This window comes from Leopardus geoffroyi, chromosome A3 (genome assembly GCF_018350155.1).
Source record: "Leopardus geoffroyi isolate Oge1 chromosome A3, O.geoffroyi_Oge1_pat1.0, whole genome shotgun sequence".
Classification (NCBI taxonomy): domain Eukaryota; kingdom Metazoa; phylum Chordata; class Mammalia; order Carnivora; family Felidae; genus Leopardus; species Leopardus geoffroyi.
In genome coordinates, this window is record NC_059336.1 from 15,317,618 (window position 1) to 15,387,882 (window position 70,265).

Genomic DNA, 70,265 nt, shown 5'->3' on the forward strand with positions numbered 1-70,265 from the left:
TTACTTTCAACAAACTAGCATGGAAAACTAATTGGGAGGTTACTTATTTTTCCTGTGATTTGTAATATTTTAATATCTCAATTTATTTTTATTTTAAGTAATATATATGCCCAACATGTGGGGCATGAATTCATGACCCTGAAATCAAGAGTTGCACACTCTACCTACTGAGCAGCCAGGCACCACCTATGGTCTGTAATATTTTAAATAAAAATTTCCATAATAATATTTTAATAATATTCTCTATTTTTTAGGGCTACACAAAATTGAGCTCCAAAAGCAACTAGGTAAGGTTTCTTCTATAGTGGTATATTTGAAATAATTTTTTATAAATTTTTAATGTTCATTTCTTTATTTTGGGAGAGAGAGCAAGCACGAGCAGGGGAAAGGCAGAGAGAGAGAGAGAGGAAGAGAGAGAGAGGGAGAATCCCTAGCAGGCTCCACACTCAGCCTGGAACCCAACACAGGGCTTGATCTCACAAACTGTGAGATCATGACCTGAACCAAAATCAAGAGTCAGGTGTTGAACCAACTGAGCCACCTGGGCAACCCTATTTTTACTAATTTTTTTCTTGTACTTTACCTTACAGTGCATATAGGCTCTCTACCTCCTCCTCCATAAATTTTGGTCTTTTATATGTTGCTAAAATTGATCCATTTTCTCTCTATTTTCAAATGTATTACCTTAAAGTAGTATAACTGATTTTGTACATAATTCTTTTTTTGTCTTTAACTTTGTTTAATATTTTCTTCAATATACTCATGTTTCCACCCCACCTACACTATCCACCAATCATTCAAAGCATTTACCACCTATCCATCCGCTCACCTAGCTTGCATTGAAATACCTTTAAACTTATTGATCTTTCCACCCATTCTCTCACTCATATATCTACCCACTTACCCTTCTCACCCACCTTCTTTCTACATATCCAGCCGCCTGTTTTATATCTAGCCTTTACTCATCTTTCATACAAACACATTCTCTCATACCTGTCAACATAGGTCTCCATCATTTCTACACCCATCTCCCCTCCATCCACCTAATAATTCACTCATTTACCTGCCATTCAGAGTTTCCATCAATTACCCGTTTGTCCCATTGTTAACCTATCCATCCTTATGTTCAATCCAATCCATTTATTCACCCAGCCATTCATCCCCCCAGCCATGTTCAGGCATTCATGCACCCAAATATCCATGATACCCTCACCCATCCTTTGTATTCTTCCAACTATATTCCCATTCATCATACTATGAGCCATCCATCTATCCACATAGCTACCTTGCTCATCCAGTAGTTTGCACCGAGTGTTTATATCTGGCCCTATTAGTGTTCTAAACACTAGGTCCTAGACACAGACCTGTTCAATGGAGCTCAGGGTTTATTTGAGGAAACAAACACGAAACTCAGTAATACACTTAGAGGCACAGAAAACAACACAGAAAGCCAGGCACAGGAAGCTTGATCAACGTCTTGGCCTAATTAACAAGCAGAAATCTCCAGGTAGAGGCCATCTACCTTGGTACCCCTTGGAGTCCCTCATTCTGACCAGCAGATTGGTGCTAGAATAGAAGTGTGGCTGAGGTAGAGGGAGGGCACCATGACTGACCATCGGTGAGAGGAGATAAGGGAAGGAGGGCAAAGATCCACATGAATCCTTACTCAGCCTTCTTCAAGAAATTGAGTAAGGGAAGGGGCAAAAGAGGTCATTCATCCTAGGCCCCCAAGACATAAATTTCATCTCATCTGCTTGAAAAGTGAGACCCTTGGGTGGGACTTGAAATTAGGCAAGGCAGAATAGATAGAACAACTAGAAATTCTGAGTTTTCATTTACTTTCAAGAAAATTTAGAGAAGAATTCAGCCTTCCCTGGGGTACTGGGAACCATTTGGACATTTACAGTCTCTGTGGGTCCCTAGCTTCTGTCCCCACTATGGACATCACCTTCATCCCCTTTGTGTGCACTATTCCTCCCTACCTGCAACTCCATATTCACACCAATATCAGAAGGTTCCATAGTGACCTCTGACAAGAACTCAGATACTCCTTTCCCTCTTACCTTTATCTCAGACACTCACTCACTCGGTGACATGGAGTCATAATCTGCACTCCTCTGGGCCTTATGACCCCTCTAAGATGAAGAAATGGACGTGTGCCCTCAGCGTCCTTGCACCAGGTGGTTCAGCTTTGTATTCTCTCCTGGCCTGAGTATGGGAGGGACATAGAATAAGAGGGGAGGGACAGCACTGCTGAAGACATCTTGGTGGTTCATTAGAAATTCTATTCCCGGGGCGCCTGGGTGGCGCAGTCGGTTAAGCGTCCGACTTCAGCCAGGTCACGATCTCGCGGTCCGTGAGTTCGAGCCCCGCGTCGGGCTCTGGGCTGATGGCTCAGAGCCTGGAGCCTGTTTCCGATTCTGTGTCTCCCTCTCTCTCTGCCCCTCCCCCGTTCATGCTCTGTCTCTCTCTGTCCCCAAAATAAAGAAACGTTGAAAAAAAAAATTAAAAAAAAAATTCTATTCCCTGCTCCCTTAGTGGGGTTCAGTGGGATCCAGAAACTGATGGGATTGGACTGTGTGGTATAAGTGCCTGATATGCAGCTTTTTTATTTTAATGTAAGTGCCTGACACTAAGCTTTTGAGTGCTGAGGCATCCATTTCGAAGACATCCATATCGAATAAATGCAGCGCCAGCTGTATAACACAGATATTAACAACACAGCTAGATAAGGAACCAGGCTGTCCTCACCCATGAAGTTCCCCCTTTGGAAAGGCCTCGAGGATCCCAGATAACAGACCACCCGAGTGACCCTGCTTCTCCCTCCCCACACCCTGATTCCCACTTTTATGTGCTTTAAATTCGCCAATAAAAAGTGAATCCATGAAACCCTAGACATTCTACCCTTGGACCCTAATAAAGGCAGAGAGCCCCAGGTCCACACTTCCTACCCTTCTCTTTGTCCACAACCTTCTGTGTGGCCTTCTGGCATGCCATATACCCTCCAGGGCTTGTGAGTAATAATAAATTGTGTGCTCTGAAGTTCCCTGATGGTGTGGCAGAGGTAAGTCCTGTGATAACAATAAGAACCACAAAGGCTGGTCCAACCACAATGCTTCCCCGTGGTGGTGGAGGCATGTCTGTCAAGGGAATGCCTGTGGGCCTCACTTTGAGTAAATATGCCCCCAAGAGTGTCTCGGGCCTTCCTAGCTGAGAATATCACTGTCAATAGGCTGAGACACACACCACAGATTCCCACAGGGGGCTGTGTCTGTGATCCTAAATTTTGTGACCATATAGTCACTCACTGATGATGCAGCTGGCTTTGTCTGGCTTCTGCCCATCATGTAGGACAAATGGAGAACAACTTGACCCAAAGTGCAACAGCTAGTTGAAGAAAGAAACAGGGACCCTACAGACAACATTTACTCTCTAAGGAGAGTCTCTCCCTCTACCGGGACTGATTGGCTGGCTGGCAGGCATTGTGGAGTCCATGTAGGAATGCTGCCAAATTCTCCAGCACTCTCTCCAGGGCCCTTTCACCAGTCCAGTCAGAAGCCAGCGACTCTACTGTCTATGCACTTTAACTGGGGTGTGGTCTCTCAGGCAGGCCTCCCCATTTTACAGTTCCTCCTCAGACAACAAGTTGTACCAGATGGGGGACACTCACTATAAGCTCTGCTGACATTCTCCACTGCTCTCAAAGCAATATGACCTTGACAAACAGTATCTGAAAATTCTGCTGACAGGCTCCTCCTCCCTCACACTCCACTCTGTGGTAACATATTTACTCTTTGGCCTTTGTCAAAGAATATGAACTACCCCAAGAGAAAAGGGAGAAGGTTGGATGAAATGGTGGGAGAGGGAGAAAGAGACACAGAGACCATGAGAAGTCCACAGAAAAAGAGAATAAGGCAGACACCAACACAGAGAAGCACATCTAAACAAAGAGATACCAAAACATCCATAGAGATACATTGTCAGAGATAAACAAAAGGGGCATAGCAGTTAGTGTGCAGATAAAGTGGAAAATGAATGGAGAATGAGGACATTCCATAACTCTCAAAGTTATCAAGACCCCTGATGGTGGCATGTACTCCTAAATTCACATGGAAAGTGAGATAAGCTTTGCCCACACCCCACGGTGGACCAGAGGGCCTAGCCCAGCCCGGGCTGTTGAGCATCATGAACCATCCAAGAAAAGACTTCCCCAGAGCTGTGGGCTGTAGATGCCAGCTGGCCACATTGACGATCTCAGGAACTTGGTGTTCCCAGCAGGATAAGAGGTGTCTGGCTTGACTCCAGTTCTCACATCCAAGATACTGACTACTGAAGAAATAGGCTGGCCAGACATTTTCATATTCTGGAACCACTGAACAGGCCAGCTCTTCTTCAGAATGGCGTCTTCTAGACTTTTGAGCATCCTGGTCTTATCCGCTTTTCTAGTGAATGTCCAGGGTTTCGGTGACTGGATCTTTCCCAGTAAGTAGTGGGGCCTCAGCCTTCGCGCTGAAGAGAGGGAGGGTGCTGGGAGAATGAAACAAGGAACAGGTGCTAAGACTTGAGTTGCTTCCCACCATGTTAGCCCTGGTCCAAGGTTGGGAGGTATTTGGAATATTTCTTCCAATTTCCCCCTTTATGGAAATGCCCTCTCTGAATGCAAGAATCTGGACCTGAGGCAACCCCCAATTTCAGCCCCTTTGAAGTAGAGGGTCGATTGGGGGTGGAAGGAAGAGTCACAGGATCTTGCATTTATGGGAGGGGCTTTAAGAATCTGGGAAGTCTAGGGGCGCCTGGGTGGCGCAGTCGGTTAAGCGTCCGACTTCAGCCAGGTCACGATCTCGCGGTCCGTGAGTTCGAGCCCCGCGTCGGGCTCTGGGCTGATGGCTCAGAGCCTGGAGCCTGTTTCTGATTCTGTGTCTCCCTCTCTCTCTGCCCCTCCCCCGTTCATGCTCTGTCTCTCTCTGTCCCCAAAATAAATAAACGTTGAAAAAAAAAATTTTTTTTAAAAAGAATCTGGGAAGTCTAGGGGATCTTCCCCTTACCCCACAAAAAATAGCCTCCTTTCTCAGGATATTATCTCTATCAACTCCTGATTCTTTCAAATGTAGTCTTATAAAGTATTCCTGCATCCCCAGGGGTTCCCTACCTTTGGGATAAAAGACAGTATCCAGAAGTTTCTTTGAACTGAAGACAGTAATCCTCCATGACTATAGAGTAATAATGACAATTGGTTACCATTTAGTCAACACTCAGAAAGTAGGGAGTTAGAGAGATCTGGAGTCAGACATGGTGGGTCCAAACTCTGGTTTCACTGTTCAGTAGCCATAAACTAGGGCAAGTTAGTTAGATTCCATGCGCTTTAGTCTCCTCCTGCACAAAGTGTGGATGTCAGTAGAACTGACCTCTTAGAGGTACTAGGAGGATTATGGGAGATAGCATTTAAAATTTTTTTTAAGTTTATTTTTGAGAGAGAAAGTGTGAACAGGAGTAGGAGAGGGACAGAGAGAGAGGGAAAGACAGAATCCCAAGCAGACTCTGCACTGTCAGAACAGAGCCCGATGCAGGGCTCAAACTCACCAACTGTGAGATCATGACCTAAGCTGAAATCAAAAGTTGGACACTTAACCTACTGAGACACCCCAGCGCCCTGAGATAGCATTTAAAATGCACAGAAAAGTCCTTGGCGTATGGTAAACAGTGGATAAACGTTAGTTAACATTGCTATGCATCAGTTCCTATGATTGTAATTTTACGCACTTTGTCTCATTTCCTCCTCAACAACTTTGTAAGGCTAAAACAAGTTTACAAGTGAAGAAACCAAGGTTCAGAGAGGTGAGTGGTAAACCAAGATGTAGAATTTAAAAACCCAACTCTCTGACGCCAGGGTGAGTGTTATTAATCATTGTGCAATAGCGCCCCTGGGAGGAACTCCAAAACACTGACTCCTCAACCAGGCCAGAATGACCAGATTAATTTAGACCAGTGGATTTCAATGGGCGATTTTGCCTTCCAGGGGACATTTGCAATATCTGCAGATATTTTTGATTGTTAAACTGGAGAGTGCTATTGGCTTCTGGTGGATAGGGGCCCGAGACGCTGAACACCCTACTGATAGGGGCCCGAGACGCTGAACACCCACAGGACAGCCCTCCTCCTCCCATAAATAATGATCATAAAGACTGGCAAGTTTGAGAAATCCTGCATTAGAGGGGATGGGGCTAAGGGGTGGAACTAGGGATGGGGTAAGAAGGTAGAGAGCGGTCAGAAGGGAAGTCAGTGTAGGCAGTGCTTGGAAATACATGAGAGCACCCTAAGGAAAAGGACTCCTGTGGATGAGCAAAGAGAAAGCAAACATCCCTGACTTTACAGAGTTGCCTTGGGTTGGGAGAAGAGTGGACACTGTGCCCTCTAAGATTCACGGTTGTAAAACTGTCCTTTCCTTTAGGGAGATGCCCCAGAATCCAAGAGAAATGTGAATTCAAAGAAAGGGATGAATGTACGAAGGACAGACAGTGTCTGGACAACAAGAAGTGTTGCATCTTCAGCTGTGGAAAAAAGTGTTTAGACCTCCACCAAGGTAATACTAGGAGCCTCAGAATAACCAGCCCCTCTGCCCACACCCTCACCTTCTGCCCACCTGTGTAGCATCATCCCTGCTTTACTAAGGGCTGGTCTTTCAGCAAGATTGCTGGACGGGGAGACCTGTAATTTACATCCATCACTGCCCCTAATATTATGTGTGACATTAGGTAGTATCTTCATCCAATCTGGTCTTTGATTTCCCCAAACAGAATGTGAGTGTAGGATTGAAGCAGATAGTCTCTTGGCTGCTTTCACTCTTATGGTTTTCTTTTTTTGTTTATTTCTAACTCATGATTTTCTTAGTCTCCATGTGGCCATTGTTGGCACATTGTTGCTGCAAGTGATAAGTAAGCTATCGGTATTTACCAGCTTTTTGTTGCTGAGGGGCTGCCTCTCTGCTTCTCTAAGTTCAGTTTAGCACCAGGAAACATCCCTTGACTACTGCAGACCAGAGGGTTTTTCCTTTGTTCCTGCAATCTTAACTCCATGCCCATCTTCTTGGGCTCCAAAAAGACTATCAAAGATTCTTTACTCATTTATTTAACAAATATGTATTGAGTGTCTCTGAGAGTCATAATGGGATTTGACTCGTGTGGTCAGGGAGGTAAGGAAGGCTTCCCTGAGAAAGCAAACCTGAAGTTGAGTTCAGAAGGATGGGTAGGAAATTTAGGCAAAGAGTGGATGGGAGGGATTTCAAGGCACAGAGAATAACATGCACAAAGGCTCAATGGTGGGGCTTAGAGAGGCCAGACAGCAAGAATGTGTATGAGCACGGCATGAGGGAAAGGATCTGGTGAGATAGGGTCTGGTGGGCTAGCATCTCACTTTGATCCCAAGAGCAATGAAAATCCACTGAGGTGGACAGTGATGCGATCAGGGTTTGATCACTAGCAGAGGAGAAACAGAATGTCTTGAAGGATTTCAGGAAGAGAGGATATTGGTAGCTTGGACCAGAGAGGTAGCTGAGGGGATGGAGAAGAGTGGGCTGTGTTTGAAAGATGTCTAGGCAGTAAAGTAAGCAGGACTTGACAATGGACAATGGGGCAGAATAGACAAGAGGATGGTGTATTGTTCCTTTGCCTAAAGGTGAGGGTTTTTGAATCTAGGTTTTCTGAGTTCAAGTCTTAGTCTGTCACCAGCCTGGGCAAATTAACAACTTTCCCCTGTTGTTCCTCACTTTCCCCAGATAAGAAAAGAACCAATGTTAAAGGCTATTTGGAGGATCAAACAAGATGGTGCACAGGAAGTGCTTAGAGCAATTCCTGGATGCAATTTAGCCAAGTGATACATATTAGCTTAAGTTATTTGTTTAGGGAGTTCCTAAAAAGCAGAGGCCATGCCTTTTGTCTCTTAAAGCATCTTGAGGGGCACATGAGTGGCTCAGTGAGTTGAGTGTCACACTCTTGGTTTCAGGTGAGGTCACAATCTCGAGGTTCGTGAGTTCGAGCCCCACATAGGGTTCTGTGCTGATGGTGTGGAGCCTGCTTGGGATTCTCTGTCTCCTTCTTTCTCTGCCCTTCCCCTGCTCATGTTGGCACTTTCTGTCTGTCTCTCTCTCTCTCAAAAATAAATATTTATTTTAAAAAGCATCTTGCACATAGTAGGTGCTCAATGAATGGCTTATTCGGTTCAGGTCAGGGTGCATTTTGTTTTACCCTCAACGTTCTGCAAGATCCTATTCTATGCCAGACCACCTGCTAGGAATGGGGCTCCAAGATGAAATCAGACACAATCTCTGCTCCCTTGGAAGCTCATGACCTCATGGAGAAGACTGAGGAGGGAATCCATTGAAAACCATGCACAAGAGATTCAGAAGCATGGTGGAACAATGAAGGATCGGTCCAGGAAGCTATGGGGGTGTGGGGTTTAGACTGGAGTCAGTGACATCACAGAGGAGCTGATGTCTGAGGAAGGTTTTGAAGGGAGAGTGGGACTGTCGCTAATGAACAACAGCGGGGTGGACAGAGGAAATGAAAGTGAAAGGTGTGGAGGTGTGGGATACCATGGGGTGTTGGAGGTTGCAGGAGCATGTACCTCAAATGGTACTGTGGTGTCAGATGGTGGTGCAGAACCACAAGCGGGAGCCAGACTACAAAAGGCTTGTGGGTCAGTGGAAGACTTCGCCACAAAGTAAAGGTCCTAGCTGTGGAATGACATGACCAGCTTTGTTTCAGGTCCAGTAGGTGCTTCCCTCTGGCAGGCAGAATGAAGGACTGATTAGAAGGGCCAGAGACAGGGCCAGGAAGATCAGTTCCAGGCTATCCCAACAGCCCAGGCATGAGACACCAGGATTTAAAGAGAGTGTCAGAGAGGTGAGCTAAGAGGAGGATAAAAATCAGCAGGACTTGCCTGTTCAGCTATGGGAAGTTTTCCCTCATGGAACTCAGAGTTGAGTTCAGATCTACATTCATTTGCTAGGGCTGCAGCAACAAAGGACCACAAACTGGGTGGCTTAAACAACAATATATTGTCTCACAGTTCTACAGGCTACAAGTCCAAGGTCAAGTGCTGGCAAAGCAGGTTCTTTCTCAGGTTGTGAGGGGGAGAATCTGTTCCATGCTTTTCCTCTAATCCCTGATGGTTTGCTGGCAATATTTGGCAATCCTGGGCTTGTAGACTTCTGCCTTCAGCTTCACATCTTTCTCTTTCTCTCTCTCTCTCTCTCTCTCTCTCTCTCTCTCTCTCTCTCTCTCTGTGTGTGTGTGTGTGTGTGTGTGTCCAAATTTCCCCTTTCTATAAAGAAACCAGCCCTGTTGGATTAGGGATGCATCCTACTCCAGTATAACTCATCTGAACTAATTACATTTGCCACAACTCTATTTCCAAATAGGGTCACATTCTGAAATCCTGAGGATTAAGATTCAACATACAAATGGGGGCGGGGTGAGTAGGGAGAGACACAATCCAACCCATAACAGGACTGAAGCTAACTGAGGGAAGAAAGGTGCTGGACCATCTAAAATACTAGTCCCTGGCTTCCCTGAGTGGACTTCCCCTTTACTCATGATCCCATATTCTCTCTTCCTGGCATGGTTTAGGGGGCAGAGTATGTGGTTTATAATTTGCCATTTCCAAGGCACTTCCATATCTTTAATCCATTCAGGATGTATTTACTGAGCAGCTACTCTATGCCAGGCACTGCTAGAAGCTGCACATTCAGATATAATCAAGGAGTTCACAACCTCGAGTGCCATGAAGGCAGTCTCACTTGTACCTCAGGATGGCTCTGTGCCACAAGCAGGGTGAGATTTTGCATTCCCATTGTACAGAAGAGGAAGTCAAGGACAAGACAGGTAATGTGGGAGGTCAATACACACACTGATTTGGGAGCAGAGCCTTCAAATTAGTCTCCTCACTCTCAGGAAGATAACAGGGACAGTGACCAGAAGGAATGGGAGAGACCGATGTTCTCCGGGGATGCAGACACCCAAACAGCTCCACTCTGGGGTCTCCCTACAATGTGCACAATATACCAATGGGTCTGGGCTCCTGAGGTGTGGAAAGGTGAAAGGAGCCTGCTCAGTTTCATCTCTGGTGGTGTCCAGGGGTAACAATAACAGCTCCTTTTTTGAGTGGTGGACACTCTTATTTCTCAACTCTGGGGTCTCCCTACAGACATATGTGACATGCCCAAAGAAACTGGCCCCTGCATGGCCTTTTTTCATCGTTGGTGGTATGACAAGGAAAAGGGTACCTGCTCCAGGTTCATCTATGGTGGCTGCAAAGGAAACAATAACAACTTCCAAACCAAAGACATGTGCCAGAACATGTGCTCCAAAAAACGTGAGTCCCTGGGGCTTCCCAACCTCATTAGGGCCATGCTGAAAGGTCTGGGTGTTGGTTGCTTTGTTCAGGGTTGGCTACGTCCTTGGCAGACCAGTGCTGGCAGAGCCAGCTCCACTTGCGGGGTAAGTATGCACCTGGCAGAGGGTTGGATAGCAGCTTTCTGGGAATTGAGTTTGGGAAGGGACATGGTCATGAATCAAAGCTGGCAAGTATGAGGGATGGAAGGAGGATGCAGACATGATGAAATCCCAGAGACCAACTTCAGAGAGGTCACAAGACGTCCAGATTAGTGCTGGATTGCCAGCAATCTGCTCCCAACCACAGCCAATTCCGCTTTTAAGGAGGAAGCCATAGCTCCCCAAAGCAAACCCACTTTGTTTTAATCTGCTGTGCAAAGATCTACGAGCATAACTTCAAGACTTGTTCTGAAGATAAGCTGAGCCCAAGTGCTTAACTGGTCCTGTCCTACATTCTCTCCAGGCTTATAATCCTCATTGCATTAAGGATGTACCTGAACAACCACCAGGATTTGGCTCATGATCCAAGGCTCTGTCTGTGTGCCTGACCAATGGTCCACGCTGGTTTCCACTGTTCTACTCTCACATTCCAAGACCTCAGCTCTTCCCCTTACGGAGCCCCAGGATCTGCATTCGCCTTCCTCTATCTCAGACTCTTAAACATGGTATCATTCTGTTTTGACCCATCTCTATGCTTCTTTTCTTTATGTCCAATGTCTAGAGCCCCCTGCATAGCTCCCAATTTACCCCAATAAAGTACTTTGTGTAGTCCTGTGCCTCTGAGGCTGAATAATTCACATCTGTTGGTACATTACACTTTGCAGAGAATAAAGGGTCACTGAGGCCTCTTGTGACACAATGAAAGGGAGGGGAAACAGTCAGCTCTCGAGAGCTGACAGCTCCAGGGACATTGTCCTCCTCTGTTTCTTCAAAAAATTGTAAGACCCTTTTAAGACAAAGGTCTTTGGGCATTGCCTTAGTTTGGATCCCCCAGAAACTAATCCTGGGACAAGGACATGCGTGAAAGCAGTTTACTTGGGAGATCTCTCAAGACACACAAGGTGGGGATCGGGTAAATGATACAGGCAAGAGAGGAGTCGACTATAAGCTGGTTACCGTGGGGGGAAACTGCAGCTTATTCTCCCAGGGGCCTTCTAAGGAATGCTGTAGAACATGTGTCCAAATGTCTGCATTCATCTCCAGTGACGGGGCAGTTGAGTCATTTAGTCATTGATTCCCATTCCTTCCTGGATGCCTGGGGGTATTAAAGCCCTTGCTCTTCCAGACTGTTCCACATGCAAGCTTAGCAAGATGTCAGGGAGCCAGAGAAAACCCATAGCACAGAAGTAGAGACTCTGACACTTGAAGTTGGAAGCTGTCTCTAAGCATTGGGTGTCATTCGGCCACAAAAGGAGCAACACACTAATATATGCCACAAAAACCGAAAACGTTACTCTAAGCAAAAAAAGTCATACACAAAAGGTCACCTACAGTATGAATCCATTTTTATGAAGTATCCAGAATAGGTAGGTCCATAGCAATAGAAAGTAGGTTAGTGGTTGCCAGCGATGGGATTGGGCTGGGGGGAAATAGCAACTGCTAGTAGGTATAAGGTTTTCTTTTGTTTTTGCTTTCATTTTTTAAGTTTTATTTATTTAAGTAATCTTTACACCTGACGTGGGGCTTGAACTCACAACCCCGAGATCAAGAGTCACATGCTCTTCCAATTGAGGCAACAAGGTGCCTTCTTTTGGAGTGGTAAAAATATTTTGGAACTAACAACGGTGGTGGTTACAGAACATTGTGAAGGTACTAAAAAGCCACTGATCTGTCCTCTTAAAAATGGTTAATCTTATCTGATGTGAATCCCACCTCAATTTTTCTAAAAGTGGGTTAGGAAAAACAAAAATGTGTACCAGGTCTGTCTCCTGTAGCTACAGGTGAAATCAGAGGCAAGCCAAGAACATGCCTTATTAAACCTTCAAACCTTAAGTTGGAGAACCCAATGGAAGAATCTTCATGCCCCATAGCTGCTGGTTCTGATGTCATAACTGATAGTTATTATTTCCCTCCTGCATCAACCATTCCAAATTGCACCCAATAATAGAGGCTTTCTGTTAGTGCTGGCATCCTCTCCTGCTCTCAAAGCAGCATGATCTTGACAAATACTTTCTGAAGATTTGGTCCAACCTGAGATAAACCTGTCTCCTTCCCCACATGCTACACATGGTAATACCTTTACTTTTTGACGATGGTTAAAGAAAAGGGATGGCCCAAAAAGAAGAAAAAGGAGAAGGACAGAAGGGAAATGAAGGGCAGGGAGAAAGAGACCCGGAAGAATACTCACAGGAAAAGAGAAAAAGGCAGGCACACAGCAAAAGGAGGAAGCACAGAAAAGAAAAATAGGAGCGCCTGGGTGGCTCAGTTGGTTGAGTGTCCAACTTCGGCTTGGGTCATGATCTAGTGGTTTGTGAGTTCGAGCCCTGCGTCGGGCTCTGTGCTGACAACCTGGAGCCTGCTTCAGATTCTGTGTCTCCTTCTCTTTCTGCCCATCCCCCGCTTGTGCTCTGTCTCTCTCTGTCTCTCAAAAATAAATAAATAAATGTAAGGAAAATTAAAAAAAAAAAGAAAGAAGAAAAATAAAGTGTGAGAAAAATAAGGAGACAAATAGACATGTCAGGAGAAGGGTAAGACTGGAAAGAAAACTGGAATATTCTTGATCTCTAAACTCCACTGGAAAATGGAAGATGCTGGAATTGATCTTCCCTTTCTCCAAGGGAGTCTAGAAGTCCCAGACAAGCTTTGCCTCTCTCCCTGGTTGACCAGAGAGCCAGAGAGCCGCAGCGAGCTGAGGAGTAGGACCTGCTTTTCAAGAGCTCCTTCCCCCAGGGTTGGTGCTGTGGGTGCCAGCTACTCCCACCGGTGGCCTCGGGGACTTGGCGTTCTCCGGCACAGGAAGTGTGGCTCCTGTGCCAGGACAGCCAAAGATCAGAAGCAGGGGCTACTGCGGAGCAGTTCCTAATTTTCGTGCCAGCAGCCAGGCCAGTAGCTCTTAAAATGGGGCCCTTGGGATTTGTGCCAGTCCTGGCACTATTCATCCTCCTGGGGAGAGTTCAGGAGCCTGAGCTGGTTGAGGGATTGCTTGGCAGTAAGTATCAGGGACTAGCCCTCCCTGTGGAAAAACGGAAGTTTCTGGGAGGGAGAAACAAAGAATTCTACAGAGGAGGAGCACTTCCACCTTCAGCCTGGGACCCTGAGCAGGAGAAAAGGGAGATATTCTCAGTCCTTCTCTCAGACTCCAAACTCCTGGTCAGATGCATTCCACGAGCACAGGGACCTGAGTCTGTAGCAACAGACTCCCCACTGTCATTATGAGAGGGATTCCTTCTAGACCAGGGGGCCATAAGATGGACTAAAAAGGTGCTGGAACCTTATGGACCTTTCCTATAAGAAAGATCCCTCCCCCCCCCCCCCCGCCCAGCACCACCCTTAGCAGCTTTAAATCTCCCAGTTGCAACCCCAAAAGTCTCCCCATACCCACACCCCCAGAAGGTCCTTGCTTTTGGAGTAAAGAATGGTCTCTGGAAGTCCCTTGAAATGCGGAAGTATGAAGATCCCTTAAGTAGCAGCTAAAATACACTGAGCACTCAGCAGTGAAGCCATACATTGCAGGTTCAAATCCTGGTTCCTCTCCTCAGTAGCTGTGTGTGACCTTGGAAAGGTTCACATAACCTGCCTGTGCTGCAGATTCCTCTGTTTATAAAATGTGGATATTGATAGGACTCACCCATAGAGGTGTCATGAGAATTAAGGAGAAAAGGACAAGGGCACAGTAAGCATCTCGTTAATATCAGTTATCATTATTACGCCCCAGGCAGCTTGACGATGGCTTACAAGATTTGTCACCTAATCCTCAAACCAACTCTATAGGCAGATGAAAGAGGCAAGGTCCAGAGATGATGCCTGTCATACTAAGGGTTGCACAGAATTCAAAGTCCAGCCACTTGACTCCACAAATAGAGATCTCAGTCACCTGGAGGAGATACAGCACTCTTGCCCCCACCCAGGGAACATCCAAATACAAGAAAGCCAAGTGACCAGAGTAGTCCTAGTGGAGAGCATCCTATGAGTGGTGGGGTTGGGGGTAGGGCTGGGTGTAGGTACTACATGGTGAGTCGTTATCGGGTTGGGAGTGGGGACAGTGGTGTGAAAATCCTGTGCCATCTAAAGGTCACTACCTCTGGGGACGATGAAGTGAAAAAAGGCTTCTCTAACTCTGCAGTGGTGCTCTGGGCCTGGCATTGGAGGGTTCTGGCCTCCCTTCTTCCCTTGTTTTCTCCTTCAGAGAAGTGTCCCGAAAACAAACCACCATGCAGTTTCAAAGAAATCGACCACTGTGGGAGGAAAAAACGTTGTTCGGGGAAGATGAAGTGTTGCAAGTTTAACTGTGCAAAGAAATGTGTAGACCCCGATGAAGGTAACACACAAACTCCCTGAACTATCCAGTGCCCTCACTCCTGACCCGCACTCTCTGCCCATCAGCACTGGCATTGCTGGACCCCTCCCCTTGAATGATGGCTGGTCTCTGACCAAGAGTCTGGATGCATCTTCTGCCTGACACAAATCCTAGCAGTGCTGGACTGGGATGGAGTTTATTTCTTTTCTCCCCTATTTAGGTATGTGGTGTGAGTAACAGAGATTTTCCTTTATGGGCCTTAGTTTCCCCATGTGTAAGAAAGATATAGGCATTAGACCACATGGTCTCTTGGCTATTCTTCTGCGATCCTCTGAGATGTCAAGGAACCACGGAGGTCCTATCAAATGCCAACATGGCATCAGGAGATATGATAGCTCTAAGAAACAAGTATCTTTCCAGGCCTCTTTGTCTATATAAATCCAGGATGCCTTCCCTAACCATTTTTGACCTCCTACACTCCTACTCTGCTGTGCCCATATGATTGAGCTCTAAAGAGGACCATCAAGGACTATTCATTCATTCATTCTTTCTTTCAACAAGTATTTGCTGGTGCCTCTTACACCCATGATGGTCTCTGCTTACTCAATATAATCCAGGGAAGCAAGAAGGTTTTCGTGGGAAAAGATCCAAGATATAAGATCAGAAAGATGGGTTGTAAGTAGGCAAAAATTGGAGGGAACAGCTTTCAGGCACAGGTAATAGTATGTGCGAAGGTCCTGTGTGAGGAGATAGCATGCTCAAGTCTAGAAAGTCTAGAGACCAGAGAGCAAGCGTGCCCATGATAAGAGAGAGAAATATGTAGGCAAGACTCTGACAACGTTGGTTTTTGCCAGCCAGAGTAAGGGATCTTGTCTTGATCCTATAAGCAATAGAGTATTTATGTTCAAATCCCTATGTCATCTTCCTTAGGGAAGTTACTTAGCTTATATGAGCCTCAGTTTCCTTATCTGCAAAATGAGGACCATAAGAGGACCTACCTCATAAGGTCATAGGTTAATATGTGTCAAGTGCTAAGAACTTTAATAAATACTGTTGTTGTTATGCTTTAGACTGTGAGGTTCTAAAGAACTCTATTTGTACTTTGTAGTATTGTGAACAAAATGGTTACTCGATAAGTATTTCTTGAAGTGCAAGATATATATTCCTAAAGCATCCTCTCAGTGCCAAATTATCTGCTAGGAACTGGTGTACCAAAATAACATAAGGTGCAAACCTCACATTCTGATGGAGGAGTCAGAAAATATGAACAAATAATTACACAGAAGTGATCAATATGTGTGCAAGATTGAAAACAAGAAGAGCAAAAATTTAAATTTAAAAAAAGCAATAAAGAAAAGCAAAGAGTGAGGAATAGGGCCAGGAAAGACATCGAAGAGTTTGATGTCTAGGGATGGTTTTGAGGAATGAAAAAGATTGCACCTAGTAAGCAAAAGAGGGATGGACTCCAGGCATGTGCAAAAGCATGGAGGAGTATAGCAACATAATATTTTTTAGCATGTTCATGTAGCTCTAAAAATATTATGCCTTACAATGTTCCAAGCCTATCCACAAGCCTGGAATATTCTCTAGCAAGGCAGAACCCAAAGAGTACTGCTCTGCAATCTCCCTGCAGACGTATGCAGTTTGCCCAAGGAAGTTGGCCTCTGCCAGGCCCTCATTCCACGCTGGTGGTACAACAAGGAAACCAAACGTTGCTCCAAATTCACCTATGGTGGTTGTGCTGGAAACAACAACAACTTCCAGTCTGAAGCTGTCTGCAGGTCCATCTGCCCAGATATGTGTAAGTCCCAGGGGTCCCATCTCCCAAGCTCACTTGCACCAGTGGGAGGTCTGGGTGTTAACTGGTCCATTCCAGGAAGTTGGCAGGCCTGGAGCTGACAGAATCAGTCCAATCGTGAGATAAGAATGCACCTTGCAAAGGGTAAATAGAGGACGTTTTGGGAAAGAGAAGGTGGGAATAGAAGCAGTAGTCAAAGGGAAGTTGGCAAGTAGGAGATGGAAACGGGGTGCAGAAAGTGGAAGCACAAGTGGTGGAGTGCCCAAGACCATGTCAGAAGGAGGCCCAGTGAACCAGCCCAGAGCCCAGGGCTGGCCACCATGCACCATCACCCGTCCTCTTCATTTTCCTTTTTAAGGTGATTATAGCTAGGACAACCACATGCTTTATTGACCAAACAGAGAAATTTGACAGTGAAAGGGGATGCCATTCGTTACTACATTGGGATAACAGGCTTAAACTGGGTCTTGACAGGAAAAGACGGAGCACATGATCACCCTATGAGCCCCCAAAATCACTCCACTTCTGTTTTCTCTTCCTGTGAAAAGATATAAATATGACCCCATCTCCTTCTTTCCATTAACTATAGGATTTGGTTCCTAAGGTGAGTATGGCCCAAGCATCTCATCCTTTTCTATTCTGTTATCTTTCAGAGTCACCAACTCCCTGGGCAGGATAAAGAGAAGTAGAACAACCTCCAGAACTTGGTTGTAATCCAGGGCTCTGTCCATGTGTGCCTGACTGATGCTTCTTATTGGCTTCCTCAGCTGCCAAGACATTGGCTGCTCCAAAACCGAACCCCCGCATTTGCTTACTCTCTTTCCTCCAGCTCAGCTTTTTTCCAAACATAATGCCCTTTACCCTTTGGCCCTTTCTCAGTGTGAGATCCTATCTCTTCAACTCTCGGGGCCCCCATGTATCCTTCAGAAGCCACCAGTTTCCCTAATAAAGTTTTCTGTGAGGTCTGGTATCTGTGAGAATGAATAATTCACATCTACTCCTGTGCAGTGTTCGGAGAACAAGAAGTCATTGGGTCCTCCAGGAACACCAAAAGAAAGAGAGAGGAGTATGGAAATCCTGCAAAATGGGAACTCTGGTGACCCTGTGGCCCTGGGAAAATTGTCATAAGATGCTTAGGAATGGAAGTAGGTTTGCTCAGATGAGGGATCATGAGGCTTGAGCTCCATCAACTTCATGGTAGATCCATCTCCAAAAAGGCTCATAGACTTGTTCCCTGAGCTTTCAATAAAGGATACACTTCCAGAGTCCAGCACAGTCACTACAAATAGAAGGTAAGTGGGGAGAGGCATGAGAGGAAGACTTAGGGAAAGCAAAGAAAAGATGCAGAGGAAGGAGGAAGAGAGGAGGGATGAAGGAGGGAAAGACACAGTTTGAAAGCAGGGACTCACAATTCTTTCACATACTTCAGTCTAGAGGTAGAGTCCACATCCTGTCCCTTTGAGTCCAGGCAAATGCTGGGACTGTTTTGACCAGGAGAGTAAAGCCAGATGATGCTGTGTGACTTCCAAAGCTAGGCCAGGAAAAGTGCTCTCGATCCTCTCTGGATGCTTGTTGGGGGTGTGTGTGAAGCAGCTTCCATGTAAGAGGTTCAGCTACTCTGAGACAACCATGCCGGGGAGGCCCAATCATGCGCTCTGGCCGAAAGCCCCAGAAAAGCTCTACCTGAGAATCAGTGTCACATCCCAGCCACATGAATGAGCTTCCACCAAGCAGAGCTTCAGGTGATTGTGGTCCCAGCAGATATCTGGCTGCAACCAGGTGAACACCCCAGGAGAGCACCACTGGGCTGATTCCCTCCCAAAGTACCCACCCACAAAATAGTGAGAAATAGAAAATGTTTTGGGAAATTTTGTTCGCTGCAATAGGTAGATAACTGGAACATATGGAAAGGAAGTAGAAGGAGGAGGAAGGATAGGGAGGGGAGGGATGGGGGAGAGGAAAGGCATGGGGAAGAATGACAGGGGTCCCCAAAGGACTGGGCAAGATAAGAAGGTGCCAGGCTTGAGGATTGAGCCCCACAGGAGGAGGTTTGGCCACCACCGACACCAAAACCTGGATGTATCTTTTGAGTAAGTGCATTGTTTTGTACAACTTAAATCAAGAGGCTCTAATGAAAGTCTGGGGTCCACTTACTGTTCAGTAATTCCTTTCCTCTCCACATCTCTCAGTTTCACCCTCTTTAAAAAGGGCTGGTTAAACTGTTGGGTATTTCTGAAAATGCTATTGACAAACACTTACATTAGGTCATTTGGGGTGGGCAGGAGCTGTCTAAAATACAGGTCCTTCAGGCCTTGCAGACACCATCCAGCCACAATTGACCCCACCGTGTTCTTCGATATCAAGGTGGAATGCAACCCTTTGGGCCACATGTCCTTCCAGCTGTTTGCAGACACAGTACCAAAGATAGCAGAGAACTTTTGTGCTCTGAACACTGGGGAGGAAAAAAATAGGTGATAAAGTTTTCTTCTTTCACTGGATTATTTTGGGACTATTGGCCAGGGTGGAGACTTTACTTCACATGCCATAATGGCACTGGCAGCTAGTCTGTCTATAAGGGGAGAAATCTGATGGTTAGAATTTCATCCTGAAGCACACAGGTCCTGGCATCTCATCCGTGGCAAATGCTGGACCCAACACAAACAATACCCAGGTTTCCATCTGCACTGCCAAGACTGAGTGGTTAGATGGCAAGCATGTGATCTTTGGCAAGGTGAAAGAAGGCATGAATATTGTGAAAGCCATGGGGCGCTTTAGGGCCAGGAATGGCACAAACAGCAAGAAGGTCACTGTTGCTGACTGTGGACAAATCTAATAAATTTGACTTGTGTTTTATCTTAACTACCAGACCATTCCTTCTTTAGATCAGGAGAGCATCCCCTCACCCCCATCTTCTTGAAATATCCTATAAGCTTTTTGTTCTTTTGTTGCAGTTCTATGGGTTCCGTATTGTCCTTACTCTCCTCCAAGTCTAGCTGGGTTGCAGAGTTAAGTTTATGATTATGAAATAAAAACTAAACAACAACAACAATAAAATAAAAATTGGGTCCTCAAGACACCATAAATATGCATTTTTAACAAGTAGTGCCAAGTGATTTTAAAGTTTCAGAATTTGTGGATTAGATGATAGTTAAGGGCCAATCCACTGATAGGGGGCGGGAAAAAGGCTTAAGAAGTATCTTGGTGCTTGCTCCTTTTACAGAAGGAGATCAGGAGAAAATATTAAAATCATTAGATGAATGTTAGAATCATCAAAAGTGGGAGCATTGGGGAAAGATTGTGTGGAAGACCCCCAAAGCCCTGCTAATCTGGCAGTTTTGCAGAGTGACCATCTAGCCAAATGGCTCCTGTGTGTGGCATCTCCCACATTTACGTGGCCCTTGTCTGCACACATCTGTGAGAGTTAGTCTCCTTTCCTGGGAAACCCGTCTTTGTACATCTTTATGATTCAGACCAAATTTTCAAGTCATCACTGGTCGACATCCTGTGGGAAGAACACTTATCTTGGAATAAAAATATCTGAATACAAATCCCAACTTTGCCTCTGGTTGAATGTATGACCTGGTTGAGACAGGGTAGGGTGGAGGGATGCTCCTCTCAGGACCTCAGTTTCCTGTCCATGAGTCGAAGGTGATGGATTAATAATGTCAAAGAGTACTTCTCAATTTGAAGAACTATGGCTGTTCAGGTACCCAGCTAAATCTGATAAGGACCTGAAGTTTGTCCATCCCATTAGTACCTCTCAGTTCTTGATTACGTTTACATACATGAATGACTGGAACAAAATAATTCTGCCCTAGAAGGTCCATGGACCAGAGCAGTCCTTGGAAATGGCCAGAGTGTGCTTTGCAGTTGACAGTGTCTTCTCACCTGCTGTCCTCAGGAATGAACTCAAAGCCCTCAGGGCTGAGCGGAGGGAACACTCTACCTTACAAGGTCCTCAGTGGAAGATGCTGTGTTTTTTTGTTATCAACTATTTTCTCATTACTCTGCCTATTAGAACCCAGAGGATGCCTCAAAATAGAATCTTCGAGTGTTTCTCATGGTGTCATGCAGACCTAGGACCCCTTATCTTCCCTCTCTTTATTCTCTCTTGGAAGCTGTCTCCAGAGCCAGAGATGCCCAGAGGAAGCTGGAGATGATTTGGAAACTCAGGAAATGTTGAGTTCCTCAGCCCCAATAACTTTCCTTTTTATTTTTACACGTGTACAAATGGAAGCTTCTAGTAGGAAATAGACTCGTCCAAGACCTCACAGCAAATCAATAGCAAAACTGAAGTTAAAATCCAGGTTTCAAGAGTAACAAGGTGTTGCCAGATTTTACGGCCTAGTTGGAAATCAGGGTGTGTATAATGGCTCTTTGTCAGCCATTCCTACATCTTAATCCCATTCCTACAGTTGAAGAAGTCCCTACAGGGAGTCTTGATATGAGGTAAAACCAGAATTCCACTATAAAAGTTGAAAGAGCTAGACTCCCTATCAGTCAAGGTTCAGTAAAGGTCACAGAAACTATACTCAGTATCTCAAACAGAGAGGACTTAATGCTGAGAATTGGTTAGAGCACTGGCAGTGGTAGGGAGTGCGTCCATGACTCCAAGATTTGAGACAATAAATTATTTGGGAATCTCAGACCTAGGCGCTCATAAAAGGGGCCCAGGCACAGCTGGAGCTCACGCCTCTGGCAGGACAGAGAGATGGGGGCTGTGTGGCTGGGACTCAGTCTTCTAAAATGCACTGTGACTGGCGTTCAGACCTCCGAGGGGAACGTGGCTCAGATAGTGCTGGGCCCACTGGGTTGGGAGGTGCATCCAGCTGGTGCTGGTGTGTCTGGGGAGGTGCAATACATGTGGCTGGAAAACTGCCAAAAGGATCCAGAAGCTGGAGGTGTAACTGTTTTTTGCTGTTGGAGACATGCTGACTGGAGCCAGAAACAGGAAGAAAAATCCCATTTCCCCTCATTTCTTTCTTTCTTTTTTTTAAACCAGGTAAAATTTATTTATTTATTTATTTATTTATTTATTTATTTATTTGTTTGTTTGTTTAAAAAATTTATTTTCAAGTTAGCTAACATACAGTGTACTCGTGACTTCAGGAGTAGAACCCAGTGATTCATCTCCCACATATGACACCCAGTGCTCATCCCAAAAAGTGCCCTCTTTAATGCCCATCACCCATTTAATCCAGGCCCCCACCCCAGAAACCCTCACTTTATTCTCTGTATTTAAGAGTCTCTTATGGTTTGCCTTATCTCTATTTTTATCTTATTTTTCCTTCCCTTCCCCTATACTCATCTGCTGAGTTTCTCAAATTCTACATATGAGTGAAATCACATGATAACTGTTTCTCTGATTGGCTTATTTCATTTAGCATAATACACTCCAGTTCCATCCACATCATTGCAAATGGCAAGGTTTCATTATTTTTGATCGCTGAGTAGTATTCTATTGTGTGTATATATACCACTTCTTTTGTATCCATTCATCGGTCAATGGACATTTGGGTTCTGTCCATAATTTGGCTCTTGTGGATAGCGCTGCTATAAACATTGGAGTGCATGTGCCCCTTCAGGTCTGCATCTTTGCATCCTTTGGCTAGATACCTAGCAGTACAATGGCTGGTTCTTAGGGTAGTTCTATTTTCAATTGTGATTGATTCTTTGATGTCTCTTTCTGTTGCCTCATCTCCCCTCATTTTACTTTTTCCCCTCAATTTCTTCCATGTGTCTCCCATGCAGAGTCTAACTAGATGCAACTGACAAAAGAATGAGGGAAAACTCAGTTTTCACAGTCCCACTGGCTGCATCACAGAGAAGAGTGTGAAAGGATGGGCTTACAGCTGAGAGACAGTAGGTAGTTACTAGCATAGGCACTCTCCCTTGAAGCCTCTCTTGCAGCTACGAAGTAGGTACTTATCGTGGGCTTGGCCAATCAGACACTCCCACATTGAGCAGACACTGAACTAGGAGCCAGTAGGCAAGGAAGCGAGGCCAATGGAGAATTCATTCTGATGGCAACAGTGACAACAGACAGCCTCATCCTTTTTCTGGGAACAGTACTGGCAGGGATGATGGTGATGGCATTGATGGGGCAAGACAGGACAAGTGCTCAGTGTTCTGTTCACTGTGGCTTCAACTTTGCAGCCTTCCTTGTTCCCAGCCATTCTCCTAGTCTTATTTTCCAGTCCTGATGGTGATCCTGTGAACTACCCAAATTTTTTTAAAAATAAATTTCCTTCCTGCTCAAAGTAACCAGAGTTGCATTTGCAATTAGAAATGCTGATGGACACGGTGAAGATGGTCCCTGGAGGGGACTTTGAGCCGAAAAGTCTGAATAAGCACAAGAGACCTTGTTTCTTGCCAGAGAGTTTGTCACCCTTATGTGATGTGTCCAATGGAGTCCTTCCCCATTATTGGTTCCTGAAGCTTGTCATCATATGCTGTGGACCCCGTATTCCTCTGAGTTAAATTTTACCTTGGAAGAGGTGCCCTTTAGAACATGGATGTCCAGAAGTGTGCAACACCGAGGTCATTTACTAGCTTACTTTCTTGTTGGAAGGATCTAATTATCAGAAAGAATTGGAGCTTGAGTGAGAAACAGAGAGAACATTCTCTCCAAAATAACAGGGTAAAGCTAGACTAGTTCCATAAACAGTAGAAAAGTTTTGGGCTTGAGGAACTCTTCTGTAAAGCTGACCCCAGCCCTTATTTTCTGTGCAATAACGAGCCAATCAGTCTCTTCTCTGGGCCCCAGTTACCACACCTGAACCACTGGGAAAGACAAAGAAAGGATCTACCCCCATAGACTCACCTGAGGATCTCATCCTTCCCACCTCCAGTGATGTTCAAAAACATATTAGTGGTGGTATTGATGGGAGAAGGGTGGATCTGTGCAGAGCCACAGAGGATTCAGTAAAACATACTGTAGACCACACACACCTCCCAGGAAGACCTGAGGCTCCAAGCCCTTGTTCTACGTCTTCCTCTCACCAAATGGGTTGCACTCCGTGGGGATAACATATCGGGAAGGATCAACAGAGTCCATATAATTGTCATTGTCTCCTAAATCTTCCTCTTGGATTTCTTAAGACATAAATTGACTCTAAAAGTGATTAACCTTATTTTTGCCCTCTGGACATTTATTTGGGACATAAATAAGGTAAAAATAGAAATCAACTCATTTGGTATGTGCATGCTTATGATAAATGTATTCATTATATGTACACGCATGTCTTCTCTCTAAGCCCTGGTTCCCCTGTTCTATAAAATGAGTATGGCAATAAAATCTATTCCAAGGACTTTTTATGAGAATGTGATAAGACAAGGTAGAAATCTCCCTGACATATAGTTAGGGCTCAAGTGTTGTTAGTCTCCTTTCCTTTCTAGATAAGAGAAAGGTTATATGGAGGTTAGAATATAAATGGGGACACTTCATTCTTCTAAAATTCCATCCAGTTTACTTCCCCTATCCCCATACCACCCAAATCAAATGGGTCTCAGTCAAAAGTAATTTAATTAATTATTTACACACATACAGACATACACATACACACATGCATGCATGCACATATAGTTGATGTGGGGTTAGTAAGAGTCCTTTGATAAGTATAAGAGGTGGATGACCAGCAAAAACCTGCCAGCTTCTCTAATGTGCACTTAATAAATCTTAAACTTGCCCTCCATCTTCTGGAATCACAGTAACCCTGCACCCAATCACCTGAGAAAGGGCCAAGTTACTGAGTCATGGTCAAAGATCCCCCAGGACAAGCAGGTACAGTGTGCCTGGTTTTCAAAGTCCAGTGCCTCCCACACCCACCCACAAAGGCTGTACAGCAAAAAAATTACAGGTACACCTTGTCAAGTACTGCCCTCACTGCATGGAGTTCTTATCATGCTGCTAATGTTAGAAATGTTTTTTTAAATTTTTTTTTCAACATTTATTTATTTTTGGGACAGAGAGAGACAGAGCATGAACGGGGGAGGGGCAGAGAGAGAGGGAGACACAGAATCGGAAACAGGCTCCAGGCTCCGAGCCATCAGCCCAGAGCCCGACGCGGGGCTCGAACTCACGGACCGCGAGATCGTGACCTGGCTGAAGTCGACGCTTAACCGACTGCGCCACCCAGGCGCCCCAGAAATGTTTTTTAATTTAAAAAGTACTTACGTCCATAATTCTTCTGCAGGGTTTCCTAACCTTGGCAGTACTGACATTGGGGCACAGACAATTCTGTGTGGTAGGGCTGTTCTGTACATTGGATGATGTTTAGTAGCATGCCTGGCCTTTACCAGTAGGTCCCTTCCCACCCCGGAGTTGTGTCAACCAAAAGTCTCTAGACATCACCAAGTGTCCCTGGAGGGAGCAGAATTGCCCCTCCCCAGATGAAAACTGCTCTTCTGTATAGTATGTTAAAAGACCAATTCTTACTTCTAGGCCAGCTACTCTAGAAGTGGGAGCACCCTGGTAAGTTCTCACAAAGGAGCAATCCTGCCTTTCCTCTGCCTGAATGGCGAATGCCAGTCTGTACACTCCCTGGGTGCCTCCTTCTGCCATTATTTTGGTTTCTGATGAACTGACTTAACCACCTGAGAGAGCTAAGGAAAGAGATCCCAGGAACAATGCTGGCGAACCACCAAAGTACAAAAGAAGATAAATCCCAGAGATGTTGATATGTAGATATGCATCTCCTCTGAAGAGGAGATAAATAGGAAATAAAGGTAGAGGAAGCAGCGAAAATCGGCAGGTGGAGGGAGTTTACCAACCATTTTGTAAACTACAGTTGGGAGACGCAGTGCCCAAAGGACGAGTATCGTAGCTTCAGCGCATTTCAAGAGAAGGAAGAGCTACTAGTGATAAGAAAAATGTGTAACACTTGTCTTTAGGGACCAAGCATGGTCTTGATCTGGTTAGCACCTCATTTCCAGAAAGGCTTCATGACCCCCCACACGCACCTGCAAATGGCATGTGCCTTTGTGTGCATTTACAATGAATGATGCAATTACATTTGCATGTTCATTGAACACTTGTGCCGGATTCTGGCAAGCAAGCCAAACCAGCATAATTCACTTCAATTTATATGTGAGAAAACTGAGGGTCAGAGAGGTTAAATAGTTTGCCCAAGTTCAAGAGCCTCTGGACTCAAAAGCACGACCTCAGACTTCAAATCCAAGGCTCATTAAATCCCACTAAAGCATGCCAGCTTCGTCTTCTGAAAAATCAAATCTCTGGAGGATCCAGGAAAGGAGTTAGGTGGGGAATGTGCTGGACTCTGGTGATTGGACATGTGGTTAGACAAATGATTCTCTAACCCAAACAAAGTTGGGCCCTCTTTGCACACTGTGCTTTTGGTATTTCTGTTTAGATATACTGAGTCTGCATCTTCTCCAAGTAAGTGATTGTTTCTGACCTCTGGACAATGTATGTGTTGTTCCAACAATTCCTTGACATCCCCAGAGGGAAGGGAGAGAGCACCTAAGACTATGCCTGGCACATTATGGGAGCTCAGTAGGTGTCTGTTGAATGTATGATACAGGAACATTGGAGCTGGACAGGCCAGGGTCCCAGTCCTGACTGGGAAACCTGCTATCCATGTGACAACAGTCAAAGTAGTTTAACCTCTCCTTGTGTATAAGATGGGTTTTAAGCTTTGTGGGAATCCTATGTTGATTCAAGAGAGGTAATGTGTGAAAAGTATTCTATATGGTCCCTGGAAAGATAAGGCACTCCACAAATGGTAGCAGTTGTTTTTTTTTTTTTTTTTTTTTTTTTTTAATTTTTTTTTTCAACGTTTATTTATTTTTGGGACAGAGAGAGACAGAGCATGAACAGGGGAGGGGCAGAGAGAGAGGGAGACACAGAATCGGAAGCAGGCCCCAGGCTCTGAGCCATCAGCCCAGAGCCCGACGCGGGGCTCGAACTCACGGACCGCAAGATCGTGACCTGGCTGAAGTCGGACGCTTAACCGACTGCGCCATCCAGGCGCCCCAGCAGTTGTTTTATTGTTGTTAAAGGGGCTTCCACCCTGAAGTGTAGTAAAGTGACCTTAGATAAAATCGGATCAGATAAGGCCTAAGGAGAAAGGCAGAGCTGTGCTTTGGCTGGACACTATGTTCTAGGGGTGGCCCAACCTTGTAAATAGCAGAAGTTAGGGGTAAATTAGCTGAACATGGAGCTAGGCTACTCCCATTTGGTCCCCTGTCCCCTTAAAACGCCAGTCCCAGGTAGGGCCACAGGCTGGGTGGCAGCTTGCAGCTCCAGGTCTCTCTCCCATTCCTCCTGCTTCTCACCCTCTGCCAAGAACCTCGATCAGCATTAGGACAAAGTTGGTATGGAATGTTAGAGCTTCAAGAATAGCCTCAGAAGGGGGTTGGGGAAAATGAGTGATGGGCATTAGAGGGCATGTGTTGGGATGAGCACTGGGTGTTATATGTAAGTGATGAATCACTGGAATCTACTCCTGAAGCCAAGACTACACTGTATGTCAGCGAACTTGAGGCAAAAAAAAAAAAAAAAAAAAGAATAGCCTGGGAATAGGGCAGGGGTCCAGCATCACAGAGAGAGTCCATTTCTTAACTTATAGGCTAGGGAGTCAATTCAATTCACTTCATCAAATATATGTTCATCAAATATATGTGTACACTATGCCAGGCACTGTCCTAGGTGCTGAGGCCAAAGCAATGAGCAAAACAAAGACCCTGCCTTTGTGGAATTCATATTTCAGTGGGAGAGAAACAGACAATACAGAATACATATAATAGATGGTAAATGTGCTATAGAGGAAAGATCAAGTAGAATAGGGTGAGGGGTATTCAAGTCCGGAATGGGGTTGGTGGCAAGCAAGATGAGATGAGGAAGGGGGAGATAGGAGTCAAAATTTGAAGGTGAGGGGCTTAGCCAAGTCAGACCTACTTGTAGCAGAATGCTCCTTTCTGGACTTTCAGAATGCTTCTTTGCTGAATCTTAAAATCTGCAAATGGAACTGAGGGAGATGAAATGCACTCTATCCAAGATTACTGGAAATGAGGACAGTTAGCAGTAGTTTCCAAGATTTTTGAGCAGCCAGTAAGATTCCCTTTAAAAACTCTTATAATGTTTACAGCAGCACTATCAACAGTAGCCAAAGTATGGAAAGAGCCCAAATTTCCATCGATGGATGAATGGATAAAGAAGATGTGGTATATATATACAATGGAATATTACTCGGCAATCAAAAATAATGAAATCTTGCCATTTGCAATAACATGGATGGAACTGGAGGGTATTATGCTAAGTAAATTAGTCAGAGAAAGACAAAAATCCTATGACTTCACTCATATGAGGACTTTAAGAGACAAAACAGATGAACACAGGGAAGGGAAACAAAAATAATATAAAAACAGGGAGGGGGACAAAACAGAAGAGACTCATAAATATGGAGAGCAAACTGAGGGTTACTGGAGGGATTGTGGGAGGGGGGAAGGGCTAAATGGGTAAGGGGCACTAAGGAATCTACTCCTGAAATCATTGTTGCACTATATGCTAACTAATTTAGATGTAAATTTTAAAAAATAAAAATAAAAAAATAAAAAAATCCTATTATAATAAATCATTATAAAAGTAATGCCTACATTTTATAGAAAATTCAAACATACAAAACTCTAAGGGAGAACATTAAAAATTCAAAGTCAAAATATTATCTTCCAGGAGAGGAGCCAAGATGGCAGAACAGCATGGAAGTTTTTTGTATGTCTCATGTTCCTGAAATACAGCCAGACCAACACTAAACCATCCTACACACCTAGAAAACTGGTTGGTGGATTAACACAACAATCTGCACAACCTGAACCACAGAATTCAGCAGGTACGCAGCACGGAGAGGTGCATTTGGGGAGCGAGAAGCTGCAAAAGGTAGGAAACGCTTTTGCAGGCGGAGAGAGGACGGACACTGGGTGGGGGAGAATACGGGAAAAGCACCCTTCCCCAAAAGCAGCTGGAGAGAGAGTGGAAAATTAGAAACAGCCGCAGGGACTAAACTAAAAAAGGGAGAAAGGAGAGGGTTTAAATTCCATTAAGACTGTAAACAAGGGGAGCTCAAAGGCTGCAACTCCACAGCTCGATACCTGGCGGTGTTCTGGTGGGAAGGGCGAATTCCCAGGAAGAGAGTCGGGTCCGGGAGGTTCTCGGGCCACACGGGGAAAAGTGGTTCCACTGCTGGAAGGGCATTTGGTAGAGACTGTTGAAGCCACTTGGTCCCAGCAGACCCCGGAGGGCAGCCACATTCGCTGGTGCTGGGGCGAGGTCGTTAAGGGTGAAGCCTGGTGCCAGATTTGTGTTGTGATTTTCCATAATCCCTGAAACGCTGCTGCTACACTGTCTTGCGAACTTTTTCTGGGCTGGGCTGGCACCTGGCCGCAGTCTCGGGGCACCGGCAGCAGCAGGGTCCAGCAAGCGTTCCTGGGTGCAGCCGACATTCGGCCATTGCTCATTCGGCCATTGCTCAGTAAGTCCCTCCCACAGAGGGGCAGAACGGGTGAAAGCCGCAGTCCTTCAGAAGTAAGGGGCCGGGAAAAACAGCTGCATCTGAGACAAAACTCGGGAGAGAGGTACTGCCTGGGGCCTGGTCACAGACAGTGAAAAAGCGGGGAGTGGATGAGAGCTGAAGACAGGACGGGTGCGCGATTGTTGATCCGGGAGAACAGAAATTGCTGGGTGGCGCCATGTCACCACTTCCACGCATGCGCATACGCACCTCCAAGCGCGGCAACGATCCACCCCAGTAGGCTAGCAGCACCATCTAGTGGAGAGCGGAGCTGTTACACTGAGCCCCGCCCAACTGGGCCAACTTCGCCCTTCAAGAACACAAGTCTCACTGCCGGCTTAGTTTATGGACTAAAAATGCTACATAGACTGACTTCTAGGGGAAAACGAAGCAATTTCAGTCCTACTTCAATCTGTTAGTAGGTCCATCTATTCAATTTCTTTCTTTTTTTTTTTCTTTTTCTCTTTTATACTTCTCTTTCTTGAATACAGAAAGAGAAAAAATTCATTTTTATTTTCAATTTTTATTAGAATATTTTTCTTTAATTTTTATTGCTATATTTTTTACTTTTGTGTAAATTTTTTCAAATCCTATTTTACTTCCATCACTATTTAGTCTACTTCATTGTACTCACCTTTTCAAATTTTCAAACAATTTCCTTTTTTCTTTCTTTTTCTTTTTTTCTCTTTTTTGTTTCTTTTCTTTTTCTTGAATGCAGAAAGAGAAAAACTTCATTTTTACTTTCAATTTCTATTAAAAATGTTTTTATTTAATTTTTTAACTATAGTTTTGCTTTTATGTAGATTTTTTCAAATTCTATTTTACTTCCATCATTTTATGGTAGTCTACTACAGTGTATTCACTTTTTCAAATTTTCAAATGATTTCTTCTTTTTCTTTTTTTATCTTTTCTATTTTTTGTTTCTTTTCTTTTTTCTTAAATACAGAAAAATCAAAAATTCATATTTATTTTTAATTTTTATTAAAAATATTTTTCTTTAATGTTTTTTTCTACTATATTCTTTACTTTTGTGTATATTTTTTAAAATTCTATTTTACCCCATCATCTCATTTTAGACTACTTCAGTATATCCATTTTTTAAAATTCTCAAACAATTTCCTTTTTTTCCTTCCCCCCCTTTTTTTCCTCTAATCTGTCAAACCACTTTCAACACCCAGACCAAAACACACCTAGGATCTAGCATCATCTATTTGATTTGTGTGTGTGTGTGTTTAATTTTTAATTTTAATTTTTTTAATTTCAATTTTTCTACCTCATTAATTACTTTTCTCCCTTCAAAATGACAAAACGAAGGAATTCACCCCAAAAGAAAGAGCACAAAAAAACGACAGCCAGGGACTTAACCAACGCAGATACAAGCAAGATGTCTGAACCAGAATTTAGAATCATGATAATAAGAGTACTAGCTGGAGTCGAAAATAGACTAGAATCCCTTTCTGTGGAGATAAAAGAAGTAAAAGCTAGTCAGGATGAAATAAAAAATGCTATAACTGAACTGCAATCATGGATGGATGCCGCAGTGGCAAGGATGGATGAGGCAGAGCAGAGAATCAGTAACATAGAGGACAAACTTATGGAGAATAATGAGGCAGAAAAAAAGAGGGAGACTAAGGCAAAAGAGCACGATTTAAGAATTAGAGAAATCAGTGACTCATTAAAAAGGAAGAACATCAGAATCATAGGGTCCCAGAAGAGGAAGAGAGAGAAATAGGGGTAGAAGGGTTATGTGAGCAAATCGTAGTGGAAAACTTTCCCAACCTGGGGAAAGACACAGACATCAAAATCCAGGAAGCATAGACGACCCCCATTAGATTCAGCAAAAAACGACCATCAACAAGGCATATCTTAATCAAATTCACAAAATACTCAGCCAAGGAAAGAATCATGAAAGCAGCAAGGGAAAAAAAGTCCCTAACCTACAAGGGAAGACAGATCAGGTCTGCAGCAGACCTATCCACAGAAACTTGGCAGGCCAGAAAGCAGTGGCAGGATATATTCAACATGCCGAATCAGAAAAATATGCAGCCAAGAATTCTTTATCCAGCAAGGCTGTCATTCAAAATAGGAGAGATAAAAAGTTTCCCAGACAAACAAAAATTAAAGGAGTTTGTGACCACTAAACCAGCCCTGCAAGAAATGTTAAGGGGGACTCTCTGAGGCGAGAAAAGATGAAAAAAATATATATGTAAATAAATAAATACCAAAAGCAACAAAGATTAGAACAGACCAGAGGACACCACCAGAAATTCCAACTCTACAAGCATCATAATGGCAATAAATTCATATCTTTCAGTACTCACGCTAAACGTCAATGGACTCAATGCTCCAATCAAAAGACATAGGGTAACAGAATGGATAAGAAAACAAGATCCATCTATATGCTGTTTACAAGAGACCCACTTTAGACCTAAAGACACCTTCAGATTGAAAATGAGGGGATGGAAATCCATCTATCATGCTAACGGTCAACAAACGAAAGCCAGAGTAGCCATACTTATATCAGACAATCTAGACTTTAAAATAAAGACTGTTTCCAGAGATGCAGAAGGGCATTATATCATAATCAAGGGGTCTATCCACCAAGAAGACCTAACAATTGTAAACATTCATGTGCCAAATGTGGAAGCACCCAAATATATAAAGCAATTAATCACAAACATAAAGAAACTCATTGATAGTAATACCATAATAGAAGACTTCAACACCCCATTCACAGCAAAGGACAGATCATCTAATGAAAAAATCAACAAAGAAACAATGGCTTTGAATGACACACTGGACCAGATGGACTTAACAGATACATTCAGAACATTTCATCCTAAAGCAGCGGAATATACATTCTTCTCCAATGCACATGGAATGTTCTCCAGAATACACCACATACTGGGACACAAATCAGCCCTAAGTAAGTACAAAAAGATTGAGATCATACCGTGCATATTTTCAGACCACAACGCTGTGGAACTCGAAAACAACCACAAGAAGAAATTTGGCAAGGTAACAAATACTTGGAGATTATAGAACATCCTACTAAAGAATGAATGGGCTAACCAAGAAGTTAAAGAAGAAACCAAAACTAACCCTAACCCATAAGAAACCACAGGCTTTGGATTGCTCATCTGATGAAAAATTTCCAGAGGGTTGCTTAAGGTATGAGGGGCACAAATACTGGGGACAGAACAGCTCAAGGGGTCCCATCTTTGTGTGTAATGAGCTCACCCCAATAGGTCTGGTCTGGCTGGGCCTGGAGGTTGATGTCTCTGCTGCGGGGGAAATACAGAGACTTCTGAGTTTAGGACCTCTTCTCTCTGCAGGCAGGACCTACCAATGCCAAGGTGCTCTGTGGCTGAGGGGGTCGCAGCAGTTCGCCTAAGTACCACCTTTCAGAGCTGAGCAAACCAAGACCCTCACCAACACGCTGTGGCACTGAATGAAGGGTTGGCATTCTGTCAGCTGTCATTCTGTTCTTAAGCTTCCTCACCCTCTCACTTTTGCCATGACTCTGTGGTAGAATTATCAGCTGGGGCAGGAGGTGGGTATTTGTTGTGTTTGCAATGTGATTATTTCACGAGTTAGTTTCCTGAAGATGCATCCACCGGCAGAAGGCAGAGGGATCCAGGCAGCAGCCACAGAAGACAGCACAGCTGGTACATCCCCAGCTGTTGAAGCATCGGTCGGCAGTTTCACGGGGGGAGGGTGGGGGGGGTGGGGGGGGGTGGGAACTCAAGACACAAGATGAAGACGCAGGAACAAAAAGGCATTTCTTCCCTGCCCTGTGGCGGTAGCGTAACCGCTCTCCCTGCTCCCACATCGCCCTCTAGAGTCTATTCTTAACGTAACAACCTGAAAGATCGTTTCAAACACAAGTCAGATCAGGGCACATCTCTGCTCAGACCCCTCCCGTGGCTCCTAAATTCCCTAGAATAAAAGGCAAAGTCTTTGCAGTGACCACAGCTCCCTCCATAATCTGTGCCCACGCTACCTCCCTGAGCTCATCTCCCCTCGTGCCCCTGACCCCTCATTTACTCCAACCACGTTAGCCTCCTGGACCATCCTCAAATACTCAGAGCACACTCTGACCTCAGGTCCTTAGTCCTGGAAGTTTCCTGGGTCTGGACCGCTCTTCCCATGGATTGTCACATGGCTCATACCCTCCTTCACTCAACTCAGTACTTGAATGATGCTTAATGAAAGACCTTCCCTGAACACCCTCTGCAAAGAAACCACACCCACCTCAACCCCCACCTTGGGGTTCACCAGTCCTCTTACCCATCTTTGAGTTATCACTTGACATGATATACATGGTAAACATGAATTCATTCACACACACACACATGAACACACATACACATGCACACACACGTACACACAGACACAGATACACACACACACGCACACAACCTCCTTGGTACCAACCTCCCACCATCTATACATAGTAGGCACTCAATAAATGTTTCCTGGGTGAGCAAATGCCTCTGCTTATATTGTTCCTCAGTCAGGGCTATCCTCTACTGGCCTGTTTTTAGAACTTCAGGTTTTTGTGTGTAACCTCTTATTATCCATCCAACCCGAAGCCTGCGCTTTCCTGCTGAACAGATGCTTGTTTCCGCAGATGCTTGTTCCGCAGAACAGCCCTTGGGACTGGAGATGGGGCGCAGAGGCATCAGCAAAGCAGTTTGTTGTTGGAAGTAAGAGAAAGTAAAGGCAGGAAGAAACTCTGCCCTGAGCTCTGGGGGTGGGGGTGGGGGGTCAACAGGACTGAGGGGTTCTGGGAGTTTCCATGAGAGTGACAGTCCCATCTGGAGCCAGCAGTTTACCAGGACTCCTGGCCCTGGGAGCCACCACCACCCCGCCCCCCCCCCCACCCCCAGCCAAACTAAGCATGGCTGTGGTCTGGCTACATAATAAATAGCTCATCGAGACCTGGAAGAGGGGAGGAAGGGGCCAGTTCAGAGCAGTCCCCCCTTCTTTCCTCTTCACACCCCTCAACCAAAGACCCTCAGAGTCCTTGGCCTGCAGCAGCCACTCGGCAGCAAAAGTTGATCAGAGGAATGTCCTAGGCTGGGGACTCCTCCAAACCCACCCATTTTCTCACGTGACCCACTCTACCCCTTAACCCTCTTTTTCCAGCAGAGTTCTTCCTGTTCATCACTGGGATCCTTGGTAACTCCAGGAACCCTGGTTCTCCCCACCTCATCTTCCCCAGGAGGCCCGTGGGCCGGGACCCCCTTGAAAAAGTCCCACCCCCACTTAAGTTTCTGGTGGAGGCCCTGAGGGTCCATCTCCCTCAGACCCCAACTCAGGGTGGCCCCGGGCAGCCTTCTCATGCAGTAAAATCTCAGCCACCAGATTTGCTGATATGCTGTTGGTGGCACTTCATTTGAGTTAAATCGGGAGCAGCAAATTTGCCCACTGGCCCTGGTCAGTGGGGAGCTGGTAGCAGCTGCCTGGAGGCCTGGGTTAGGGAAAGGAGGAGCATGAGCGAAGCAGGTTTGCAGAGTGGGTGCCGGAGGGGAAAGATGGCATGCATACAAAAGGCATACCTCTGCCATCCCTGGGTTGGATGGGACCCTGCCTAGGGCTCTCTCCCCGGACAAACCTGGGGAAAGTGAGGAGACAGTGGCTGGGGTGGCAGCCACACATTTGGTCCCATCATGGGGCTTCTACTGAGCCCATCTCTGGATGCCTTTGCTGCTGCCCGCAAGGGCTCAGGCGACTCAAGCCTGGGCAGGGACAGAAATCAGAATAGAGGCGGCTACACTGCCATCTATCGCCAAGGGACAGCCTTATGCACTGAGCACCCACAGGTCCATGTTCACCTTGCATCCCTAACGGGGTGGATGGAGAAGCCCTGGGTCCTTCCTGGTTCGTGGCCTGGGGCAGGGACTCACAAGAGGATGAGAAGGATAAGACTGGCCAAACACCAAACCACCAAGATCTTCTGTCTCCAGACAATTGCCCTCAAGCTGCCCTGATCTCTCACATCCAATGCCGGGTAGAGCAGAGAAGGAGATAAAAGCTGTCCTGGGGTGGGCAGAGGAACATGGAGAGAAGGGGATAAAGAGAGAGGGGCATGGAGGGGGAACAGAAAAAAAAAAAGGCAATGCAGAAACAGAAAGGGGCAGAGGGAGAGCAAGGGGAAGAGAGAGAAAAGAGAAAGGGATGGTGAGGAAAACAGGGAAAGAGAAAGAGAGAGAGAGGGAAAGAAAAGGGGTAGAGAGGGTGAGGACTGAGGGCTAGGTCTCTGAAAGAACACAAGAAACTGGTAGAATTGGTGCCTCCATAGGGCACGGGGCAGGGGGAGGAGGTCAAGGGTGAAAGACCCTTTTTGTTGTAGTTTTCACCTTTTGGATTTTGGTCCATGTGACTGCATTACTTGTACGAAATAATGGTTTGATTTAAAAAACCAGTTAAGGGGCGCCTGGGTGGCTCAGTCAATTAAGCATCTGACTCTTGATTTCGGCTCAGATCTTGATCTCATGTTTCGTGAGTTCAAGCCCAGTGTCAGGCTCTGTGCTGCTTGGGATTCTCTCCTTCTCCTCTCTGCCCCTCCCCCCTCTCAAAATAAATAAACATTAAAATAAATAAACAAACAAACAGACAGATAATGAAAAACAAAGGACCAATCAAAGGACCCCAGTTTTGCCAACTTCTGTCCATGTGGCCGCAAGCAAGTCACTTGCTAGACTCCTGGTCTAGAACACGGGACTGTCATCAGCTACATCGAGGGTTGTTTTGTGGCTCCAGGAGATCTCGTAAACAAGTCTCCCAGCCCTGGGTCCGGGGCACAGAGGAGTGTTGCAGGCCCCGGCAATGAATGGGAGTGACTTTGGAAGCATTCCATCCCATCTCTGAGCCTGTTCTCTCTTCCACATCCCTCCCGCCAAAAGGACAACCACCAACCTCCCAAAGAAAACGCTATTATACGAGTAGTACACGAGCCAAGCCCTGAGTGTATGTTCACTGTCTCACAGTTGATCCCTCCCTGGACTTCATGCCAGGATGACCTGGTCGCCACCACCCCCTCCCCCACCCCACCCCACCCCCCATCAATCCAGAGTCAGGAGAGACAGGGACAGAAAGGTTAAGAATGGAGGCCATGGCCCTTCCCCCAGTGCTGGAAACGGTCACTTTATTGTTTGGAAAAGACAGAAGCTGGGCTCGGCTCTGGAGGGAGTGCAGAGGCCAGAAAGAGGGGAGCCCAGCTGGGCTGGAGCCAGGCAGGGCCGGGCAGAAACTTCCACTCCCCCACTCCTCGGGTGGTGGTGGCTAGAGCTGGAGGAAGAAAACCATAATAATACATCAACAGCAATACGCAAAATACTAGACAAGAAGACAGAGCTTAAATTCTGGACCAAAACCCCCCCGACTCCCCTCTTCCAACACACACGCACAGCAAAGCCTCACCTTCCTGAGACCCTGGGGCTCTGCCTGCACTCCTCCGCAGGTCCTGGACTCACCTCTTCTGCTTCAGACCTGCCCGGGACATACCTGGGTAACCGTGGCCCAATTGACCGCTGGGGCCTTCCTGAGGGACAGCCATCATTTATCTCCCTCAAAGCCCTTCTGCCACCAGGAATTTAGAATGTCTCCATTCCTTGGGTTAAGCTGGGATTCGCTGGTCAAGGAGATCTTATTGACCTCATTTTACAAGCAAAATCATTGCAGCCCCGGGAGGTAAAAAGGCTAGTGAAGTGACATCCACACCCGGGTCTTCCTGGCCACCAAGTCCAGCCACCTACTGGCAGTTAGGGAGGCAGGAGATGATTGGCATCACTGGAGAGCTCTGGGCCCTTGGAGACCGTGGTTCCCTCCCCCTTCCAAGGGACACCTTGAAATAGCACCCACAAGACCTCGGGCACGCCCTCCCCTCCCTGTAGCCTCAGTCCTCTCACCTGGGCAATACCAGGCCCCACCAGTGACCTGTCAATCCCCCGGGGTGAGGGCTTATCAAGGCAGCCCCACCATCAATACTGAGATGTCAACCGAAGGGCACTTCCAGGTTCTTGCTCCCCCTGCACCTCACCCCACAACCGACCTTCCAGTCGTCCCTGAGGACTGCCCAGGATCATCCCTCTGCCAAGCCTGCTCCCTCCCACCACCACGCCACCTCCCACCCCATGAGGCTTTCTCCTCTGTTCCCCCAGCGCTCAACCCTTCCCTCAGGGCAGCACTGATGACAGGGTCTCGGAGTGTCCGTCCATTCGTCTGCCTCAGCCACGGGGCTGCAAGCCCTGTGATGAAGGGCAGTGGACACCTTCTGCCCCAGCACCTGGCACAGAGACCTGGTCACAGTGCCTGACGTCCCCAAGGGCCAACCAAACACGAGCTTGGGGTCTCGTATTTACTCCTTCACACTTACTCTAGGACTTGATATTGTTTTATTTTTAGTTGTTACTAGAGGAAAAGAGGCTCCACAATCCTTTCCTTACATGGGCAGAGCCACCAGAGGTGGCCAGATGTGGCCCCGGCCTGCTACAGAGCAAGTGCCCCTCACACTTCAAATATACATTTGATGTCTGCCGTGTGTGTCCTGAAAAGCCACGCTTTGGGCGAAACGAAGGATCAGCCTTTGGCCTCCCACTGGCCACATGCAAAGAGCCTCTCACCTCCCCCACCTGCTCCTGGCACTGTCCACTGTCCTCTCTCCCAGGGCACAGCTGCTCCCCCAACTGCTGACTTTCTAAGGGCATGCTAAGGCAACAGAGGAAATCTCTTTCCCTCACAGCCCAATTCATCAGCTGTCCCCTCTGCCTTCACATACGTCCCAAACATAGCCACCTGCCTCCCCTGGTCTATCACCTCCCAGCTGACTCTCGCAGGAGCCTCCTAGCTGGTCTCCTGCTTCTGCCACTGCCCCTCTACAGCCTATTCTCCACCCGGCAGTCGGAGCAATCATTTCCAAATCTGAGTCAGAGCACGTCCATTTCCATGGCGGCCACATCTCCGGGTCAAGACTAAAGTCCTGTAATGACCTATCAGGCCCCTAAGACGTGCTCCACTTACCCCTGACCGACCTTCCTCTTCCTGTGCCCTCCTCGCTCTCACCCAGCCTCCTGGCTTTTCATGAAACACCAGGGATGCTCCTGCTTTTTGCACCTGCTGCCCCTTGCCTGTGACACTCCCCCCCAGATATCCTCACGCTCCCTCCCTCAAGTTCTGGCAAGTCTTTGTTCAAGTGCTGCCTTCTGGGTGGGACCTTCCCTGAGCATTCCTGTGGAGGAAAAAAAAAAAAAAAAAAACGGCAACCCCACTTCCTGCCCACCCTGCCCCACCCCTACTCCCCTTCTTTTTTTCTCCAGGGTACTTTTCTCCCTCGAACATTCTACAGAATCTACTTCCTTATTTATTTTTCTTTGTTGCCCATTAGCACATAAAACCCGTCAGAGTTTTTGTCTGATTTGCTCACTCAGGGGCCGCCCTCAGTACCCAGAGCCGTGCATGGCACATGACAGATAACAGATACTTGCCGACTGGATGAAAGCAAGTAAATGGACAGACATGAGCAGAGCTGTGTTCGCCAGGTCCTCCTTTTCAACCATCTTTACCCATAGGCTTCGGTGCACTTCCTCCCCCCCCCCCCCACCTACCTCAGAAGACGGGAGTGATGCAGGACATCTTCCCGCAACCATTGTAGCAGCACTTCAACAGGCCAGGACACTGGCTGTCCACCTTGCACTGGTCCTGGCAGAGGCCGAGCTGGGGGAAGTCAGTGTTCACGTGGGGGCAGGAACCTTGCTTTTCTGGGGAGAAAAAGGAGCAACGGGAAGTGGGCAGAGGGGATGCTGGGAGATGAACACCCCTCCCGGCACCCCCCCCCCACCCCGCCCCCGTGTCACAAACAGTAAAGCTACCCGCCTGTCTGAGTTGATCCCAGAGTCGCCTAGCGAGACCGTCTGCTCTCCTCCTGCTCCCTCCACCCTCGATTTTGAAATCACAGGATGTCAGGTCGAGGCCCAGCTCTGCCTTTTCCTATCTCTGCGGCCTAACGTGGAGAGCAGAAATGTCCCAGAGCCGCTGTGCCTTCAGGTGCTACGTGAAATCAGCGCTGCCCACATCATGGGGTTGTTGTGAAGCCATGGAGGCCATGCACACGCACTCCTCACCGAGAACCAAACTGCTTTGCCACAGTGATGAGAATGAGCACTGCTGAGTTAGCACTTGCTTAGCTCCTACCGTGTGCCAGGCAGTATTCTCTGCACTCGACATATATTAACTCCTCTAATCCTCACAATAATTCTACAAGAGGGAGAGGTACTGTTAATATTTCCTCAGGTTACAGATGAGGAAACTGAGGCACCAAGAGGTTAAGTAATTTGTCTATTACTCCCCCCATGGAGGCAGGACTGGAAACCCAGGAATCGGGCTTCAGAGTCTGCGCACCAGACACCCTGCTGCTTCGTAAGCTGTGCATGTGTGAGGGTTTGCACACCCACGGTCTCTTCACTCACTCCACGCCCCCCCCCCCCCACATACACTCTCTCATCCATGGCTGACTCACAGACAACACCGCAGAGAAGTGCTGCTTACAGTGTTCTTGGTGTAGATCCATTACCTCCTCTAATCCTCACATCAAGTATTTCCTCTGTTGGGGCTGTTTCTAACCCTGCTCCTATCTCAGACCAGGAAAGCGAGGCACAGACAGGTGCCACCAACACCACACTGCTGGTAAGAAGCAACACCAACACCTGAGCCCAGCCTGTCACCACCCATTTACACACACACACACACACACACACACGCACCCTATGCTCAACTTCCTGGGTCAAGGAGAAGGGAGCTGGGCTCAATTCCCAGAAGCCCCAGGAGCAAGCCCAGCCAAAAGTCAAACACAGGCACAGAAGTGGCTGATTAGCTGCGGAGGACAGGAGTGGCGGATTTCCTAGCACAAAGAAATCCATTCCCTTGCAAAGGGCAGGAGATCTGGATACTGGGCTTCTCTGGGACAAAAGGGAGTCGGGAAAGGGTTACCGACAAATCGCGCCACTGTGTAGAGTATCTACTCTCCACAAACACATCTTCAGTGTGTTATTTCATTTAGCCCTCATGTTAATCCTACAGGGTTTGGGATTATTATCCCCAGTTTGCCGACGAGAAAGCAGAGGCTTGGAGAGGTAAAGTGACTTTCTCAGGATCACATGACTAGCAGATGGCAGAACTAAGATCCTAGTCCAGGAGGCCATCTGGCTCCGTCCCTCTTCCTGCCTCAGTCTGTCCATCTGAGACAAGGGACCAGAGAAGACGGCACCTAACAGTCAGGCACTCCTTCTGTCCCCAAGGACCTCTCTCGTCTGTCTGTGTGTCTGCCTCCTGCTTCCTCTCTCTCAAGCTCCACCTCTCCTGCTGGTCCTCCTCTCTGTGCTCCAGGTTAGAGGCCTCCAGACCCAGGAGCTGCTGATGGGCAGCTGACCAGCCAGCTGATGGGCCAGTCGTCCCTCCACCCTCTGCTTCCTTGCTCATAAAGCTGAGGTCTCTAATTATAAACAGTCCCAGCCACTACTGGTATCTTGGGAGAAATAACAGACCATGAAGATCACAGGGGTTGTATCCTGGATAAAGACCAGTAATCACAATACCTGGGTACCCCAGGTCATATCCCTGCTTCTAGCCCTCAGTTTTCCCTCTAAGAAGTGAGAAGCTTGGATTCCACCTTGTCTAAGCCCATTCCCTGCTCTGATGACTGTCCCCATAGCCTGGTGGGAGGGTAAGCTCTAGCAAGGACCTTTTGTGGACCCCTCAGGTCTTCACATAATTCCCTCTCTCTCCTTACAGTGGAAGAGATTGTTTTAAAGAGGAGAAGGGGGGAAGGGGTGCTCTGGGAGGAGTCCCAACTTCCTTCAAACCAGCCTTCCAAGAAGGGGCAAAAGTTGAACTTCGCTATGACTCTTGCGGAGCTACGGAGTGACGGTGCGGCCTGGGCAAGAGCCTTTCTCTGACGCTCACAACCACATCTTTAAGATGGGCTCGGCGCTCCGCTAATTCTGTAAAGTGTCTTTCCGCCTGGACAGGGGAAGCCAGGGGAGTCTTGCCAGGCCAGGCGCTCCAAGTCCTTCCGCCAGAGCTGGGGGACGCCCCAGGGGAGGGACTCCGAGAGGCCTGAGCGCCCCAGGTGTTGGGACCCAGCCCACTCGCCTGCCCCGGGCTTCCCCGCGGCTCCAAGCAGCCGCGGAGGAAACTGCGAACCGGGTGCCCTGACCTCCGGAAACACCTTCCAGCCTGTGCTTGCCCGGAAATCCGTCACGCACCGGGGAATGGAATCCGGCCAGGGGTGGGGGACCTCCCTTCCCCCGCTCCCCCGCTGCGCTTCAGCGACGCCTTTGTCCCCCGCCCGGGGCCCCGAGAGGGAGCGCACGGCGGATCTGGTTCCATCCGTCTCCACTCTGCAGGGGTCCCTGGGTGCGGCGGGAGCGTCCCCCTGCCCCGATCCCGGCGCTCTGCCTCCTCCAGCGCACGGCGCCCTTCCCCGCCCCGCACGGGGCGCCCCGGGGTTACCGTCGGGCAGGTGGCAGATGGTGGCGCAGCCGGCCTGGCAGCACTTGAGGTTGTCGGCGCATTGGGCGTCAGATTGGCACTCCTGCGTACAGCTCAGGTCCGCCTGCAGCTGGGGGCACACGCCCGTTTTCTCCGCTTCTCTGCCTGGGAGGCCGACGGTCAGTGGGGCCAGGAGCCCTAGTCCCGGAAGACGCCCACCTGGGGCCCCAGATCGCCAGCTCCTAGGAATTAAGTCTCTGGCCCTAGGCGCCCCCCTTATAGCCTTCAGAGGGCCCCACCTCCAGGCCCGGGGTCCCCGACGCTTGTGAGTACAGGGTTTACCTAACCCTTGTCCTCAGAGCCCTCAATCCTCGGGGGACCCCCCTCCCCGCACAGCTGAGCATCTAGAAGCTTCCGATGTGTCGGCAGAGGGTCCCCCCACCCGCCACTACTTCGGCACAGAGCCTCTGCCCCAAATTTCAGTCTTCGTTGATCTCCCCCACCTCCAGCACATTGGACCCCACACCTTCAGCTCCAAGGGTCACCACCTTCAGGCACCAGGGAATCCTCAAATTTTGGGCTTCATGGGTGTCCCCACTTCCGCCCCCAGGAATCCCCATTCCTCCAGCTCTCAGAGAGGCTACGTGCAGCTAGCCCCGGGCCTGTCCTGGCGCTCCGGGAGCGGCCCCTCTGGGCGCCGGGGTACCCCCGCCCGGCTCACCTGGGACAGGGGAGAGGCCCAGCAACAGCAGGCCGAGGAGGAGGGGGACGGCGTGAAGGCCGAGGCGGCAGGCAGGCATGGTGCTGCGCCGGGCGGGGTGCAGTTGTGAGCCGCCGCCCGGATGCGGGGATTTAACGACGCGCGCGGGGAGGAGTGGGGCAGGGGTGGGGCGACGCCGGCGCGGGGGGAGAGGGCTCAGCGGCCACCGCGGGCGGGCTGCCACCTCACTCCGTTTCACAATCCCCCAGGATCAGATGTCACTCTTGGCCCCGGTGGGAACCAGGAACCTGAGCAGCTTCCAGGCCTGGCGCAGCTATAGACCAGCTGCGGCCAGACCCTTGTCCCGCTCCTCCCTTCCCTCCTACCCCCTGGGGCCTGAGCACCGGGCTGCGGTGGGGAGGGCCGGGCCCCTGACTCCTGAGTCTCCCTGTAATGCCTGGAGAGGGAAGGGCAGGGCCCACAGGAAAAGCAGTAGAGCCTGGGGAATTAAGTGGTTAGATTTGGGGCAGCTAGATCAGCGTGTTGGAGGGTTGAAGGGTTAGTGATGGAGGGGGGCTACAGAAAAAGTAGTTGTTTTAAATAAATGAACCCATTTGGCACAGAAACTGAGGCCCATGAAGGTGAAACCCCTTTTAAGAGCCTCAAACCATTTTGGACATGTTTCTCTCTCCCTCACCTTGTCTTGTCCTGTCTTTTCTTAATTTCTTTCTTTCTTTCTTTCTTTCTTTCTTTCTTTCTTTCTTTCTTCCTTCCTTCCTTCCTTCCTTCCTTCTTTCCTTCCTTCCTTTCTTTCTTTTCTCCATCTCTTTTCCACACCAACACTCTGTCAGGGCTGACTGTGTGCCAGGCTCAGTACTCATGGTCTCATGGAGTCTCATCCATCTTCCCAGCAGAGCTATGAATCGAGAATTACTATTATCATCAGCTGTATATGCCAGTCAGGGATTTCGACCTTTCCCTCAAGGTCCCATGCAAAGCTCTAGAGACAAGGTTCTGGACCCACATCTCCTTCCCTTCAAGCCCTTGTGTTTTTTCCCATTCCATCATAAATATTCACTAGGTGCCTACCACATGACACATATTGGGCAAGACAGTTGGTGCAGAGAAATGGAAGGAGCCATCTGGCGTTGACTACGCAGTGGTGGGGTCTGGGTATGATTTCATCTTCATCATGTCCCAGCTGAGGAAACTTGAATGAATCACCTCCCTGTTCTGAGCTTCCACTCTGTCATCCACAAAGATGGTGACCGTATAAGAATTCAGGGAGAACATGAATGTAATGTTACTGCCATGGACCCGCTGTGTACTCACTGAGGGCTGGGTCCACTTGAGTGACATAGGAACTCCAGCCTGGACACACAGCGCGTAGTAGATCAGCGAGTGTGAGAGCTCGATAAATGGTGTCTCCTGTAACCAACGAGCCTGATAAGTATATACCCAAGCTTTAGAATCCAGGCTGGCAAAGGTTAGGGTTACCCAGGGCATTAGACAAGACCCTTCCTGCACCAACAATCTGAGGCTCTGTAAGCCCCAGGAGGTCTTTGCTGCTGGAGGCTAGAGGGTATCTGGGGCACCGACCATTGGGATGACCGGTGAGTAGGGCTTTGGTGACATGAATATATCAGGCCACTGTCCCCACAGATGGCTCCTGCTAAAAGAGGTCGAGAATGCCTCCCCCAACTTCCCATGCCCGTCCTGGGGAATAGAGATGTGCCATGGTTGCAAGGGGCCAGGGCTGTTTACTGAGGCCGGAGAACAGTCAGCAGCAATGAGGCAGGAGCCAGGTGGGGGACAGCACTAGGCACACTCCTGAAACTCAGTCTAGGGCATACAAAAGGCTAAAAGCCTTTGGACCCAGTTGGCTACTGGGTTGTATTCAGCCTTGGGCACAGCTTCTTTCTTACACAGCTACCCAGGCAGGGAAACTGCCCAGCCATGCTCCTCCCCAGCCTTTACACCCCCCACCTCCCAACCCCGCCCCACCTTCCCTACTGGTTGGCTCCGACTTCTTGCAGGAATGCTACTTAGTCTGAAGCTGAGGGGGTTGGGTAGGCCAGAAGATGGAGAAGAGTTTCCTCTGCCAATGGCTGACAGCATGAAAAGATGTTTCACTTTTGTGATCCTAGGCTCTGTGCTAAGAACATGCATATATATATTTCCCTTCTCCATAAAAGGTAATAAGGGCAGAGGCTTTAGAACCAATACATTTGGGTCTGAGTCAGGGATTGGCCACTTCCTGGTGTTAAATAACACAAGTTAAGTGGAGTAAATTTTAAAGACCTAATTAGCTTTGCTAATTGATTCATGAATGGGGCAGCATTCCATCCAGCAAGTAGAGGGGAGCTCCAAAGGGGGCTACAGAAAAGGAAAGGTTTTTAAAGGTAAAGAAGGAGCAGAAAAAAGGAAATCATTAACAAAGTATCTATTGTCTTGGGCAAGGGTCACCCTCCTAAGAGAAACAGAAGGGGTGAATCGGTCAGTTTCCTAGGGCTGAGCAGGAAATTCCCATGCTGACTAGTGAAAAGTTACATTTCTAGGGGGTTGAGACTACAGTCAGGTTGGGTGTTAAGTCTTGGTTTACTGACTTGGGGCCTGAACCTAGGTGAAGCCATTTGGGGCCTGTGGTTTTCTTTTTAAAATCACTCCCTTTTGACCAGAATCTCAGCTTAACTGAGAAATGGGCTCAAAATTTAAGGCATTAGCTCTACTCTCGGCTACTCTAGAGTTCTTGCAGCTTCTGCTGATCCCTTGGGTGGTATTCACAGGTCATGATGTTTTTGGTCAATCGCTATGATATTCCCAGGTTATGACTTGAGGTTCACATGCTTTCAATTGGTCATCTTTGTTCCTTTTTTGACATTTCAGTCTCAGAGAGGTCATTTGCTTGGTGGTTAGTGGCTATAAACACACATTTAAAGCTTTTGAGAGAGTATGATTATGATTACTATAAACGGGATAATTCCCAATATTTGGTCTGCCCTTCGAAGCCGTGGTCCCCAAGACTCAAGCCAATCAAAATTAAATAAGTGAAAGAAAGACCCCACTGAAGGAATCGCTCTTTCAAGCCAAGTAGCTTACTCAGTGATCTTATGTAATTGAATTTCAACTTCCCCAGTAGTGTTAACCCAGGTATAGCAGGTGGTGTCGGCCACAGCAGACATCCCCTGGTTCAGATAAAACATAATCAAGGGCTATTTTATTATCAAGAACAACTTTGGCCAGAGAGTCTAAGGGATCTTCATTGGGCAGCTGTTGCTTTAGCAGCAGATTTTGCAACAATTTCAAGAATTAATACGTTCTCATCGCTTCTCGGCCTTTTGGCTAAGATCAAGTGAAGAATTAATACGTTCTTGACCACAGCCTCATTTATATTTATCCTTAACCAGGGAGGTAGGAACCTGCCAAAAGGAGTGAGTCCTGAATCATGAAAGCCTCTTGGTAGGTCCTTGTAACTCATGATGTAAATTTAGGGAATGTCTTATTTTGCTTATGAAACATTAGGAGCACAGTTAGATTTTCTGCTATCCTGAGATAAAAACTAGATGCTAATCCCCTTAGCAGTGACCTGGGAGATACAGATGAGGGCATTACTTTCCAGGCCAATGCCAGAGCAAAGGAAAGGAAAAGAAGGAGAAAGAGTGTTGCGTTTAATTAAAGTATGAAGTCGAGGGGCGCCTGGGTGGCTCAGTCGGTTGAGCGTCCGACTTCGGCTCAGGTCATGATCTCGCGGTCCGTGAGTTTGAGCCCCGCGTCGGGCTCTGTGCTGACAGCTCAGAGCCTGGAGCCTGTTTCAGATTCTGTGTCTCCCTCTCTCTGACCCTCCCCCATTCATGCTCTGTCTCTCTCTGTCTCAAAAATAAACGTTAAAAAAAATTAAAAAAAAAAATAAAGTATGAAGTCGATTAGTCATCTTGGGAGGCAGTAGTCTACCTAGAAGTCAGTTACTTCTCTTCCTCTACCAACCTGATTTGGAGATCTCCGGTGTCTGCACAGGATCAGGTGACAGGTGGAGTCTCGTTTAGCTGTGTAATGTGGACTCAAGGGTCAATGCCTTCTAGTTTTGCAATAGTGTTAGTCATCAGGAACACTTGGTAGGGTCTTTTCCAACAGGGCTCGAGGGCTGTCTTCCTCTGATGACATTTCTAAAATACCCAGTTACCAAGCTTTAGAATGTGACCAGCAATTTCCTTTGCATTGGGATCTGGGAAGTCTCCCTTAACCTGTTGATGATAGGCTTGAGCATAAGACTTTAGAAGCTTACAGCAGCTGGGCATACTAGCATGAGACAAGGGATTGGCAGAAGGTTGTACACTGATGGGTTTCCAAGAAGTCTGCAAGATTTTCATTAAGGGTTGTATGATTTGTCCAATGAAGTAGGTGCTCCAAACACTGGAGATTATAGAAGGTATATCCCAAGTGGGAAACACATTTTTAACAGTTTTCTCCCTACATAGTGAGGGCATCAGCCTTGCAAGAGGGAAAAGTTTCAACCCATCCAGAAAACATACAAACAATGACAAAAACGCATCGGTAACCCATACTTGGCAGCAGTTAAAAAGAAATCCAGCTGTAGATATTCAAAGTGTCTGGAAGAAGGAGGTCTGAGGTCTCTGGAGACAAAGAGAGTTTTTCCAGGATTATGGGCCCGACAAGTCAGACATTGCTGGTAGACTAGTTTTTGCTATATTATACAAGTCTCTGCACCAACGTCCATTTATAATTTGAGTCATCTTAAAGGGCCTCTGATGGGTGAAGGAATGCAAACACCAAAAAAAGAAGTTTGTCAGAAAGCTAGGAAGAACCAAGCAGTTGTCTGGGTTTTCCCATAGCCCTGTCTGCTTAATTTTACAGCCATTGTTTCCCCACCTCAATTTCTCTGCTTGGGTTGCTGACTATTGCCATGTTACCAGGACATCAGGATGGCAAAGGTCTGGCAATGAGGGACCATCATTATAGAAGCAGAATGGAGGTGCCACAATCTTACAAATAACAACGTAAAGAAAACTTAGTGTCACTTCTTATTGGACAAAGCTCCCCAAGCAATTGAACACGACATGTAAGCCTAATGAGTTTAGCAAATCTTTTGGAATGTTTGAGGTCGAAAAGACTTACGCAGACCACAAGTCTAAAAAAAAACAACCAAAAACAAAAAACACTGTCCTTTTAACAGAGAGAAAACCAAATTCTAATGTTGCACCAGCTTACTTTTGATATTAAAACTCAGCTCATTCCAAAAGAAATTGTGCAAAGGATACAAATAAGCAATTCACCAGTAAGTAATGTAAAAAAAAACACACAAAATACAAAAAACCAACCAAACAAAACCCTCAAAACCCCCCACCTTATTCATTCCAATCTTCCTCAGTTCTGACCACACATAAAATTCATTCCCAACGATTTTTTTTTTCATGAAACTTCTACAACTTTCTTTTTTCACATTCAGATGTTGTCTTCAGCTTTCTCTCTAAATAACCAGCCTCACTTCAGAACAAAATTACTTTTTTTCTCAACAAAAATGAATTTCTATTCCTCATACTTTCTTTTTTACCAAAAACATACATCTTACTTTCTTGCATAGAGAGCTGTTTCCCTTATTAGAATTTTTAACTCTTAGAAACTTTCATTTCTAGTGAAAGCTAATAAGTAAGCAGCTGTGACCTGTATACCAGCATTCTCAAGATTGGCAAATTGATGAATACATTTCATAATTTTTAGACATGTACTTTTTCATAGTATAGTCTTATTTTATTTTTAAGTTTATTTATTTATTTTGCAAGAGAGAGAGAAAGTGTGCACAGGGGAGAAGCAGAGAGAGAGAGAGAGAGAGAGAGAAGAGAGAGAGAGAATCCCAAGCGGGCTCCTTGCTGTTAGCACAGAGCCTGATGTGGGGCTCAATCTCACAAACCGTGAGATCATGACCTGAACTGAAGTCGAGAGTCAGACGCTCAACCTACTGAGCCACCCAGGTGCCCCATATAGTCTTTTAATAAAGCACAAAACATGTTTACTAACAGACCCAAGTTTATCTTTAGTGTCCTTGTAATAAGGAAGCCAAAAGTAGATAAACTTAGGTTCGGTAATTAATGTTGCAGCATTTCATCTTATTTGTAAATGATCTAGATATTTAGTGAATTTAACTTAACTTATCGCTTAACCTAACTCAGCAAAACTTGAAGGTGTTAGGTTACCAAAAGATTTGGGAGATTATTTAAAGTTTACTGAAAAATTGTTTTATTTGATTTACCCCTACATACTTGTTACTAACAATTGTGCTTAGATTACCCATAGAAACTTTATAAGACATCAAAGTCCGTCATTTTCCCAAGCTATTTAAAAAAAAAATTTTTTTTTGGGGTAACAGAGATCATATCAACTTATTTAACTCAAGTAAACCCAAGCAGAATAAAAGTGTTAATTTTGATGCTGATAACTCTGAAGACATGTCTGTTTTTTAAGTTTATTTTTTTTTAGTAATCTCTACACCTAACATGGGGCTTGAACTCACAACCCCAAGATCAAGAGTCTGTATGCTCCCCTGACTGAGCCAGCCAGGCTTAAGCCATGTCTATTTTATTTTATTTTATTTTTTAATTTTTTAATGTTTATTTATTATTGAGAGACAGAGAGACGTAAAGCATGAGCAGGGGAGGGGCAGAGAGAGGGAGACACAGAATCTGAAGCAGGCTCCAGGCTCTGAGCTGTCAGCACAGAGCCCGACATGGGGCTTGAACCCACCAACCGTGAGATCATGACCTGAGCTGAAGTTGGTTGCCCAACCAACTGAGCCACCCAGGCGCCCTGAGTCATGTCTACTTTAAACAAACAATCAAAATGTTTTCCCAGATCAGGTGAACTTGAAAAAAAAAAATAGGGGTTAGTTTCTATTTTTCCGAGAGTTTTAGAATGTCCAATCCTGACAAGTGCTTACTTTCGAACATACTAAATAGGGCTCTTTTACAAATTAATTTTAGCAATACCGTCCCAAAGTAGACCAGTATCTCACATGTACAACATGCACATGAACACACTGATTTAAAGTCTTTGTAGTTACTAATATTTGTGAAGAAGATTTTTAAAATTTGTACTTGTCCCTAAAATTCTTCTTAAAGAGATATATATAGGAGAATTTGGGCACAAGAGACCTTTTAGCAGTTGGCGTTTTAAAAAGGCCTCTTCCCCTCCCCTCCCTTTCTTTTCCTCCAGTCTTCAGTGATTGTGAGCTGTGTTCACATTTCAAAAAACATGATAAGATGTATCATTTTAAGGGAGGGAGAAAGAATGCAAGTTTTTCTAAGGACTTTGGTTTTCTAAAGCCTGTAACTTACAAGCTGTAAATTCAAGACAAATGGGGCAAGTTCAGGGATTGGGAAAGGAAAAGGGGAACCCTCAATTGCCTTCAGACCTGTATTTCCAGTTTTGTAAAATTTGTAAAATGTGGAAAATTGCTTTCAACCCTCAAAGAACTGGTTCGTAACTTAAATGCCATCGTAAGTCGATCTGCCTCTTCCAGCTCCAATCTCCTCACCTTGCTTCTTTCCCTTTGAGAACATAGTTGTCATTTTAAATATTTCTGGCAGTGTTGAATAGCCCCCCCTTTGGCGTCAGAAGGGTCCCCAAAGGAGAGTGCAGAGAGTATTACCTTTCTGAAATCCAGAGTCAGTCCCAATGAGAGCCAAAAGAAAGAACCAGGCACCTGTCCGTCCCAGACAGGCAGGCAGAAAGCCAAGCCCAGTGACAACGAGGCAAGAAGACAGTAGCTATCTCTTAGAGACAAAAAATCAATAGCCAATGGGTCTGGATTTGGAAAGAAGGGACAGTGTGAAATTTTCTTTTCCTCCCTCGAATGGGCACTACGAACAGAAAGAAAAAAAAAAGTTTAAATTCCCGACACAGTCCTCTCTGAGTGGGGGACAGTCCTTTTTCACACATCTAGATCTTTTCAGAAATGGTGGAAATCAGCAGCTGTGGTACTTTCGGTCTAGACTGATACTCACCACATCTCAGATCTAATGCAGAATGTTATATAGTTGTACTTTACAAATGATGGTTAAATGGAACGGTTCAAGCCATGTTTATATTTGTGCTTCACAATATAACTGAAATAAGGACTCTCTCAAAATACTTCTTCAGTAAAACATGTGTAGTTGGCTGCCCAGGATGAGCAAAACATGAGAATTTATCACCGGCTTGATCTGAATGATTCGCATGCGATCCAATGCCCATATTGTGCCATATCACTTCTCACCAGTGCTGTTTTCACCCTTGTGGAGTGAGTCGTGTGCAGAGCTGTTCATCAGTCTGCCTTACCCTTCATCTGTTCGTGGATATTTATCTACCAACGATTTTTAAAAGAGTCATGGGGTAAGAAATGAAGTGTTTGTTCACCATTTCCTAAGGGATTGTAAACTTGAGTTTTTCAACAAGATAAAATTCCATTGTTTAAAAAAAAAAAAAAAGTCTAAAGTAAATCCAAAAACCCTAAGGCAGGAACATGCCTGATGAATGCCAAGAGCAGTAAGAAAACCAGTGTAGCTGGAGCAGAGACAAAATTGTGCAGGGCCCTGTGATACAGGATGTCTTCTCAGCACAATGGGAAGTCATGGGCTAGCTTCAGCTAGGAGGTAGGGGGATGAGATCATCTGATTTATAATTCAGGAAAATCACTCCAGCAGCTCTCAACAAATGGATTGTCAGAGGGCAGCTGTGGAAACTGAAGATACAGTGTGAGGTTTTTTGTTCGTTTTGTGTTGTTTTGTTTGCAGTCGACTGAGCAAAGTATCAATGGTAATTGTTCCTTATACTAGGCTAAGGATCCTGAATCACTTGGTGGTGGTCAGTCCATCCAGAACATCCAGAACACAGGGCTGATTTATTAGACTTGTCACCCTAAAGGAAGATAAAGCCACAGAGAGGTGCTGTGTGGTGACCGATTCATCTGCTGGGATGCCCGTTATTTGTCTGAGCCCCTCCAAGCTGCTATCACAAAGTAGCACAAAGAAAAAAATTTATTTCTCACTGTTCTGGAGGCTGGAAGCCCAAGATCAGGACACCAGCACAACCAGGTTCTGGTGAGGACACTCTTCCAGGTTGTAGACCGCCAACTTCTCATTCTAGCCTCGTGTGGTAGAAAGAGCTAGCTAGCTCTCTGGCCTCTCCTTAGAAGGGCACTAATCCCATTCATGAAAGCTCCCACCGTCATGACCAAGTTACCCCCCAAAAGCCCAGCCTCCAATGTCATCACACTGGGATCAGACTTCCAACATATGAATTTGGGGGAGACATAAACAATCAATCTATTGCTCTTTCTGGGCCCTCCTGGGACAGAAAGGATGGAGATCCACATAATTGTCATGCATGCCATGGGCATCCCAAATGGAAGCATGTTGGAGAACCATGAAATAAATATTCCTACCTCGAGACTAAGAGTAACGTGGCAATGTTTAGACACGACTGCAACATTTTTGACACTCCTTGTAACTCCTTGTTTTGAGAAGTGAGGGTCTATATCCCCTTCCCTTGAATCTTGGCAGGCTTGTGATTGCTTCAATCAATAGTCTAATAGAAGTGATACTATGGGCTTCTGGGGCTAGGTCATAAAATGTCATGCAGTTTCTACCTTTTCTCCTGGAAGTTTCTATCGGAATACTAGCTCCTGGAGCTCTGAGCTGCCATGGAAGAGGTCTGACTATCCTGAGGCTGCCATGTTGTAAGGAACCCTAAGGCACATGGAGAGACCACATGTAAGCACTCTGGGCCACCATCCCAGCTAGCCCAGCCTTACTGTAATCTGAGCCCAGACACACAAGTGAAGAAGCCTCTACCAGATGATTCCAGCCCCAGTGTGGAGTCACCTCCAGCCGTTTGAGTTTTCCCAGCTGAGGCCTGAAGCATTATGGAACAGAGACACCATTCCCGCTGTGCCCTCTCCAAAATCCTGACCCATGGAATCCGTGAACGTAGTAAAATGATTGTTATTTTACACTAGCTTTAGGATTGTTTACCATGCCAATAGGTAACTGAGCAGGTGAAAAATGTTGGTAGGGTTTTTTATAATCCTATTGGCCTTGTCAGTGAACTATGTAGAATTAGAATAGGCTCTCTGTCAGTCACTGAAGTTAACCCACAGAAATCATTCTGCAGCAGAAGGGAAGAAGAGACACCCAGCAAGTAGGCTCATCATCGGCAAATGGCCATCTACTCCCCATCCCTTGAGAATAGTTAAGAGCCGGCCATTTGGAGTCAAGAAGATCTGGTTTGAAGTCCAAATCTACCACTTCCTCGCTCTGTGACCTTGGGCAAGTTCTGTAACCTCTCTGGGCCTCAGTTCCTTCATTTTAAGGTGAAGATAATAGTTCTAGCCTCATAAGGTCAACATGGATTAAGGGATAGTTTTTTGCAAAGCAACCAAGATAGCACCAACATGTGAGCAATAGCTCTTGTCAGAATGCCACGTAGGTGCCCTGGGCTCTTTATAGCTGGCTCTGCTTCGTCCCCTCGGGTTCCAATGGTGTCTTCCGTCACACTCAGACAGCCTCAAGTTCTGGACCAAGATACTCTGTGCACTCACTCCGCACTAGGTCACGACACCTAAAAATTGTTTGCCTTCGCAACATCCACGATGTGAAGTAGAAAGAGAGGAAGAAGGAAACCCTCACTTCCTCCCCTCAACATCTCTCCCCAGGGTTTATCTAATCATATCATCCATGGATTCCTGGGAGGTGGGCAGGGCAGGTTTTATCACACCCGCTTCGTAGAGGAGAGAACTAAGGAGGAATTGGCGTCTCGAGGTCAGGCAGCACCACGCAGGTCCTGAGGGCAGCCTACATACACAGCCACTAGTCCAGGAATCAGTGGGGGAGGCTTCACAGAATCGTCTAAGGAAGGAGCAGACGTGTACGGCATATTTTCACGGTGGTTGTTCTTCGTGTTATTTCATGGGGGCACCTAGCACCACCCTCCACAGTAAATAGACCCGTCTCCAGGGTCACCTGACAAGGCAAGAACAGGGCTGCCATCTCCCTGTTGTTGCTGTTGTTCAACTCAGTCCCCAGGCCATATCATCGGCCCCTGTTACACCGTCTTCCATCTAGAAGAATCTCCAATATTCACCTCTAACCCGGACCTCTCTCCATTCTTGGTGCATTATAGTCTCTTCCTGGTGGCCAGTGGGTGACTTGGAAAAAATTAAATCAGGCCATGACACTCCCATGCTCCAAGCCCTTCAGTGGTCGCCCACCACACCTGGAATCGCAATCTAACGCGGTGCCACAGCCTGTGAGCGAGCCCCTGCCTACTTCTGTATTTTCTCTATGCAGGCCTTCGTGTTCCTCGACCATCCTGGATCTTTGCATTCCTTCTTCCACCCGCATCCCCCCAATACTCACATGGTTCCTCCCTCACTCCATCCAGAACCACCTGGACTAATGTAGCCCTCTTGGCCCTGTCCTCCGTGTACCTTTCTTCCTAGCAGCTATCACGATCTGAAACGTATCTTGCTCATTATCATTTACTTGTGTACCATCCCCCAGCCCCACCTAGAAGGTCAGCTCCATGGCTATGACCCAGAGCCTAGCACAGTGCCTGGCACACACAGTGGGCACTCAGTTAGGACACGGTTATTGAGTCCTTCCTGAGTGCAGACACTGATGTCTTTACATGGATTAACTCCCTGGGTCCTCACTAAGAACCAATGAGGTAGGTAATCTTACTACCCGTCCTGCTTGGCAGGTGAGTCAGACGATGACAGAGAAGTGAAGTGGTTTATTTGCTCGCACAGCTAGTGAGTTGGCAGAGCCAGAGTTTGAGGCCATGGAGTCTGGTCTTTGCTTTCAATCACCACATATACTCTCCCTAATAAACATTTGCTGAACGAGTGAATGGTTGAATCAACGTCAGCTCGACATCTTCGCCTCAATGCTCTACAGGCACCGTGGACTCGACATTTACAAGACTGAACTCACATCCTTCCCCCAAAGACCTGCTTCCCCATTCTCCCAGAAAGCAGACTCTTGTCCTCGATTCTTCCTTTTCCTAACCTCCCCTGTGAGAAATCCATCAGTAAAGCCTGTTGACTGTACTTCTCACCATCTCCTCCCCAGGCCATTGCTCTCTGCTGAGTGCAGGTCACTCTCCTCTGCCGTCTAGACAACTGTCATGCCCCCACACCACAGGCCCCACCCTTCCTCCCATCCAGCCAACAGGTTCTGAGATGCCCAGGCCCTTTCTCTGGCCTTTGGATAAAGCCCCAAACTCTTAGTTTGTTTTGCAAGACTCCTCGGGTCCCTACTTTTACTCCCATTACCATCTCATCCTGGCCTCCTGCTTATTCTCACAGTGTCTTCTCTTCTGCAAGCCACCTCTTGCTTTCCCATCTGCTTAGAACACTCTCCCCCAACACACACACCTTCCTCCAAGTAACTCTTGCTCACCCCTTGGGTCTCAGCTGCAAGTTTACGTCCCCAGGGCATCTCTCCCATCCACCACTACGGCCTCCACGCTTGACCAGATCCCTTGCTAACTTTTCCGTCACACCTTGCCCTTCCCCTTCGCAAATGGTCGCCACATTCGTTGTTAATCACTTGTTCAACGTCTCACGGGAATTCCTGCGCGAAGGTGAAGACCATGAGAGTAGAGATTGTCCTGCATGCAGATGCACAACAGGTATTGTATATTAATTATTCCTACTAATTTATGATTTATGAACTCACTTTCTCTACAAAAAAACACACTTTTTTTTAAAGCAGATAGATGCCAAAAGAGCTACATCTTCCCGGTAACAGGGGAGGGGTGGCACTTCCTCCTGCTGCCACCAGGGGGCAGGCAGAGCTTCCCTCAAAGAGAGGTTCCTACCCGCTGAAGATGAGGTGTCCTTGATCCCAAAGAAAATCAGAGGTATCTTCCACCTCCTGCTCACACTTTTGAGAGCCGGAAAGTCAAATTAAAGGCAAGATGGGGTGAGCGCGAGAATGGACCTGGGTGAGGCCTATCACTAAAGCAAGAGGGCTTTAGTTACCCCTGAGGAAGCCTGGGACCCATTTGGAAGAGAGATTGTGACATTCCTTGGGCACTGGAGGGACTTTCCAAGGGCAGACTTCCGGGAGGTGACACTACGAAAAAAAAAAAAAAAAAAAAGTTTATTTGTTCCTTTCTTAAATGCTACCAATGGCACATTTAAAAAGCAGTCAAGAACCAAAGAAACTAAACACATATGTGCTTTTGGGTAAGTTGTTTTGGCGTGTGGTGTTGAGAGCACTTCGGCACCATAATCATCATAGTCCTCAAAAATAACCAAACTTGCGGGGCGCCTGGGTGGCTCAGTCGGTTAAGCGTTCAGCTTTGGCTCAGGTCATGATCTCACGGCTCATGAATTCAAGCCCCTGGAGCCAGGCTCTGTGCTGAAAACTCAGAGCCTGGAACCTGCTTCAGATTCTGTGTCTCCCTCTCTCTGCCCCTCCCCTGCTCGTGCTCTCTCTCTCTCTCTCTGAAAAACTTAATAAACGTTAAAATTTTTTTTAATTAAAAAAAAATAACCAAACTCATGAATGTCTGAAAGCAGACACCACCACCCTGTTTGACAAAGAAAGTAACTGTGGCTCAGAGAGGTGAAGCAACTTGCCCAAGATCACACAGCAACATCCAGAGCTACTCCTCGTTAGTATCAAATCTGTTTTTTATTACACAGTTTTAAATTAGCAATTAAGTAATGCATTTATTAATAGCAGTATTATTGCTGTTATCAGAGCTCTCGTACTCTGCCAGCCACTTGTACAAAGCATTTTACAAACGGCATATCATTTTAATCCTCCCCATCATTCTATGAGATTGATACAAGACAGAACAAAGCAGCCCCTGGCTTACTTCTGAGAGCTGACCTGGCACTCACAGTTGACCTTTGATGTTCTCCTGCTGAACACAAACAATTTCACAGAACATCAGCATCAGACAAGGCCCTTCTGTGCCTGTGATGGACCAAGGCAAAAACAAGGCCCTCTGTGATCTTGGTTGAACAAAGAGTGAGCACTGCACAAGCCACAAAAATAAGCAAGCATCCCCTATCCTAGCCAATCTGGAGAACAGTTCGTTCCTTCTTTATCAACTATGGCTGTAACGTCTACCTAGCATGCCCTTCTTATTGTTGGGGTTAAGACACCCAGTCAGAGAACCGCCCCACTTCCTGACAACATCCGATCCAGAGCAGAGCCAGCTTCCTTGAACCTGTCCCCAAATCACCCGACATAAGCCCAAATCCTGTAAGTCCTTTCTAACATCCTCTTAATGAGATGTGTGTGTGCGCTCTCCCTTGCCGCAACGAGTAATAAACCCAACTTGTTCCAGCAGAAACAGGAATGTTTCTAGTGATCTTTGGATGGAGACATCCAAAGATATTCTCATTACCCTTGTTTTATAAATAAGGAAAGTGAAACTTGGAAAGATTGAGAAATTTGCCCAAGACTACAAGGTAATGTGTGACAGAACCAGTTCTATGTCTCTCTTCTGTTTAACAATTCTTGCTATATGAACACTCTATGGCTCACTTTCTTCATCTGTAGTGAGACAGTTAGACTGCTCTCCCGAAGCCCCTTCAGCTCACGTCTTCCCAGAAAGCACTGTCGAGGGCGTCTGCTTGCAAGAGCTGGGAACTCTGGCTTGGGGGCCTCCCTTTGGCTGAGCCCCCCCTGGATTTTGAAGAAGTCTCACGATGCCTTGTAGCCGGGAAGGTTTAATGATGAACCGAAGAGTGGTACATCCTGAGAAATATCTCCATGAGCTCACACCCCACCTCCTCCCTGCCCCCCTCGAGATCTTCTCTCCGTTGTCCGTATTTTCACATTATCTGATTGCCACTCTCTTGCCTAACTAGGGGAAGCAAGTCAGGAGGGTGGTTCGAAAGCTCTTACCCTACCGACCGTCCTGTTCTTCCATGAACCTCTCTCCCCCAACACAGTGAGGTGGCATTCTAGCAGCCTCTGCATCAATTGTAGGGAACTGAAAAAGAGGGCTTCCTCCCACTTCAAGTCCCAAGAATCTGAAAGCTGATAGAGGGGACTTAGGAAAATGTTGCACAAGAACCTAAAAGACACTTGATGGGAAATGGGAGTACTTTCTTGATGGCCATCTCCCAGTCTGTGTATAATTGTCGGTGGGTGGGTTTCTCGGGAGTAGAGTCAAGACCAATGTGGCAAGCCCGGGCAGGGGTGAGGGAGAGACTTATTGGTTCAAAGAGAAAAAGAGAGTATTCTAAATATGACTGTCTGAGTCGCTCCTTCTCCAGCAAAGGACAGTACAATTTAGTCAGTCATAATCCTAGCAAATGTTTCAATTGCCCTAATTATATGCCAGGCTCTCTGGTCTAAGGGATCAGCATGGATTAAGTCATTTATCCTCACAACAACCCCACGTAGGAAGAAGATCGGAACAGAGAGGTTAAATAACTTGTTCAAAGCCACATAAACAGTGTGGCACAAGATATGTGCCCTACCCTTACCTCTGGGAGCTGCCACGTTCAGCGCTGCTGGCTGACTTCCAACAGCCACTGCCTGCACGTCTTTGCCCGAGGGCTTTCTTGGAAGCCACGCAAGGAAAGCCTGTGAACAGAACAAGCCAGAAGTCCTCAGCCAATGAATAACAGGGAGTTGGTGTGTAAACACTTTTCCCTCTCCTCTTGGGGGAGGTAACTGCAGGGACAGTGTTCTACCCACTTCCCTGAATCCCCATGTGATTAAACACCAGTCACAAACAGAGGTAGTGGGCTTGAGAACTCAATGTTTATTGCCTGCCTCTCCTTCCCTTTCTCACCTGCCTCCATCTTACATAATAAGCTACTTGCCTCTGCTTCTTAAGAGCCCCAAATTCAGACACACTCAGGCATTTGGACCCTTGCAGCCTGGCTGGAGAGGCTGGGCTCTCACCTTCTGCAGTCTTCCTCCATCCGAAGGACAAAGGCTGAGGTCGATCAGGTCCACATTTTGCCATTTCTTTGCTATTATGGGTTGAATTGTGTCCCCCTCAAGAAGAATGTGTTGAAGTCCCAACCCCGAATACCTCAGAAGGGGGCCTTATTTGGAGATAAGGTCTTTACAGAGATCAGAGTGAAGATAAAGTCAGTAGGATGGGCCCTCCCTATGACTGGTGTCCTATAAAAAGGGGAAATCAGAATATGGAAGGAATGCCATGAGGAGATGGGATTTATGCTGCCCCAAGCCAACGAACTTCCACGAACTAGGAGAGAGGCCTGAAGCAGATCCTTCTCAGTGCCTTCAGGGGGATCATGGCCCTGCAGACACCCTGGTCTCAGGTTTCTGGCCTCCAGAACTGTGATAGAATAAATAGCTGTTGCTTAAACCACTGAGTTTGTAGTATTTTGTTACAGTGGCCCCAGGAAATGAATTTGCCAGCTACGAGACATTACCAAGCCCCCGTTTCCTCCCCCACAGGATCCTTAGGGTGATTAAGTCACATGCTAAGCACAGAGCCCATACATGGAAAGTGCTCCCCAGATGGGTAATCGCTCTTGTTGCAAGAGCCCTCCCCTGCACGCACACACATCTACAGGAAAGGGGTTCCTTGGACAAGTGGACAATTGAGCCCCATACTCCTTCCTCTCTCCTTCCGAGCCCACAACAGCCTGCCCGCACAACTGACCTGGCCCCAAAAGGTAAAGAACAAAAGTCTGAATGGAAAGGGGGCCTTAAAGTCACCCAGGGGTTTTGTGTAGCTTGGGGTAGTCGTGAAGAGGTAGGTGGCCCTCTGATGGCTTCGCTTCCCTTACTGGTTCGGCCCAGTCTGAAGGCAGGAAAAGAAGAGACGCCACAGGCCTGCAGGAGAATGTGAAGTACCACCACTTTGGCAGACTGTATCGGCGAAGGTTCTTAGCTGCCCACAACAGAATCCACTCAGGTTAGCTTAATGGGAAAACGAATTTATTTAAACACAAGGCCAAAGAGTTTGAAGTCCTAGACCGGAAAATGTACAGCATCACTGAGGGGAGAAAGGGGCTTCTTTGGCGAAAGCACTCCTGCTGTCACGATGCTTGGAACTGGGTGCCAGAATTCTACCGCCGTCTACCCTCAAAGCCCGGTGATATTGGGGGATGAAGGTGAGGATGCAGTGGGGATGAGGTCGGGGAGGAGTCCTGGCTTCCAACCTCTCCCGCTATGCTCACTCTGCTAGCGAGGAGATGTGCTCACGCATTGATTCGTTCATCCCACCGATATGTATGGACCGTCTCCTTCGTGCTGGGAACCACGCTAACTGCTAAGGATAAAGCGGTGGGAAAGAACAAAGGTGCTTAGTTCCTGCTCCTGTGGTTTTGGGGTCTACTGGGTAAGGCAGAGACAGGGCTAAACCAAGTAGGCCCATGCGGAGAAGGAAGGAGGCAGGGCTGTGCTAAGGAGGGTAGGGTTGAGGAGGCTGAGTTATTTCAGGAGGCAGCCACAGCCCAGCCCTGCTGGGGCTTCCTCCAACTTCAGCATCTCAGGGGAGTTCAGGAGAAAAGAATGTGTTGGCTGTCATCACTGAAGTCCCTGACCCACATAGCTTAGGCCCTGACAGGTCCTGGACCGTCCCAGGAATGAGCACCCTGGATCCTCCCCACTATTGGGATGGCCGGCAAGAAGAAAGGGAGCTTACCAAGCCTCCGTGGTGGCTGCTCAGGAGCACATCGGACCACTCAGCAGGGAGCCTGCCTCAATGTTTCCATCTGAAAAGGGGGTGCTGGGGGGGTGCTGGCTCGGATTATCTCGGGGCCACCACTAGCAGGGATGTTCTGTGGAGCTGGTCCCTGGAGCGTGTGCTGTGCTCAGTGTGTGTTTTCCCAAGACGCTACGGCCACTTTCTCCTCAGGAAGTGGTGAGGGGCACCGGGCTCCTGGACCCCACCTCTTCCCTGCCCCTTCCCCTCCCTGCCTTGCTCCCCACCTCACCCACCTGTTTTGGGCTCTTTCCCACCCATGCAGGTGTGGATGCACGCCTGCTCACCCCAGAAACAGTCCTCTTTCCCTCTGCAGTCACCATATGAGAAAGTCTGGCAGTGCCCAGAGTCGGCATTGAAGAACCACTGATCTTCAGGACCCTGCAGCAACCCGGGTAAGGGAGCTCCGGGCAGAAGGCCGGCTGCAGCCTACTGGGGTGCGAGGGGGCTCTGGGTCACTTATGAGGTGTCAGCACAACTCAGTCTGCACAACCGAAACAGGCCACATGCCTCCAGACAGTGGTAGGGGGTGGGGAGCATGAGGTGTGCAACCTCCATTTGGTGGCCTGCTTTCTGGGGCATTATTCTTGATTTTGTTATGTGTCACAATGACATAGTGATGATGTAAAAAAAAAAAAAAAGGTATATAATTAATGAAGTATTTATGGGTTAACTGGCAGGATGCCTCAGATTAGCTTCAAAAAAAAAAAAAAAAAAACTCCAGAAAAATGACAGACATAAATAATATTCTCCATGTGTTGATAATTGCTGAAGCCGGATGATGGGTACATGGGGATTTATTACACTATTCGCTGTATTTTTATGTATGCTTGAAAGCTTATACTATTTTAAAAAAATGTTTTAAAGAATCCTGCTATAATGAAGAAAGACACGGAAGCAAATGTACCAGTGTGTTAACCACGGCTTCCCCAAGGGGCTGGGAATAATGGGATACTGAGGGGATGTGGCGTTGTGATTTATAATAAGAAATATATACTTGATCTTCCTCCCTTTCCTGGCACAAAGCTCCTAAAACCTTTGGCATTCCCCAAATGACGAGAGCCATAAAGGTGTCTTTCTAACCATAAAGGTGTCTAACTAACCTCAATGATGTTACTTTTGGAAAGCTCCTAAGTAACCAAAGGAGAGGGATTTGTTGCCAGGGGAACCAACAGTGTGATTTAAGGGTTGGAAATTTCAGCCCCGTCCCCTGCCTTCCAGGAGGGGAGAGGGGCCGGAGATTGGTTTAATCAACCATGGCCAATGATTTTATCAATCATGCCACTTTGCTGAGAGTTCTTCAAAACCCCAAAGGGGTTTTGGGGTTCTGAGAGCTTCAGGGTTGGTGAACACATGAAGATTTGGGAGAGTGGCACCCTTGGAGAGAGCATGGATGCTCTGCACGCTTTCCCCATACCTTGCCCCCATGCATCTCCTCCATCCAGCTATTCCTGAGTTATATCCTTTTATAATAAACCAGTAAGCTAGTAAGTAAAATGTTTCTCTGAGCCTCTAGTAAGTTAATAGAACCCGAGGAGGGGTCATGGGAACGTCTAATCTATAACCAGTTGGTAAGAAGCACAGGTAACAATCTGGACCTGCAATTGGCATCTGAAGTGAGGGGGGTAGGGGCGCCTGGGTGGCGCAGTCGGTTAAGCGTCCGACTTCAACCAGGTCACGATCTCGCAGTCCGTGAGTTCGAGCCCCGCGTCAGGCTCTGGGCTGATGGCTCGGAGCCTGGGGCCTGTTTCCGATTCTGTGTCTCCCTCTCTCTCTGCCCCTCTCCTGTTCATGCTCTGTCTCTCTCTGTCCCAAAAATAAATAAACGTTGAAAAAAAAATTAAAAAAAAAAAATGAAGTGAGGGGGGTAGGTAGGCAGTTTTATAGGACAGAGCCTTTACTGAGCAGTGGGAGCTGCCACTATTGCCAGTCAGAGTTCAGTTAAATGGTAGGACACCCAGTCAGCATGTGCTGAGAAACAGAGAATTATTTGGAGGTGCTGGAAACAACAAACACCTACCAGTGAAGGGGTTCCGAACAAGTCTTCTCAAAATGTGCCACTTTGATATGTGGTCTATTTCAAACTAAAGGCAGCTGAGACCCTGTGGGCTCAAGAGAAATTTTTACACCTCCCTTAACTACCTAGAAGAATCTGAACTGAGGATCTCTCCTAGGGTAAGAGTTATTGCCAGAGAAAAACTTTATCTGACTCACTCTTCTGTGGGGTGGGGCAAACATCTAATTGCCAAACATCTGCCTTTCTTCTTATTGCCCTATGACTTGCCCTCCTCCCCTTGAAAGCCCAATGCCCCTATCCCATACCTTAGCCCAGGAGGGCCTATAGACCTCGTTTACCTGTCTTTGAACTGCTCATGGACGTGGGGTTCCTGTAAATACAAAATTAAATTAGTTTTTCTCCTATTAATTTGTCTCATGTCAATTTAATTCTTAGGACAGCCAGAAGAACCTTTGAAAGATTAAGGAAAAAATTTCCTCCCCAACACTGGAGAGGGAATCTTAAAACTTTATTTACACATCTTTGTGTCCTTCCACTAGTTATAAGAAGCATATACACCTTTTGTAATTAAAAAATGAAGAAATATTTAAAATAAATATGCCACAATTTTTGCAACACGTAAGTAACATTATATAAGAATACTGACATTAGAAAATGGTTGCAGGCCTGTTTCCGATTCTGTGTCTCCCTCTCTCTCTGCCCCTCCCCCGTTCATGCTCTGTCTCTCTCTGTCCCAAAAATAAATAAACGTTGGAAAAAAAAAAAATTTATAAAAAAAAAAAAAAAGGGGGCGCCTGGGTGGCGCAGTCGGTTAAGCGTCCGACTTCAGCCAGGTCACGATCTCGCGGTCCGTGAGTTCAAACCCCGCATCAGGCTCTGGGCTGATGGCTCAGAGCCTGGAGTCTGTTTCCGATTCTGTGTCTCCCTCTCTCTCTGCCCCTCCCCCGTTCATGCTCTGTCTCTCTCTGTCCCAAAAATAAATAAACGTTGGAAAAAAAAAAATTTATAAAAAAAGAAAATGGTTGCAGGATATCGTGGAGCAATAAAGCGCTGCATCCAGTGACATCCTGGCTTTGTGAAGCATAGGATATGTGCTATGCGGATGTGGATGCCAATCCTTTTTAGCAGCAGATCCCTTCTCTCAAATGAAATCTTACCAAGAGAAAGTACTTCAGTGTGGGGCCTGGAGCCCCATCCTCGGCCCTCTCACTGCCCCCCACTGTTCCCCCATCCCCCTCATATCCCAGTACCCCCAAGGCTTAAGGAGCATCTTGGGCAAAATGCACTGCATGTTATTTAAGCTCACCACTCATTGGCTATGTGATTTTAGGTAAGAAAACTAATCACTCTGAGCCACAGCAGCCTATTCGATGAAATAAGCACAAACAATAGTCTCAACCTCATAGATTTGTTGAGAGGCTTAGAGATGATGTCTGTAAAGAAGTAGCAATTAACGATATTCAGTAAGTGTTAGTTATTTGAGTAGCTGTTAGGGGCACTCATTAAATTCTAATTTAATGCTCAAACTCGATATTCAAGCTATAAATAACCTGGGACAAAATTGCCCAAGAAAAGCCCTTGAACCTCTCCCCAGCCCGTTGAAGCACAATAGACTCATTCCCAGTGACCCTCCACTGGAAACCAGCACAGCCAGATTTTCCCAATGGTAGGATAAACCCATGCTTCTTTTTTTCAGAGTCATATTAAGTAAATGACTTACTTTTAAGGATTGCAGTGTTTTGTTTTTTTTAAAAAAAACCATATTTTACCAAGCTAAAGCTTTAAAATATCTATCCAGGAATCAGAAAAATAATTATTCTATATTTTAGATCTAATATTTTAGATCTAAGTTGTCAAAATGTAAACTATCTTGATGAATATTAAGTCTTTACTTGAGTCTCTGAATATTTCAATGTGTTGATTCAGCCACAGACTTCTAACCCCTTCAATAAACCGTCAAGTAAACAGGAAAAAAATCCTGTGCGACACAGGCTGAAACCATCAACTAGGTGTCCAGAGGGCAGAGGGAAATCTTTCATTTATGAGAAAACCTTTAAATTGATTTGGAAGTTGCTTTCTTGCACATAAGGAATCACAACTCTCTATTTAAAAGAAAGATTTTTTCCTTTTGAAGTAGGAAATCACATTCTGATGGACAACTGAACTTGAAGTCGGGAATGACTCCTATTCAGGTCTGAATGTAAAGGTCTTGATTTTCAGCTGAGCGGGGCCAGGACTGAGGCGAGGCAGGTCAGCAAGTACAGGGATGGATCCTGCATTTATTGAAATGTTAATATTCTGTTCATAATGGGCTTTTTGCATTAATTATGATTTTTAACTATTGTATTCAAATACAGCTTATCTGAATGATTAAGTACATTAAACCTTGGATTGCAAGTAAGTGGTTCTGTGAGTGTTCTGCAAGATGAGCAAACATTTCTGATAAATTTTAACTTGATAAATGAATGATATCTTGCAAAACGAGTAGTATGTGACACTGAATGTCACATGATCATACCTGAGCCAATGGTTCTTCTCTCTCTCTCTGCGGGATTGTAGGTGATTGTCTCCCATGCTTGGAGGCCATAGTGTTTGGCAGAAATCAGTGATTTTTCGGAGGGATGGAAGGTGCCCACAAGTGGCACTAATGTATTTTTTGTCACTTCAAAGCACCTATGGACAGTCCTTTGCTTTTCCATACAAGTGTAACCTTAAGAATACTTTGCCTCATTCTAAGTCATTGGATAAGTTCCTTGTTAAAGTTTCACAAAAAGACAAAGATTCCACTGAGCCAATAGATAGCAGTGATATGTGAAAGTTGTCCTATACGATAACCCTCCTCTCTCTTGTCCCCCTCACACCAGCCATGGAAGTTTTCAAAGGTAAGTGCAGGTTAAGTTGTTTATTTTTCTTTATATTTTGTACTTTCTTTATTATTTTGTATTATATTACAGCATTGTAATCATTTTTATATGAATATTTTGGGGTTGTGGAATGAATCGTCTGAGTTTCCATGATTTCTTATGGAGAAATTCACTTTGATATATGAGTGCTTTGGGTTACAAGCATGTTTCAGAATGAATTATGCTCACTAACCAAGGTTTGGCTGTATTTGGCTTCCCTTATATTCTGTGTGAGAGACAGGTGCCTCCCTGCCCAGCCCTCCTGCTGAGGTGAAGTGTGTCCTCTCTCGGGGTGGGCTTCATGAGTTGGATATTCTCCTGAGAGGGACTGGATAGGGACCTAGAGGGAAGGTGGCACCAGGGCCCTGAGGAGGGAAGGTGGGGGGGGGGGGCACAAGGAGAAATGAAAGGGAAGGTTGTGGTTCCAGAGAACAGCTTCGCCTGCTTGGTGGCTCTTCCTGGCATGGCCAGGCTCCATGATGAGCGAATCAATTCATTCATGTACATGAAGAGCTCTCAAAGTAGAATGGTTTATCTGTAATCTTTGGGTTGTAGGATTTGGAAATCTTTATTTTTTAATGCTTTTCTTTATATTCTAAGCCTTCTGTAATGAACACATTACTGCATGTATTATCAGAAAACAGCAAAGAAAGGATGTTTTAAGAAAAGAAAAGATGTTTGATTACTCACAAAAGGAACAGAATCATTCTTTAATCTTTTTTGTTTTTGAAGTGTTTATTTATTTTTGAGAGACAGAGAGAGACAGAGCGCAAGCGAGGGAGGGGCAGAGAGAGAGGGAGACACAGAATCCGAAACAGGCTTCAGGCTCTGAGCTGACAGCACAGAGCCTGACGTGGGGCTCGAACTCACGAGCCATGAGATCATGACCTGAGCTGAAGTCAGACGCTTAACCGACTGAGCCACCGAGGCGCCCCAGGAAGAGAATCATTCTTAACAGAGTAAGGCATTTGTTTTATTCAAGAGAACTGGATAGACTGCGGGAGTTGCATACGTCCACACTCCATCATTGTTTGCCTGGATTATTGCAGTACCCTGGCCATTGGTCCCTCTGTCTCTACCCTTAGCCCCCTAGGGACCACTCTCCACAGTCAGAGGGATCCTTGAGTGCTATTGAATTGCTCCTACGTCCAAACACTTAGCAACTCCCCATCCCTTTCTTAAAACCAAAGTTGGAGTTCTTATAAAACCCTACAAGGCTCTGCACGACCTGCTCCCCAGGGCCTCCCTGGCCTCCTCACCTTCCACTACCCCACCCCACTCGCTCAGATCCAGACATGCTGGCCTCCTCACCGCTGCTCAAACACTCCGGGCAAGTTCTTTTTGCTGAGCCCTCTTCCTGAACTGCTTTTCCATCAGCTGGTCAGCTGGCACACCCTTGGTTTCTCCAAGCGCTGCTCAAACATCTCCTTTTCAAAGACGATTTCCTTGACCAGTCTGTAGAAAGGGCATAGCCTTCTTTATACCCGTCACTCCCCATCAGCAAAACACTTGTCGTGACCTGCCATATCATTTCCCTCTTGCTCTATTGTCTGTTTCCCTCCTAGAGGGCAGGGTCTTTGCTGTGTTTTGTTATAGCTGTGTCCCCACACCAAGAACAGTGCCTTATAGGTACTTGATAAATATTTGTCAAATGAGTTAATATTTGTCAAATGAATTCATCTCCCATCTCATGTTCACCCAGGTGCACAGTCATTGGATAGAATGACTATAATGAAATTCCCGTTAGTAAAATATCTGTTTGATGACGGGGCACCTCTGTATATATAATTAAGAAGCTGGTTCCACCATTCTGTATCCTGAGAGGATAATAAAATAATAGACATGGGGGCAAGTGGAAGGGCCTTGAGTTATTACTAATATTCTAACAGCCTGGGAGAAGCACAGCCTTGGTCTGGAGGGCAAACTCGCAGAAGCGTTATATTTCCTGCTCTCTGTCTGCACTTGCCTCAGGCACAGCAGAAGCTCCATTCAGCTGTTCCAGGCCCTTCTGATTAATTTTAGTAATGGAGAAATAAAATCATGATTTGACACCTGAATATCTTTTCCTTGGGGGAAGGAGATGGGTAGACCAAGTCTTTCAGACTGAGACATCTTAGTGGAGAGTGGACATCCTGGGCCATGTTGTGTTATTAAATCTTTATATTCATGGTTGGTAATTCTTTCAAAGAACCTGGGTGGCAGGGGGCAGGTGAAAAAACTGAGCATAAGTGACTTTCCCAAAGTGACACCTATTGTGTGGTAAGGTCAGGACAAGATACTAGTCCGCCACAACCCCAATGATGAAACACCCGACTTCTGTGGGAAATTGTTAAAATGCAGGTGACAAGTACATATTCAGAAATGTAGATAATAGGACACCCATTACTCTCCTGTCCCTGAGCCTCACCCCAGCCCTCAAAGCACAGGGGTTAATGAGTCTTGAGGTTTTTTCCTGACACCAAATATGTGTTGTCTCTACCAACATCAACCAATTTTCCAACACCACCTGGATGTCCTACAAGTCCATTCACTTCTGACATGAAATCCTCAGTTAGAACAGAGCCGACAGGTTAAGGGCTCAGTCCCAGAGGACTGCCCCCTCTTTAGGTGCCAGTCACAAGTCCCTGGGGCCACCCATACTTCCGGCCAACCAGTTATAAATACAGGGTTCCTTGACCACCACCACTCCCCCAGGCTGAGTAATCACTAGAATGATTCACAGAACTCAGGAAAGCACTTGATTTGCGATTACCAGTTGATTACAAAGGATAAAACTCAGGAACTGTCAAACGGAAGAGATGTGTAGGGCAGGGTGGGAGGTGGAAGGACCCAGAGGGTGACTCTCGCAGCACCTCCATGTGTCATCAGCCCAGAAGTTCTCTGTACCTTCATGGTTAGGAGTTTTTATGGAGTCTTCATTACATCGATATGGCTGATTCAATCATTGGCCATTGGTGATTGAACTCTCTCAGTACCCTCCTCCTCCCCAAAGGTTGGATAGTGGTAGGGGCTGAAAATTCTAGCCCTTTAATAACCTGAGCAGTTTTTCTGGCCACCAGCCCCTCCAGATGCTATCCAGCCTGTAGTCATTCATTAGCACCCAAAACACAGTACATCACAAGGGTTTCCTGAGTTGTGGCTGGAAGCAAGACAAAGATCTAATAGTCATTTTGTTCATTACACTACAGTGAGGTTCAGGAAAGAGGCAGAAACCAGGAGTAGGGAGTCTCAGAGATGGGGCTCAGGTTCTGGTAGAGTTGTCTGATGAGCATTAGGCAGGATAATGCTTTAAAAGCTGAAAACATACTGATTTACTTCTTAGAGTCATGAAAAATCCCTGCAATTAAAATTTCCTAATGTCCCTGGAGAAATGCAAAGGGATGTTTGGTTCCCCTTTCACAGAATTTCTCTCCTTTATGGGCTCAGCCTGTAGAAGACAGGGGAGTGGGACTTACTTGGGGATGAGGTACTAGTTTCATCCCCCCGGGGTACTGGCCAGTGGGGTGCTCAAGAGGATGAGAACGACTACAGAGAGGCAGAGGGAGCTCATCTTCAAGGCCTTCAGAAGGGCTTCTGTGGAAACCTGGGGTCTGACAGAGCTTTTCACATCCCTGCAGAGGAGTGGAGACAGCCAATGGGGAGTGGAGGGGGGAAGGGGAGGAGCTGGGGTCAGTCCTGTTCATTTTGTAACCTCCCCACCTCCCCAGGCTTCTGCCTGCAGGGCCCAAAATGCTGGGTAACAGCCTCCTCCAACTTTATCATGCTTGTGAACTGCCTAGGGATCTTGTTGAAATTCACATTCCTGTTTTATGTATAAAATTTATTTACTTATTTTGAGAGAGACGGAGAGAGAGAGAGAGAGTGTGTGTGTGTGTGTGTGTGTGTGTGTGTGTGTGTGTGTTGGGGGGGAGGGGGAGGGGCAGAGAGAGAAGGATAGAGAGAGAATCCCAAGCAGGCTCTGAGACACCAGCGCAGAGCCTGATGCAGGGCTCGAACTCACAAACTGTGAGATTATGACCTGAGCTGAAATCAAGAGTTGGACGCTTAACTAACTGAGCCACCCAGATGCCCCTGAAATGCACATTCTGTTCAGCAGGTCTAGGGTGAGACCGGAGAAGCTGTATTTCTTACAGGCTCACTGCTACCGGGTGTCCCCAGCTCCAGTTTTTCCCCTTTCAAATTGTCCCCAGGACCACACTTTGAGCGGCAGGCCTGGAGGAAACCTCATCAGACATAAAAGCTGCCTTTCCCACACATCTTGGGAAAGTGGCAGAGGAGACAAGATCACGAAGGGGTGAGTCTCAGACAACCCCAAATTCTCTCCCATTAATCTCCCCCTTTGCCTCAACCTCCACCTTTACCTTGCTTCTTTGGAATGGTCACAATGTCCACCGTGTGACCAGTACAAGTCACTTGACCTCCTTTGGCTAAAATGAACGAGTGCCCTCAACCCCATCTCCCTCAGAGGATTAAACAATTGAGTAGATTTCAACGCACTTGCACCACATCACACTGTGTGCGCGAGGTAAGGACGCTCCACATTATAGTGCCACCCTCACCCAGCTACAACAGAGAGACCCTCTAGTCCAGTGGTCATTGGATCACCAGGACCCGCTAACAAGTTACAAGGACCCTTGGGAGGGGAAACACCGAAACTCCAATCTCATGCTTGAGACAAACTGAACTAGGAGTACAAGGTACCAGCAAGGTGGTGTTGGGGAGGAATAATTTTCCTTTACCTTTTACGGACTCTTCTGGCTGGTCTAAGAATTAAATTGACATGAGACAGATTCACAGGAGAAAATCAAGTTTAATTCTGTACATGTGGGAGCACCACACACATGACAGGTTCAAAGACACAAAGGTAAAATGTGGTCAATAGGCCCTCCTGGGCTAAGGTATGGGATAGGGGTGTGGGGCTTCCAAGGGGAGGATGACAAGTCACAGGGCAATAAGAAGGGCAGATGTTTGGTAATTAGATGTTTGCCCTGCCACACAGGAGAGTCGGTCAGATAAAATTTATCTCTGGTAATAACTCTTGCTCTGGGAAAGATCCCCAACTTAGATTCATCCAGGGAGTTAAGGGAGGTGCAAAAATTTCTCTTCAGCCTGCAGGATCTGGGCGCCTGGGTGGCTCAGTCAATTAAGTGTTTGACCTCAGCTCAGGTCATGATCTCACGGTTCATGAGTGCGAGAATCACATTGGGCTCTGTGCTGACAGCTTAGAGCCTGGAGCCTGCTTCAGATTCTGTGTCCCCCTCCCTCTCTGCCTCTC

General features: G+C 46.5%; 3 protein-coding genes and 2 long non-coding RNA genes across 6 annotated transcripts; 2 read left to right on the forward strand and 3 right to left on the reverse strand.

Moving 5' to 3' along the window:
• Window positions 1–4,151: 4,151 nt before the first annotated feature.
• On the forward strand, window positions 4,152–11,164 carry LOC123580127 (eppin-like). Its single transcript, XM_045444449.1, has 4 exons — window positions 4,152–4,482; window positions 6,449–6,580; window positions 10,201–10,368; window positions 10,852–11,164. Exons 1-4 carry the CDS (start codon window positions 4,398–4,400, stop codon window positions 10,857–10,859), a joined length of 393 nt encoding a protein of 130 aa, XP_045300405.1. The 5' UTR covers window positions 4,152–4,397; the 3' UTR covers window positions 10,860–11,164.
• Window positions 11,165–13,012: 1,848 nt separating this feature from the next.
• Window positions 13,013–17,612, forward strand: LOC123580128 (eppin-like). The gene is made up of 4 exons (XM_045444450.1): window positions 13,013–13,536; window positions 14,734–14,865; window positions 16,478–16,645; window positions 17,296–17,612. Coding segments are annotated over exons 1-4 (393 nt in total). The 5' UTR covers window positions 13,013–13,445; the 3' UTR covers window positions 17,298–17,612.
• An 18,693-nt stretch (window positions 17,613–36,305) lies between these two features.
• On the reverse strand, window positions 36,306–42,662 carry WFDC2 (WAP four-disulfide core domain 2). 2 transcript variants are annotated; one of them, XM_045444451.1, is made up of 4 exons: window positions 42,383–42,662; window positions 41,683–41,859; window positions 38,781–38,933; window positions 36,306–36,465 (listed from the first exon to the last, which is right to left on the reverse strand). In XM_045444451.1, the coding sequence occupies exons 1-3, from the start codon at window positions 42,459–42,461 to the stop codon at window positions 38,782–38,784; spliced, it is 408 nt and encodes a 135-aa protein (XP_045300407.1). In that variant the 5' UTR covers window positions 42,462–42,662; the 3' UTR covers window positions 36,306–36,465; window position 38,781. The 2 variants fall into 2 exon arrangements, with proteins under 2 accessions (XP_045300407.1, XP_045300408.1); XM_045444452.1 differs by having other exon boundaries at window positions 41,683–41,826; window positions 42,383–42,538.
• Window positions 42,663–43,175: 513 nt separating this feature from the next.
• On the reverse strand, window positions 43,176–43,791 carry LOC123580130. The gene is made up of 2 exons (XR_006703137.1): window positions 43,694–43,791; window positions 43,176–43,607 (listed from the first exon to the last, which is right to left on the reverse strand). It is a non-coding gene; the product is annotated as an uncharacterized LOC123580130 (long non-coding RNA).
• An 11,316-nt stretch (window positions 43,792–55,107) lies between these two features.
• Window positions 55,108–57,988, reverse strand: LOC123579632. The gene is made up of 3 exons (XR_006702862.1): window positions 57,867–57,988; window positions 56,240–56,340; window positions 55,108–55,488 (listed from the first exon to the last, which is right to left on the reverse strand). It is a non-coding gene; the product is annotated as an uncharacterized LOC123579632 (long non-coding RNA).
• Between the last annotated feature and the right edge of the window lie 12,277 nt (window positions 57,989–70,265).

Coding starts and splice junctions, on each gene's coding strand:
- LOC123580128 (XM_045444450.1), top strand. CDS start 13,446: ATGGGGCCCTTGGGATTTGTGCCAGTCCTGGCACTATTCATCCTCCTG. Junction 13,537..14,733: donor GGTTGAGGGATTGCTTGGCA/GTAAGTATCAGG, acceptor TTTCTCCTTCAG/AGAAGTGTCCCGAAAACAAA. Junction 14,866..16,477: donor ATGTGTAGACCCCGATGAAG/GTAACACACAAA, acceptor ATCTCCCTGCAG/ACGTATGCAGTTTGCCCAAG.
- LOC123580127 (XM_045444449.1), top strand. CDS start 4,398: ATGGCGTCTTCTAGACTTTTGAGCATCCTGGTCTTATCCGCTTTTCTA. Junction 4,483..6,448: donor CGGTGACTGGATCTTTCCCA/GTAAGTAGTGGG, acceptor CCTTTCCTTTAG/GGAGATGCCCCAGAATCCAA. Junction 6,581..10,200: donor GTGTTTAGACCTCCACCAAG/GTAATACTAGGA, acceptor GTCTCCCTACAG/ACATATGTGACATGCCCAAA.
- WFDC2 (XM_045444451.1), bottom strand. CDS start 42,461: ATGCCTGCCTGCCGCCTCGGCCTTCACGCCGTCCCCCTCCTCCTCGGC. Junction 41,860..42,382: donor GGGCCTCTCCCCTGTCCCAG/GTGAGCCGGGCG, acceptor TTCCGGGACTAG/GGCTCCTGGCCCCACTGACC. Junction 38,934..41,682: donor CATCTGCCACCTGCCCGACG/GTAACCCCGGGG, acceptor TTTTCTCCCCAG/AAAAGCAAGGTTCCTGCCCC.